This window comes from Cupressus sempervirens, chromosome 2, assembly GCF_028749045.1.
Source record: "Cupressus sempervirens isolate cs-2001-9-10 chromosome 2, ASM2874904v1, whole genome shotgun sequence".
Taxonomy (NCBI): Eukaryota; Viridiplantae; Streptophyta; class Pinopsida; order Cupressales; family Cupressaceae; genus Cupressus; species Cupressus sempervirens.
Window position 1 is genome coordinate 13,339,165 of NC_143119.1, and position 72,089 is coordinate 13,411,253.

The 72,089-nt window shown below is 34.4% G+C and overlaps 5 protein-coding genes across 7 annotated transcripts; all 5 read right to left on the minus strand.

Annotated features, from left to right (window-relative positions):
* Positions 1 to 3,203: 3,203 nt before the first annotated feature.
* LOC149570841 (serine/threonine-protein kinase/endoribonuclease IRE1a-like) lies at positions 3,204 to 12,935 on the minus strand. Its single transcript, XM_089812408.1, has 5 exons — positions 12,476 to 12,935; positions 12,195 to 12,331; positions 4,149 to 4,389; positions 3,653 to 4,028; positions 3,204 to 3,517 (listed from the first exon to the last, which is right to left on the minus strand). The coding sequence occupies exons 1-5, from the start codon at positions 12,916 to 12,918 to the stop codon at positions 3,383 to 3,385; spliced, it is 1,332 nt and encodes a 443-aa protein (XP_089668534.1). The 5' UTR covers positions 12,919 to 12,935; the 3' UTR covers positions 3,204 to 3,382.
* Positions 12,936 to 13,087: 152 nt separating this feature from the next.
* Positions 13,088 to 14,060, minus strand: LOC149570842 (serine/threonine-protein kinase/endoribonuclease IRE1a-like). Its single transcript, XM_089815642.1, has 2 exons — positions 13,618 to 14,060; positions 13,088 to 13,473 (listed from the first exon to the last, which is right to left on the minus strand). Exons 1-2 carry the CDS (start codon positions 14,058 to 14,060, stop codon positions 13,278 to 13,280), a joined length of 639 nt encoding a protein of 212 aa, XP_089671768.1. The 3' UTR covers positions 13,088 to 13,277.
* A 359-nt stretch (positions 14,061 to 14,419) lies between these two features.
* Positions 14,420 to 15,220, minus strand: LOC149570843 (serine/threonine-protein kinase/endoribonuclease IRE1a-like). The gene is made up of 2 exons (XM_089815643.1): positions 14,760 to 15,220; positions 14,420 to 14,615 (listed from the first exon to the last, which is right to left on the minus strand). The coding sequence occupies exons 1-2, from the start codon at positions 15,200 to 15,202 to the stop codon at positions 14,420 to 14,422; spliced, it is 639 nt and encodes a 212-aa protein (XP_089671769.1). The 5' UTR covers positions 15,203 to 15,220.
* A 153-nt stretch (positions 15,221 to 15,373) lies between these two features.
* Positions 15,374 to 16,347, minus strand: LOC149570844 (serine/threonine-protein kinase/endoribonuclease IRE1a-like). Its single transcript, XM_089812411.1, has 2 exons — positions 15,904 to 16,347; positions 15,374 to 15,759 (listed from the first exon to the last, which is right to left on the minus strand). Exons 1-2 carry the CDS (start codon positions 16,344 to 16,346, stop codon positions 15,564 to 15,566), a joined length of 639 nt encoding a protein of 212 aa, XP_089668537.1. The 5' UTR covers position 16,347; the 3' UTR covers positions 15,374 to 15,563.
* Positions 16,348 to 16,514: 167 nt separating this feature from the next.
* On the minus strand, positions 16,515 to 43,442 carry LOC149570845 (serine/threonine-protein kinase/endoribonuclease IRE1a-like). Of its 3 annotated transcripts, none has more exons than XM_089812409.1 (4): positions 43,322 to 43,442; positions 43,108 to 43,182; positions 17,045 to 17,494; positions 16,515 to 16,900 (listed from the first exon to the last, which is right to left on the minus strand). In XM_089812409.1, exons 2-4 carry the CDS (start codon positions 43,137 to 43,139, stop codon positions 16,705 to 16,707), a joined length of 678 nt encoding a protein of 225 aa, XP_089668535.1. In that variant the 5' UTR covers positions 43,140 to 43,182; positions 43,322 to 43,442; the 3' UTR covers positions 16,515 to 16,704. The 3 variants fall into 3 exon arrangements, 2 of the variants coding, with proteins under 2 accessions (XP_089668535.1, XP_089668536.1); XM_089812410.1 differs by having other exon boundaries at positions 43,286 to 43,390; XR_016359724.1 differs by lacking the exons at positions 17,045 to 17,494; positions 43,322 to 43,442 and having other exon boundaries at positions 16,791 to 16,900; positions 43,108 to 43,305.
* Positions 43,443 to 72,089: the final 28,647 nt, after the last annotated feature.

Consider the following 72,089-nt stretch of genomic DNA (forward strand, 5'->3'; position numbering starts at 1 on the left):
CATTAGGGTCATAGGATCCAGAGAGAGGATCAATATTCTAATACTTATTGCCCAAATATAAATTTCAACAACTAACTATATCAGTAAAAGAAAAAAGTTGCATTGCCTTTTAGGACATCCAAGGGTGTTCTAGTCAGAAGGGTTATAAACAAAAGTGGTCCAACCATAACACTTACAGGCAAAGCTATATGGTGTTGGAAGTGGTGTCAACGTGGCACACATGTGGTATGGCCTAATACGAGCCCCCTAAATCTATATATAGGTTGGATGAGCCCCTAGTGGCTCATTGTCACTATTACTTTGGAGAGGACATTTAGGTGTTTCGTTTGGATCCGGTAGGCCATTGTTTAGTTTTTTTAATGATTTTTAATTATAATATGCTTATATGTTAATTAATTATCTAAGAAGCCAAGCTGAAAATAAAACTTTCACCATCTGTACAATATATTAATTTGATGTTAAGCACATTTAATACAACCTTAATGTTCTTGGATGTGGATGAAATCTCGTGCAAAACCTACTTAAGAAAAAGATAAAAGCACATAGGAGAACCTAGTGTTGTTATGCTAAGGATTGAACCCACCAGTTGCTCCATGGGTCAAAATCCTAACTTAAGAACTAACGATCGAGGGTTTTAAGGTTGTGAGAACCTATGACCGAGCGAATACAACATATAAAGGTCTTGGACCATCTACAATTTAGTAAAACAAACAACTCCGCGACATACTTTCAAGAAGAGACGTAATGCCTCAAAGTTCCTACCAATAATTGGAAAAGAAGGAAAATAGAGATTTATAGATAGAAAGCTAGGATATGAAGAGAGAGCTAAAAGAGAAAATGATATGTTATTATAAGGCCAAGTAACGGTAGAATGATAGAGAGAGTTGAAGGGAAATTGAAAAAGATTAATAATTATACTATTTTTAAAAATATATAAATAACAATAGAAACTATATTATATGAATGAACTACTCATTTCTACCAATTCAGTTATAAGTTGAAATAGTTGATTTAAAAAAATAAATTGTGTTGATTATTTAATTCAAACTGCCAAAATATCTAGCAAGTTTGAGGGGTAGCATTAGATTCACAATTTATAACATGGTATAATAAAAAATTAGAGTAAGATTGTAAAATAATAGCTAGTAAAATAGTGTAAACTTAAAGTAATATCATTTTACAATTCACAAAAATAAATATCAATGTAAAACTAATAAATATATTTAAAATAATAAATATAAAACATTTAACTCTATATTTGAACTTGGTAAGAAAAATAGATTGTGATAATTAATATTGACCAAACATTCATTTGTGAAGTGGAAAATAAAAATGATTTTTTTTTTAAATCTAATCCACTTGTCACAAATGTTGTAAAGATAAGTTGTAATTAATGCATTCATTAACACGTGACAGACTTGTTAGAAAATATTTGTATTTTTTGTTGAAGAAAATTGAATTTTCTACTTGCCAAAAATAGAATGATCCAATAGAATGTATGAAAAATGCAATTTATAAAATAATGAAAAATTAGAAAAAGAAATAAACATTTGAAATTTCTTTTAATTTTTAAAAGTCTACGAGTTGATTGGTCAGTTGAATTGAAAAATTCAATTGAATGAAAGCAATAGCATCCTTAGTATCCAAGGCAGGAACTAAAAATGGGAATGGGGGAACCTTTAAACAAGATGCTTACTATATGTGACAAAAGTTAAAAGACTTACTTAAACCGCAAAAACAAAAACAAAAAGTTACATAGCAAAAGTCTATATTTTCCTGGGCAGCTGGGCTGGCTGGTATTTTCTTAATGTACCATCTTTTGATTTTGGAATGTTCTGCAGATCACTTTTAATGCATTCAAATTATTGAATCACCTTCACTTTCTAGTCAGGAAATTTTCCTCGACTTTCTAGTCAGGAGATGGCCTCAGTTTTGTTTGATGATTGTGACTTCATCAAATTTTCTGCATAATTTATTTCGTTATATGTGGAGCTTCTAGTTCAATGACATACTCTTCATTACTCTGCAGCCTCCTTTTTTTTGTAGTAGAATATCTTTGGACTACTGATGATTATATCTATAGCCAAGTTTCTTGCTGAAGACAATAAACATTGCAACTAGTTTATGTTACTTGCAGAGAGTTTTGAGACAGCTTAGTTGGATTCCGTGCCAATACTATTGCACAACTAAATGTAGTTTGGTCAGAGATTTATCATCAAATTTGTGTTTTAATTATTTATGCATCTATGTGTTGATGATCTGCAGATCAGCATTAGAATATTAATTATTATACTTTGATACCATCAACGGTAGAGAAGGATAAGATCCATATATTGTACAAATTTAATCATCAATTTTTAATTCTTGTCTAAAAATATGTCTGCGCCAATGTAAAATATAACACTTAGATTGAATCACAGGCAATGGATCATTACCAAACCCTGCGTTGAGCATACAATGAGAGATTGATTCAGTCTGGCTGGCTTCACATACAAACCACAAAGATTAAATAGCTACACGCAAGAACGACATTTGCCGCCAATTTAACACATTTAGACCTGATGGACCACTTCACGTTACCAAACCCCATTTTCAGCTTGTGATTTAAAATCACATTATTCCAACATTGATTTGACTGTTCAAGTGTTAGAATATGTGAAACTGGTGCTTATTCAAGAAAAAAATTAGTTTTGTGTCCCGCCTTGACTTGTTTTTTGATGAATGCAACTCATAATAGGAGTGTGAGATATCCTAAAAAGCACTATTTGTGCATTCTTTGCGAAGAGGAGGATGTAAATGTTAACAGAAGTAAACTAGCACTTACATCTATATGGCATTCAAGTATACACCAACAGAAGAGCAAAGGTAAGGTTTAAAATTAATTTGAAGGAAATGTTCTTCTTATCCAGCCAGGTAAAGTATTTGGCTACTCATTTGTCAAGATACATTGTCTGCATTCTAGACATATCTAGCCTCTTTTCTACTTAATGAGCTATGCGGAGAGTTACATATCTTGGATACTACAACCAAAGGTACAAATGGTAAGATGGAAGTAAAAATAGTCATAAACTAATAATACTATTAATAAACATAGTTTCAATCTAAGACAAGAGTGGAACCCAAAAAAATTGTATGCAACCCAAAGGAATGGAATTCATATCATCAAATACGTCATAAGTTTTGAAGATGGATGAGGCATACAATTATAAAATGAAGAGATCACTTGAATGTATTGCAGTACTAAATATAAGTTCTCCTTATACTGGTGGCTCATTGTTGCACACAGAAAATAATGCAACTGCCAGTTTAAGTTTTATACAGATTAAAAATTTAAAATAAATGGTATGCAAGTACGTGCTCAAGAAATACAAGTAGAATCCACTCATCCAAAATATTCAACAAAAGCACATTCATTGGAACAATGAACGTGCATGATCCAATAAACTTCAATAAAAAACCTTGGGAATTTCCGATTAAAATAATGCAGCATTCGACCATCATTGCCTCCAAGAATTCTCTGCCATCCATCCAAACATTTTTTAAATTTGTTTATAACAAAAGTTAAAAGAAACAAGTTTAGCATTTTCTCTCAATATAGATTACATCTAGGTATAGTTTTAATTTTTTATTTTACTTCTATAATACAATATACCTTTGTTTTTGGAGGATTGTCTTCATAATGCCTTGATAAGTTTCGAACAATTCGAAGCAAACCACTTAACCTTCGACACTTCCGATTGCAATTCTTTGGCTCATGGTCTCTTACACGCGAATGTAATAGTAGACACCACTTATTACTTTTTAAAACTCTGGCTGTAGCACAAGAAAAATCGTCTATTATTCTTCTCTCTAATGCATATGCATCATGTTCTTCTACACCACTGATTTTTCCTTTACGCTCTCTCTCTCTGGAGTGATAAATCCTTCTCTTTGCTACAACTACTCGATCACTTGCAGCACAAAGAAACTCGAGATGCTTTTTAGGGCTCCAAAAGAACGGATGCCGCTCAACATGATGTATTTTTGATCTGAAATAAAAAATCAACAAATTAATAATTATAATTATGTATTCAAACATATAAATATTAAATAACACAACGAAATACTTAAATATATTTCAAATAGATTCTATTAAAAAAAGGTCTTACCTATCCACAACTAGACGATACACAAGGTCATGGGCCTCGAGAATATGCTCAATAGAAGAAAGATTACAGACAATACCATTTTTTATATTTCTTTCACATTGCTCGGGGTTATTACCAAACAGGTGTTGACCGCCAGTGATGCAGAGGAAAGCAATACATCCAAACATGAATGAGTCCGTTGCTGCAGTTTGTACATCCCCATTAATTTGTTCTGGTGATCTCCATCCATATGTTCCAAAACCTACCAAAAAATAACATATTAATATGATCATAATAAGTATATCATAATTTAAGATTATCACAAGATATTTGTGTAATATCTTAAAAATACAAAAATTCTTGTAGGCAAATGTGGTTTCAAATTTTCAATAGACACATGAAACATAGATGAGACTGCGTAATCTATTCTAAAACTTACGATGGCTACAGTCTTATTGTTAAGAAAACAAAATAAAAATTGTTTGACAGTAAAAGCCACAGCCACAGCTAACATTATGCTAACATTCATACAGAACTCTCCATTGAAACAACGTATCCACTTTCCTTGTGTGATTATGGTTGTCCAATCCAATCCTTAGGCCTTGCTTGCACATAGTTCTATTTTCAGTTATAGTCTTAGTCAGACTTTTTACGATATTTGTGCCTTAAAAGAGTTTCATATTCTTAGAAAACCTCTAATTACATTTGAACATCTAAAAGCTCTTAAAAGCTTGCTATATACTTTTTTGCACTCCTTATAAAATTGTTAGAGAAAATCCTTATGTAAGTCATGCAGCCTTGTTTGAGTGGGTTTTGAGAGGAAAGTAAATTGTTTAAACTCTTTAAGCCTCAGCAAACTCACAGCCAACCCATGGTTAAAGTCAAAGGTAGTCAAAGGTTCAAAGGATCCTCGAGAAAACCTAGTTTTACTCTCAGCTTTTCACAGCCGACAAGCATGAAGAACACGAGACATTATTGAAAACGGAGGATTTCCACACTAGTGAATAGCAGATAGCCTTTCTGAACAGCAAGTTTCTCATTGAAAGCACATTCTTTGAGAGAAAGTGAGTTTAAATAATAAAAACATCAGCCATTCAAGAAGGAATAGTGGATAAATGCTTGAGAACAGCAATCTAAAATAAGAAAATGAAGATCTGATAAAGGAACCACAACAATTAATGCATGAGAAGAGCAGATATTGAAGAGAAACTCTCAAATAGAGTCAGAACAACAGTGAATCGTGGTAAGAAAAATAGTCTGTGAAGACAAAGAAGCAATCCTTTAGCAAAAGCAGCAGTAGTAAAAAGTCTTTAAGAGTATAAGATAGGCCTTTGAACCCTACACTAGAAAAAAGGAAAAAGCGAGGCTTGAACTGTAGAATGGAAATACTACTCAAGTTCACAGAATAATAAAGATATGTATGCAAAGCGAAACATAGAATGTACCTTAATACCACAATACCAATTTGGCGAGGAAATGATTTACTTTATTCATACCAAAATATCATGAGTACATTATCAATATTCCAAGTGCTTATAAAGGGTCGGTTGGTATTCCATTCTGCACGAACTCTTTTCAAAGACAGTATTGCAGTCCTCGAGCCTTATAGAGTTATTGGTACATGTCTTTACAGATTGCAGAATATTCCAGCCTTTCAATGCTCGTCTGTCATTTGTCTCATACTATTGTTACTTACACTACAGTAGTCAAATTCAGATGCATTAGTATGCATATGGTAGATATAATATAATTTAAAAGGAGGTAAGACTGTTGAATGGTTAAAATGTTGAATGATTCTTAGGATTTTGAATCTGTAAATATAAGTTACTCTTAGATAAATAAGCATTCAGAAATAAAAAATCATATTGATTGACAATCATGTCCATTCTCCATGTTTTTGGGGGGGTGTTTACTGTTTTTTTATTCTTCTTGTAATATCCCTCTTTTGGAATAGCTTAATAATAATATACAACCATATGCTGATTATAACTACTTGCAAAATATTAATCGATATATAAATACCAATATAATAATCCACATATAATGAATCAGTCAGAAAAATATCAATAATATCAAAATAATATTAATAATATTTTGATAGGATAGGTGATATTAGATAACACTTATTAAACTACTATTCACCAAAATTAATAAAGAAATAAACATAGTCGGATGCCAGGATATTTTTAACGTGGTTAAATAAATGGTTCAAGTCGATGCAATACCGTCATAATATATGGTAACCACTATCATGAAGAAACTCGCAATGGCAAAATGATGTTAAGCCATTCATTTGGCAGCAGCAAGAAATAGTCATCGGTAATAATATGTTAAGCATCTGATATTAATATTGATGACTGCTAAAGACGAACAATATCCTAGTCGGCATTTATTTTGAAAAAATAACAATTATCAGCACTGAATGGATGGACAGTTGTTTATATAGCTAATGCCATAATCGATTATCTTAGGGACAATGATTGTGAGGAGATAATCAATAATCAATTCCAGATCTACCTCTAAGCTAGCCACTTATTTGATTCCCTAATTCTATCTCAGGGTTGTATAACTCGCATGTATTTATGGGAGTAGTTTATTGTATTAAGATAATATCTTTAATATCTTTATTAAGATATCATCTCCTTAGTTAAATACTTTCCATAATGGCCAACTACTTGTCTGTAGTCTGTCTTTCAGTCTAGATAGGAGTGTTTCCTATCCTGTCTCTTTTGTCTTCAGTCCATATAGGAATGTTTCCTATCCTGTCTTCAGTTTTGTTTCTAATTTCATCTTCAGTCTACATTGTTTCTTTTAGAAACAACATCCTTGTAATTCTTTATAAGGAACACATTTATTCCTCGGTTAATAAATCAATCATCCGGAAATCCGTTAATCTGCCAATTCTTGAATCTTGTAACATATTGATGGTGCTGGGGGAAATTGCATTGTAAAACCCATGTAGGAAAAATTTAGCACCAAACACTTTGTACTAATTTGAATGAAATGGGTACAATCAAGTCAAGGCATCCATGTATGAAGGAAGCGCCAACATCTCAGTCTGAAGTCAAGTTGCCTGAACAATCCTATAACAATGGTGTTCCATTACTCCCTTTACTTTGTGATATGTTTACTACCAAAGTAACATGTCGGCATAAGATTAATTCCTCCCATTTAGTTTCATGAGAACTGTTGGGCCTTTTTAGTATGACGTTTAGAATAGAATTTGCATGAAGTGGAAAAGCAGAATTTTGTCTGAATTTGGATGTTGCTTTTTTCTTTTTAGTTGAGTTCCTTCACTTAAGGTGGCCATAAACCCATTTGAAACAAATCAGAATCCAGAGGCCTTTGGATGTACCTACTAACCTTATTTCTTGCAAAGATAATACTATGATCTGGACCACTTACTACCATCTCTTTTGTGTTCCTCGAATGATGCATTGGGGGTCTGCCATACATTATGATTGGTTGGGAAGAAAATAAGACACCCGTGATGATCTCCATAACATTTGCACCTATTTGCAGTTCTAATAAAGAATGCGATGGCAGCAGTAATACTGATTTCCAAAATCCATCAAGGGATTACGACATATGTGTGCATGTATTTCTACAAGGCACATTTCCTTCAGTTCCTTACTGTTAAGGGCTTCCTTTTTTGTTTCTTCTGTCGTGAGGTGTTTTTTGTTCCTTCTTGTTGCTTTTCTACTTTCTGCTCTCAGGTGAGATATTTCAATTTACTCAGAAAGCAAGTTATGTTAATGATGTTGATGGTCAGGCTGTACACTTAGGAAGCATGGTTGAAGAGAGCACCTTTTAGATCATGTTGTTTTGCATGTGGTTCCAAATCATTGCATGCATACTATCGAAAGACAACACCATAATCAAACAAGCAATAAATAGGAAAAAGAATGTGGAAGAGAAAGACATAGGGGATCATCATCTAATACGGGAATTATTAAACTAGAAATCATAAATTGTATAAATCAGATTAGCGAGGAGAGAAACAATGCAATATAGTCACCAGAGATTGCTGGAATAAAGATGGTAATTTAACATTTCTCTGTTTCAGTTAAGTATCATCATTGAACTTAATTCATAAACATGAATAATAGAAGACCGAAATATCAGAATCAACATTATGATAGATCAACATTAACATCAGCAAATAAAAGACCGGGAAATCAATGAGAAGACAACTACATTAGCATTAAAAACATATCAGCTTTGGCAATAAAACAAAAGGACAAAGGGATCAGAGGAACCAACGTTGACTGTTTCTAATCTTTTCAAGAATTACAAGTCTCTTTAAAATGACATTAGAATAAGGTTTCAAGGTTCTATATCTCCATTCAAAACAGCAACTCTATCACTGTTATAGCAGAACTGATGCCCAACATTATAAATAGTTAACTCATTCCTGAGATGTTGATATGCTCTCCACAAGAAACAAGATAATCATTATGATATATAGAGAACTCAACAGGAGCCATCAAAGATAGATAGTAACTTATAAATTTACAGCCAGCGGAGGCTGCATAAGGTGTACATGACAGAATGATAGACAGATGAATACAGTGAGGAATGTTTTCAAATATCCCATTGCATTTCACATTCAGCAAGCTAACAACCCATTGGGGAAAATAGACAAAATCTGGCATTTAGCAAACATAAGAATGGCAATATGTATATGGACAACAAGATGATGAAATGTAGGAGTATAGCATGGATATGTGCTCTTGAAGTAAGCTGACAAAAAGAATGATGAAAGGAAATAAGGAGCGACCATTCCCCAACAAAATAGATGCAAATGACGATACCTTGGAAAGATATGTCAAAGACGACAATCATTAATGATAGTTACAGTAATTAGAAAGTATCAATGTTGCAGAACCTTTAAATGATTGAAATAACAGATTCATTAAGCGATCAACTGACACAGCAGCATCCGTCAAGAGGGGCTAACAAACTATAGGATAATTAATATCTATAATGAAGAGATATATAAATGATGGCAATGATCAGTAATAAATAAAAATAGCCAGCAAGGAATAAATAGATCTTATTGCATAACATACGGGTCATGGAAGAGACTCATCCTATGGTAACCAAAGAAATGGGTGAGCTAGAAAGAAAATATGATAAGGAAACCATTTAGGAAGAGATACGATTGTCAACAAGCACCAAATAACCAAACAGGATAATCGTAAGTAAAAACAATTAAACATGCACCAGTTAAGAGAAGATGATTTGCAATTATGATCCACTGGTGTAGAAGGCCCAATTGGTTAGATAGTTTGACAATACTCAAGAACAATGTTCCGTGTGCAAATATCTCAGTTATGACGGTTAACCAACAATATGATTACATTTGAGAGATCTTCGACAACTATTATACTAATTAAAAGACCAATTTGATATATGCAGACGGAGACTCAGTCAATAGAAAGTATACAAATTGGAGATGAAGATTAAGTTGAACGATGCAATTGTCTAAGAGAGTAACATTGTCCTGCTATATCTATATCTATAAGTAAGATAACATGAACTATGATAACAATATTATCGCTATAAGAAACATGAAAGTTAGTGTTGCACATGTCTAGAAGGTCAGGTCAGATATAGAACGAAAATAACCATTGCCATTACTAACTTCTTTGTCATTACATACAACCAAGGAATATAATCCAAATGACAATCTTATCACAATATAAGTAGACAAGTCCATTCTCTATGTTATGTCCGACAAGGCTATCATCGTTGAATTAGAAATACGATCTTTGGCAATAACAATTCCCTATCAGCACTTACACTGTCTGGACTCTGCATTCATAAGTCATCATCTATGCATAATAGAAACTAAAGGTCTGAAGAAAGAAATTCCCTATGATTTAGGGTTACTACGCAATCATCCCTATTTCCCGTCTTAATGGGAAGAGGGACATTACACTTAGCTCATTTCGAAAAAAATCTTCTTTTTTTTTTCTCTTTCCTAATATATGTTTAAATTTTAATGATATAAGCACACCATTTTAGACTCTAAGAAGATTCAAATTATTTTGACATCAGTCAGTTCATACCTGTACATTTCCAGGTTGGAGGAAAAATTATGCATAAATTTTTATATATATTTATATTGGATATCCATTTTCTGAAAAACAGGTAATTAGAGGATTTTCCTACTGTCAAACTCCTGTCCATAGAACTGAACCTTCTTAAGACATTGTTAAGCCAACTGTAGTCTTAGTGAGATTGATCCTCTGATTATGGTCTGTGTTCACTCTGAATGACTCGTATTGCTTAGTTGTCAGCATAGGAAATCCCTTTATTGTATTGATCATCTAATCGCCACAGGTCATGAGGGATCTACAACCAGATTTAGTTCAGCTATTGTTCAAAAGAAAAAACAATAATTTTTTTATGATTCATCAAGCATTTGTAATCAATTGGGTTACAAATTAACATTTTATATGTGAACAGTCATTTAACTCAGCTGTTGAATCTCAAGGTTACCAATTGTTAGGACTGAGTCCATTTCACCACAACTGAGCATCTCATTTGGCTACCAAAATACACTCAACATAGTATCAAGATCTGTGCTGACTAATGCTGCGAGAAGAAAGAAAGACCGTGCATTCATAGAAAACCAATTTGAGCGTTCTACTTCTACTGCAAAAAATACCTGATGTAATTTTCTGTCATGGAAACAGAGCGTTTTATGGTCCGTTGACAAGAAAGATAATTTAGTTAATTATCCTCACAATCCAAGTGCTTGTTGAGAACACTTCCAAAGGATCATCTCCTCGTATTAAATGCTAATAAGGATCAATTTCCTCTAAAACAAGAAAATAATGAGTCCCTCTTTGCACTACTTTTCTGTCTTAAGGTTCTCTTTGTGCTTATCATGTATAGGAATGGTAGCATTTACATGTTCATTAGGTCTTTTAATAATCAACAATAGTATTTCATGCCTTGTGACAAAATATTTAGGTCTTTTGATATCAACGATAGTATTTCAAGATTACCCTATAACAAAATTAATGCGACACACCATCAACGGCAGTGAGAAATACCCAGGATATTTAGGCAAAACTAGTTTTTATTAAGCTATACGTCAGTTTGCTCCTATACAATGTCTTAAACGAATTATCCTAGGTAAATAAATTTATATTTGCTGTATGCTTGTCACCAAACTTCGCATTTTAAAAATATATTCCACTGCTTCCAACAATTTATAATGGTCTCCTTCAATCTCCATGTGAAACAATAGAGCTGAAAAAATCACTGGCAAAAGAATATACTGATTACAGATATCTTTCTCTATAGAGGTAGCAAGAATTTACATACTGGCCCAACTAGCATGCCTATGTGGCTTATGAATTCTTCTTAAGGAATCAAGAATTTTTTTTCCCTCAATTTATACATCGTTTCAAATTTTACCTTTCAAGATGAAACTAATGCTCGTCTACGAAGATAAAGGAAAAAAACACAAGGATATTTGTGTCGATTGAAATCAGCAATGTAGTTTTGTCTTTGGCCTGAAAATAATATAGTTGATTTCAGTCAAAGAATTTTGTTAGCTTGAACATCTCAGACCTTGTAAATTTATGGCACTTTTATTATCAATTAATTTCTACTTTTGAATTATTCTGCCGTCTACAAGTACAAGTACAGGTAAATTAGACAAAACCAAAACAGCAGGAACTTTCCTGCCCTGCAGCTCTTGTTATCAAATGACAGAGTCAAAACACATCCTGGCAACTGAAATATCTCATTTATTTTGGAGTGAAAAAACAGCAACGATCAACGAAAACTCAGTTTTAGTACATAAGATAAATTAATTGCTAAGAGCAGAACGGAAACATTAGTCCTAGAAAAAAACAATTAACAAAAATATCCTCCATCTATAGAGAGGTCAAACATGTAAAATTACTTAGACAAAGTGCAAGATTGAACTACAAATAAATTAAATTAAATTGCATATCTAATTTTTTCTTGCGATGTCAAAAAATGAAAACCAAAGAAAAAAAGTTTGAATCAATAAAGAAAAGTTAAAACAATGGATCATCTTACCATTATTATCACAGTTGAAGTCAGCAATTTTCGCATGAAGACGGTTATCTTCAAACTTCAGCAAGATATTTGCGGGAGTTAAATCTCGGTGAACAATGTTTCTTTTGAGGATGTGACAAAGACCCAGCATCACTTGCCTACAATACAAGAAAAAAATGATCAGTTTTCCTATTTAAAAATTAAAAATTAAAAATTAAAACAAGAAAATAAGAAAAATTAATATATTACCAAATTTTAGAACTTAATATACATTAATCTTATGAAAACCATTTATAACTAACCTCAATATGTCAATTGCTTGATCAGTTGGAATCCTCAAATTTTTATCTATAGTACTCAGCATTCCAATTTGTTCAGTTTCACATAATTCTTTTATGGATTTTAATTTCTCTCTCTCTAACTTATCTTTTATCTCATTCCCGATGTCTATATTATGACGGATATAGTTCTCTTGCACTTTAACCAAGTCCTGTAAATTGCAATTGCATCTCTCTAGTGCAATGTACAGATACTTCTGATTTGTTGCAGCGCCATAATATCTTACGATATTTGGATCAGTATCCAATTCTGACAAAAGCATTATTTCTTTTCGAATTGTATTCATATACTTCTTTTCCATACGCTTGAACACTACATTCTTTCGATACTGATAGATTCCTTCAAGTACAGCAGCACCCTTGCTGCCTGTATCAATCTTTTCCCCAACCTCACATTTGGAAATCATGAATTCACTGTAGGAAAAAAAAAAACAGTCCTATGATATTAGAAATGATTGTTTTTTTCCTACAGTGAATTCATGATTTCCAAATGTGAGGTTGGGGAAAAGATTGATACAGGCAGCAAGGGTGCTGCTGTACTTGAAGGAATCTATCAGTATCGAAAGAATGTAGTGTTCAAGCGTATGGAAAAGAAGTATATGAATACAATTCGAAAAGAAATAATGCTTTTGTCAGAATTGGATACTGATCCAAATATCGTAAGATATTATGGCGCTGCAACAAATCAGAAGTATCTGTACATTGCACTAGAGAGATGCAATTGCAATTTACAGGACTTGGTTAAAGTGCAAGAGAACTATATCCGTCATAATATAGACATCGGGAATGAGATAAAAGAAAAGTTAAAACAATGGATCATCTTACCATTATTATCACAGTTGAAGTCAGCAATTTTCGCATGAAGACGGTTATCTTCAAACTTCAGCAAGATATTTGCGGGAGTTAAATCTCGGTGAACAATGTTTCTTTTGAGGATGTGACAAAGACCCAGCATCACTTGCCTACAATACAAGAAAAAAATGATCAGTTTTCCTATTTAAAAATTAAAAATTAAAAATTAAAACAAGAAAATAAGAAAAATTAATATATTACCAAATTTTAGAACTTAATATACATTAATCTTATGAAAACCATTTATAACTAACCTCAATATGTCAATTGCTTGATCAGTTGGAATCCTCAAATTTTTATCTATAGTACTCAGCATTCCAATTTGTTCAGTTTCACATAATTCTTTTATGGATTTTAATTTCTCTCTCTCTAACTTATCTTTTATCTCATTCCCGATGTCTATATTATGACGGATATAGTTCTCTTGCACTTTAACCAAGTCCTGTAAATTGCAATTGCATCTCTCTAGTGCAATGTACAGATACTTCTGATTTGTTGCAGCGCCATAATATCTTACGATATTTGGATCAGTATCCAATTCTGACAAAAGCATTATTTCTTTTCGAATTGTATTCATATACTTCTTTTCCATACGCTTGAACACTACATTCTTTCGATACTGATAAATTCCTTCAAGTACAGCAGCACCCTTGCTGCCTGTATCAATCTTTTCCCCAACCTCACATTTGGAAATCATGAATTCACTGTAGGAAAAAAAAAAACAGTCCTATGATATTAGAAATGATTGTTTTTTTCCTACAGTGAATTCATGATTTCCAAATGTGAGGTTGGGGAAAAGATTGATACAGGCAGCAAGGGTGCTGCTGTACTTGAAGGAATCTATCAGTATCGAAAGAATGTAGTGTTCAAGCGTATGGAAAAGAAGTATATGAATACAATTCGAAAAGAAATAATGCTTTTGTCAGAATTGGATACTGATCCAAATATCGTAAGATATTATGGCGCTGCAACAAATCAGAAGTATCTGTACATTGCACTAGAGAGATGCAATTGCAATTTACAGGACTTGGTTAAAGTGCAAGAGAACTATATTCGTCATAATATAGACATCGGGAATGAGATAAAAGAAAAGTTAAAACAATGGATCATCTTACCATTATTATCACAGTTGAAGTCAGCAATTTTCGCATGAAGACGGTTATCTTCAAACTTCAGCAAGATATTTGCGGGAGTTAAATCTCGGTGAACAATGTTTCTTTTGAGGATGTGACAAAGACCCAGCATCACTTGCCTACAATACAAGAAAAAAATGATCAGTTTTCGTATTTAAAAATTAAAAATTAAAAATTAAAACAAGAAAATAAGAAAAATTAATATATTACCAAATTTTAGAACTTAATATACATTAATCTTATGAAAACCATTTATAACTAACCTCAATATGTCAATTGCTTGATCAGTTGGAATCCTCAAATTTTTATCTATAGTACTCAGCATTCCAATTTGTTCAGTTTCACATAATTCTTTTATGGATTTTAATTTCTCTCTCTCTAACTTATCTTTTATCTCATTCCCGATGTCTATATTATGACGGATATAGTTCTCTTGCACTTTAACCAAGTCCTGTAAATTGCAATTGCATCTCTCTAGTGCAATGTACAGATACTTCTGATTTGTTGCAGCACCATAATATCTTACGATATTTGGATCAGTATCCAATTCTGACAAAAGCATTATTTCTTTTCGAATTGTATTCATATACTTCTTTTCCATACGCTTGAACACTACATTCTTTCGATACTGATAGATTCCTTCAAGTACAGCAGCACCCTTGCTGCCTGTATCAATCTTTTCCCCAACCTCACATTTGGAAATCATGAATTCACTGTAGGAAAAAAAAAAAAACAGTCCTATGATATTAGAAATGATTGTTTTTTTCCTACAGTGAATTCATGATTTCCAAATGTGAGGTTGGGGAAAAGATTGATACAGGCAGCAAGGGTGCTGCTGTACTTGAAGGAATCTATCAGTATCGAAAGAATGTAGTGTTCAAGCGTATGGAAAAGAAGTATATGAATACAATTCGAAAAGAAATAATGCTTTTGTCAGAATTGGATACTGATCCAAATATCGTAAGATATTATGGCGCTGCAACAAATCAGAAGTATCTGTACATTGCACTAGAGAGATGCAATTGCAATTTACAGGACTTGGTTAAAGTGCAAGAGAACTATATCCGTCATAATATAGACATCGGGAATGAGATAAAAGAAAAGTTAAAACAATGGATCATCTTACCATTATTATCACAGTTGAAGTCAGCAATTTTCGCATGAAGACGGTTATCTTCAAACTTCAGCAAGATATTTGCGGGAGTTAAATCTCGGTGAACAATGTTTCTTTTGAGGATGTGACAAAGACCCAGCATCACTTGCCTACAATACAAGAAAAAAATGATCAGTTTTCCTATTTAAAAATTAAAAATTAAAAATTAAAACAAGAAAATAAGAAAAATTAATATATTACCAAATTTTAGAACTTAATATACATTAATCTTATGAAAACCATTTATAACTAACCTCAATATGTCAATTGCTTGATCAGTTGGAATCCTCAAATTTTTATCTATAGTACTCAGCATTCCAATTTGTTCAGTTTCACATAATTCTTTTATGGATTTTAATTTCTCTCTCTCTAACTTATCTTTTATCTCATTCCCGATGTCTATATTATGACGGATATAGTTCTCTTGCACTTTAACCAAGTCCTGTAAATTGCAATTGCATCTCTCTAGTGCAATGTACAGATACTTCTGATTTGTTGCAGCGCCATAATATCTTACGATATTTGGATCAGTATCCAATTCTGACAAAAGCATTATTTCTTTTCGAATTGTATTCATATACTTCTTTTCCATACGCTTGAACACTACATTCTTTCGATACTGATAGATTCCTTCAAGTACAGCAGCACCCTTGCTGCCTGTATCAATCTTTTCCCCAAACTCACATTTGGAAATCATGAATTCATTGTAGGAAAAAAAAAACAGTCCTATGATATTAGAAATGATTGTTTTTTTCCTACAGTGAATTCATGATTTCCAAATGTGAGGTTGGGGAAAAGATTGATACAGGCAGCAAGGGTGCTGCTGTACTTGAAGGAATCTATCAGTATCGAAAGAATGTAGTGTTCAAGCGTATGGAAAAGAAGTATATGAATACAATTCGAAAAGAAATAATGCTTTTGTCAGAATTGGATACTGATCCAAATATCGTAAGATATTATGGCGCTGCAACAAATCAGAAGTATCTGTACATTGCACTAGAGAGATGCAATTGCAATTTACAGGACTTGGTTAAAGTGCAAGAGAACTATATCCGTCATAATATAGACATCGGGAATGAGATAAAAGAAAAGTTAAAACAATGGATCATCTTACCATTATTATCACAGTTGAAGTCAGCAATTTTCGCATGAAGACGGTTATCTTCAAACTTCAGCAAGATATTTGCGGGAGTTAAATCTCGGTGAACAATGTTTCTTTTGAGGATGTGACAAAGACCCAGCATCACTTGCCTACAATACAAGAAAAAAATGATCAGTTTTCCTATTTAAAAATTAAAAATTAAAAATTAAAACAAGAAAATAAGAAAAATTAATATATTACCAAATTTTAGAACTTAATATACATTAATCTTATGAAAAACATTTATAACTAACCTCAATATGTCAATTGCTTGATCAGTTGGACTCCTCAAATTTTTATCTATAGTACTCAGCATTCCAATTTGTTCAGTTTCACATAATTCTTTTATGGATTTTAATTTCTCTCTCTCTAACTTATCTTTTATCTCATTCCCGATGTCTATATTATGACGGATATAGTTCTCTTGCACTTTAACCAAGTCCTGTAAATTGCAATTGCATCTCTCTAGTGCAATGTACAGATACTTCTGATTTGTTGCAGCGCCATAATATCTTACGATATTTGGATCAGTATCCAATTCTGACAAAAGCATTATTTCTTTTCGAATTGTATTCATATACTTCTTTTCCATACGCTTGAACACTACATTCTTTCGATACTGATAGATTCCTTCAAGTACAGCAGCACCCTTGCTGCCTGTATCAATCTTTTCCCCAACCTCACATTTGGAAATCATGAATTCACTGTAGGGAAAAAAAAAACAGTCCTATGATATTAGAAATGATTGTGATCGTACTACAAAAAAGAAAGAATTGTCCTATTAGATTAGAAATGGTTGTGACTATGTAAATATGAATCCGTAGGTGAGAGATAAGGGAGTTTTAATCCAGAAAAATGAAAAAGACAAAAATGCAAAAACAAATTTTAAAAAAATTAAAACATATTCAGTGCAATATAAAATTTCATGAAACCGATTTCTACGTCACATGCCACATAAACAAAATATAGAAAGAGTAGAAAATCAAACATAAAGTGGAAAAAATGAGAGATTAAGATGATATAAATTCATAAACACAAAAGTTTCAATTCTTAAAATTTATTTAGGAATTGACCGACTTGTTGAATTAATGCATGATTAGGTACAAAAAGTAACATAATATATAAGATAATATGTCAGCCAACCTTCTTCTTAGTACATCACTGTTACAACAAGCATAAATGCTGCTGTTATAGCAACAGGATTCATCTTTCTCCACTAAAATCAAAATAAATACATAACCGATAGATTTGTGGCTGTGAAGTGTCATTTCGTTTCAAACAATAATCTATATTTTCTGAAGCCAATTCTTCACATAGAAGTCACTTCATTTTTTGTAACATCGTCTGTTGTGTAAGAAAACCAACCCTTCATTGTCAAGACAGTGAAGGGTCAAGACAAGTTTAATATACTTCAAGAAGGAACTCACATATATACGCATATTGATATTTATCCTTAAATAAGATTGATACTAAGGAGACTTTGATTACTGTTTGTTTATTCACAACAAGAGAGGTATTATTGTTAAAATTGATTCAGTTCAGCCTAGCGTTTGGCTATTGTTCATTATTATTTTTTGCTTCTTATCTTCATTTCTGCTATAAAATTAGCATGGTATCATAGCGGGTTTAAGCAAGATCAAGATAAAAATTCATTCAAGCAACAAAGTCTTCTTATCATCTAAGTAAGTTTTTCTGAGCATCAATGTAGGTGAATGGACTCAAGATCGAAAAAAGGCTTGATGGTGCATCAAAGTTCACAGATTGGAGATTCAGACTTCTTATTAAACTGGAATATGCTAATTTTCCGGTTCACTTTGATGGAAGTATTGCCATTGATGTCAATAGAAGAAAGATAATTAGCATCACGCATGTCAAAAGTATATAAGCAAGATTATGAGTGACAAATGCATCTCAATAGCTTAATTTTGTATAAGACCAAAACTACGGAGTTCAGTAGTGAAATAAAGACAGAGATGAAGATATTAATAAAGGTAGAGATGATAATATTAATGAATCATCATCAAGTTTTAAGAAATGCAAGGCAGCCTTGTTAGTAATACTTTAATATATCATTGTCTTCAGCATATCACATATTGAAAAAGTAGCATATTGACAAGACATATACAACACTGTTGACCTGAGGAGAAGAGTAAATATAAGACAGCAAAGATGGCATTATTACAAGTATGAAAAAGCTTTTCAATGAACAGTATAATACATAGAGTTATGGATGAAAAGAGCTCATTCTATATATCATACAAAACACCCAGGCTGGTGACGATTTGAATGGTATATATGATAGCAACTTAATTATACAGTTACTTCATCTACTCATATCAAAAGTGTGAACATTTCATTAGACTCCTATATACATATATATACCGTGATTCCATTATGTTGAAGTACACTGAAATTTACATACCCTTAGAAGGCATCTGTAGTATGAAAAAGAAACATAAGGTATAACGAACAGCCAAGTTGAGACAAAATCAGATGAAGAGAAATATGAATAAAAACAAAAAACAGATAAAGACAAACAGCATTTACTGTGACTAAAATGTCAGTATATAAACAACATATATAACAAACAAGACCAAAGTTAAGAATAAGACAAACCAAAGACAACGACAAGACCTATTTGGAGTATATGTACGTAGACAGGCTAAGAACTGTATGTTCGATACTTCTATACAGTATAACAATAATGGTGGGATCTGGAACTATTTGAAATGCAAATATGCATATGACTTGGAGTTTTATTGGGCTCAACCCAGACAGATAGTGTGGAGCAATATTGAGCAAGATAAAGAAGGCAAAACTACATTAACAAAATAATCAGTGATATGATATAATCAAATACAGATGCCTTCAGATTTGTAATACTTGCAATACTGATGATGATACAAGGATCTCAATAATCTTAATAAAAGGTTAAGAATATTATAATGACTATGTTCCATATTCTGTTGATCAAAGTCATTTGAAGTCAAATGGTGCGATTAAGGTTGGTTGATAAAAGGAAATTAATATGGAACAGGGAGCGACACTGTTTGGTGATTAAAAATAATAACAAAGTCATGCCAAAAGATCTAAGATGAAACAACAATGAATAAAGGAATTAAGAACAATAATTAAAAAGAAGTAAACATGTATCCTCTAAGAAATGTTTATGTCAAAGGATGTGACTTTTAAAAATAGAGATATAAAAGAGATGAAGTTTTAAGATGTAAGTTAGCCGTTTGAATGTGAAGAGTGATTAAAGTAAAAGAAAGAAATATATAATCAAGTTCTTAATCTGAGTTATATATTCATATTGGAATGAATAGGAAGTTAGAAGTAAGCAGGCGATTCGGGTTTCCTGCCTACAGAGGTAGAATCAGATGCGGGTGTGGCTTTCAGCCAGCTTCCGTGAGCAACTGGACGCCTCCCCAGGCGCAAACAGCTGAAAAGTGTGGTTTTATTTTATTTTTGCCACTCAAAACACTTTAATAGCACATGAACTTCTTTCAACCTATTTTTTGCTCCTAAGCCCTAAAATGATCCTGAAAAAGATGACTAGAATATTTCTGCGAATTCATATGATTCGGATTCAGATTGATAAACATTGAATAATGAACTATATTTTAATTTTTGCAATGGAGATGATTTTCTGATTTGCACTGGAATCATGAAAATAGATGTATATGATATTCATATCATTGATATGGTTTGAATTTTATTATCTTACTGAGTATTTGAATATGTATTGGTGAAGTTACAAACTATCAAATGTTTTAATTTTGTATATTTCTTTCATTTCTTTGCATATACATAGAATGTGTGTGTGTGTGTGTATGCATCTGCACCCCCCTCCCCAAAAAAACAAAAAATCGCACATCCCGCACCCAGTTCCCACATCTGCTTCCGGATCCGCATCCAAATCGGTAACTAAGTGAAAACGAGAAGAAAATAATGAGAGTAAAAATGAGAAAAAAAAATAAAAAGGAGAGTTGTTGACTTGGATTTACACCTGGCCCAAATTTTCAAAAAGTTTCTCGTGTTAACTAAGCTTGCTTGTGAGATAATGGTACCTACGCAGTGGCTCATAGTTTCCATTGTTTGTGTGAGTCAAACGCCCGAAATTCCATCATTTTGAGTTAAAAAATAAAGAAAGTAGGCCTAGCTTTGAGCTTCAAAAAGACCAGTCATTAGTGATTCTCTGTGATTTTATTGTTCTAAAGTTTCAATCTCGTCCTTAGCTCTGTCCAGCGTTTGGAATTTTCGGAATCAAATGCCTGAGTCAAAAGTTATCTGAGATTAATCAAAGCTTTAAAAACGCGTAGTTTTAATTGCTTCATTAACTTCAAAAAGAAAAAGAGGTTAATGAAAAATGCATATTTTCTTTTCATTCTTTAACCTCCCTCACAAAAGAGGTTAAGAAAAGCTCTTAAAAAACACATTTTTGTTGAAAACAATAACCTCCTAAAAGAGAGGAGAGGTTAAGCGGGAAATTTTGAAAACATATTTTTGAGCAATATCTTAACCTAATTGTCAAGTTGAAAGAAAGAGGTTGAACCAAAGCAAAAGTTAGTTATGCTTCGGGTTCATGCCCACAGAAATTTACAGACACCTATTAATACAAAAGAATGAAAAGAAAGAATTTGTAAGTGCAAGTACTGTGGCAAATGTGTGAGCAGAACATTATTTGTTTGAAAAAGATGCCATTGAAGCCGTGTTGGTAAACAAATTTCTCTTCCACAATAAACCATCAAAATAAATCTTATTCGCCCAAAAATGAAGACACAAAAAAATACCAACAGTTGGGTCGCTTTTCCATTGAATTATGCAAGCGCCCTCTGAATTTTACAAGGTACAACACCCTAATTAGATTTACAATGAATAAGATTTAAGAAAGCTTTTAACCTGAAAGCGAAGGCTTCCCTCACTATTCTTGGATAGGAGGGAAGTTATTTTAACTGAAATAGAAATAAAGGACTCAGCATACAGCAATGGAAGTATATGATCTTCTCATCCATATATGCACTCGGAAAGAAAAAGAAGGATTAAACAAACAGTAAATAGCCCCTGCAATAAATGAATACAGTAGTAGAACTTGATTCCACTATTCAGTTTCGATTCGCACATAAACCAAGAGTGAGAACAATTTGAAGCACGCAGTCTTCAAAATGATGAAATCCTCATTCAACTCAAAAACAATACTACTTCTGAATACTGTTGTTGATCAAATTATTTTCAGAAAACTAAAATAAAAGCAAGCATCTCTGATTACAATCAAAAACAGCCCCCCTTCATTCAATCAAAATTCCTCCTCTCACGCAACACACAGTCTGCCCAAACAGTGGAACTCTGGAACACAACAAATCAGAAAAACCAGAAAAATGGCTCTCTCTTCTCTAGCACAAAGTCTCAGGAAAGAAAGGATCTGAAAGTCGGAACCCCAATTCTATCTTCAGTTGGCATATTTATCTTTTCCCTTGCTGGTTTCAATTTAGTTCGGACAACTAATTCTTAGAAATTATCATAAATTAAATCTCCTATCATTTGATCATTGTTCACGGTCACTTTCCTTTATCCATTTCCTTCTATAACATTAAGTCTTTATAAAAATTATAATTAAGACTTTATGGATATCATTTTATAATGTTTATAAGAAGACTTTGACATGTGGTATTTATCAGTGATGACATGCTGTCATCTTTTCATAATTGTCATGACAGTTTTGATAGTTCACAGAAATGATCATAACTTTTGATCCGTAATAGATCTGACAAAATTGTTTGGAGAGGATTCAAAGAATTAGGTCAGTCAAAACATATCCAAAAGTCAAACAAATCCAACGGTTAGAATAAAAGTTATGACCCCCAAAGTATGACTGATATTTTGTGATTTGCATATTGTGACTGTTAGTGCTGATTTTGACAGTACCGCACTTAGAAACCCGTAACTTTTGATCCATAACAAATCTGATAATATGCTTTGGAGAAAATTTAGAGAATTAGGTTTGGCAAGACATATCTTAAATTCAGCCCGATCCAACAGTCGGATTGAGAAATATAGCCCCCGAAATATGACTGATATTTTGTGATTTGCATTCTGTGACTGTTAGTGCTGATTCGACAGTGTTGTGAACAGTCATATGTATTTCACAAATCAAGACACATTTTGGTAATTGCTCTTGTCTGAATTTATAAAATTATGTTTACTCACACATATCCAAAGCTGAGCACAATCCAACAGTGGGTTTGAAAGTTATGACCCCCGTTCTGAGACCCAATTTTCAGTTTTTAGAAAATCTGTTGTAGTTGTCAAAACTGAATCTTTGAACAGCTGAACCTCTTGAACCACTAAATTACACCCATAATCATGTCTCTAAGCTGAACTCTGAATTTGAAATTGAACTTCAAGCTAAGATATTTGAAACTGCATATCAAAGTCTGACTTGGATCTGCATTTGAACTTCGAACTATTGAGCCATATCGAATCAATGAATCCATTTGAAAAGCATATTGAACCTTCATACCCTTTGAACCATTTGAACCTTGTTCAATTAGTTTCAAATTTATAACGGAAAGCCTTGAATGTGTGCATTTGAAAATGAAGCTAGAACTTGGGCTCTGCAAACTCAAACTTTGAACCACTGAATCACTAAACCTTGTTCAAAAAGTACGAAGTGGTTCAAAAACACTTCGTACCATCTGAACTTGGTTTTCTTGATCTGAACTTTTGGCACGTGCCACTTGTCTCGCTCTTATAACAATCAGTCTGAATATTGCCTTCTTAAAACAAGATTCCATAAAGCATTTTTCAACACCCATTAGGTGAGACTGAGGGGCAAAATATGAATAAGTTATCAAGGGGACCAAGTTACCAAGTTTTAAAATTAGGGTTCAGAATGCCAACTAACAAACCACAAGCATGGTATTGAAACATAGGCTCCAGCAAACATATAAACAACAAAACCTGGCATCTACAGGCTTGACGAAAACAAGAGCAGCACTGTTTGAAATCTTGAAAAGGGGAAGATAACACAAACACTTCTAAATCCATGGTTGGTTACAAAAGAAAAACAATTGTCCATCTTGTTAGTAAACAGATTGTCCTCCGAAGAAATGAATACAAATTAACCTCAAAGCCCATATAGGAAGACTAAATATGCACTAACAATTGGGTCATTTCGCTATTGAAAAGCGTAAATGCCTTCTAAATTTATCCGGGTACAGCTCCCCGTGCATGATTTACAATGAATTCATAGCAATACAAATATGGATGCTTTTAACCAGAAACATACGGATAGATGTTTGTAAACCTTTTGTGCTTTCTAGTTAAAAGCATCCATATTTGTATTGCTATGAATTCATTGTAAATCATGCACGGGGAGCTGTACCCGGATAAATTCAGAGGGCATTTACGCTTTTCAATAGTGAAATGACCCAACTGTTAGTGAATATTTACTCTTCCTATATGGGCTTTGAGGTTAATTTGTATTCATTTTTTCCGAGGACAATTTGTTCACCAACAGATTTTTGGCAACTCTGCTGGGGATCTAGAAACAAACATTTAGTACCTACTAACTATTTCCTCAATTTTATGATTATCTCCTCATGCAGGAGATTGGCGACTCTATACGAAGACTATGTCGAATATGAAAGTCATGAGAAGGCCAAATCCCACTCTCGTGGAACTTCATCCAATGGATGATAAAAGTATTGCACAAATTTGTGGATAACTTCAAAGAAAGCATTTCTTGGGCTGTTCGGAGTTATATAAGTCTTGAAGATGATGCCTCGTCTTGGCTGCTATGGACAAGCCTCTATGCGAGATTTCACAAGTTGAAAGAGTTGCAAGAGCTTGAGTTGAAAGTGTCTCGGTTGAAGAAACATTTAGAGGTGGATGATGATGAAGCCCCAGTTATATCTTCACATTTCATCTCATGTAATTTTTCAGTTCTAGGTGAGAAAGAAATTCAAACAGCCATAGCTCATCCACAAGAAAATCACACATGGGGGAACAAGAACACTCAAGCTGAGGGTGAGAATGCTTGCAGCAGTGACAGCAAAGAGAAGGAAAGCAATCTTGAAACTAACTTCCAGCCTGTAGATAAACTATTGAAAATATTAAATGATGCCCTTCTTGATGAAGAAGAGGAAAGGTTTCGTCATCAAGAGAATCCCTTCAAGAATGTTTCAGTTATTGATTCAGATCCAGCTGAAAGTAAAAAGCTGAAATCTTTTCTGTCATGCATAGAAGATGAAAAAGGAGAAGATTCTCCCACTGTTTTTGAGAAGATAGACTCACCGGCTGAATTTAGAAATGATAGTTTCGGCATGAGACCTTTCAGAATGATAAGAATGCTGAAATAAAGATAGATCTGCACACCTCCGAGTTGAGCAGTTTCCAAGAAGATGATGATGTTGCACTTCAAGTGGAGGCAATCCAGTTTCAACCAAATACAGCAGCAGCAAGAAAGAGGGAAGAGAAGTCTGAAAATCTGGAAGGTAAAGCCGTCTGGAGTGAACTCAATCCACTATTCTTGCCCATGAGGTTTTGTGAAAATACTGCTATTAAAGAGAATCCTCTGTTTCATCCGCAAGACCCACCATTAAGTGATGAAAATCTGTTCTCTCCTTTCATATTAGGAAATGCTGAAATTCTGATGGAAGGAGAGAAGGTTGGAGTTAATCCCCAGCCGGTTGACAACTCCCTTGAAATATCGGGTGATACTCTCATCTACGAGGAAGAAGAAGACATCATGAGCAGACTTTTATCATCTCTTGGGTGAGAAGATACCTCTTTGGACAGTCAAGGTCTGAATACAAAGCAAATAAGCTGTAAGAGTTTATCCGGTGATTCATTTCAGTCTTTTGAGGGTGAAGTTTGTAATGACGAGAAGGTGAAAGTGCATGCGGTAAAGTCTCATTCTCATGCTAAAACTCTGATTGAAGAAAGAGGTGCTGAAGTTATCACTCAGCCTGTAGATTACCCAGCTGAAACATGGAGAGGAACATTCCTTGCTCAAGAAGAAGAAATCATAAGGAAGTTTTTATTGTCTCTTCAGCCAGAAAACCTCTCTCAAGTTAGCCCATTTGATGACGATCTAATTCTTCAAAGAGATGAGGTAAAGATGCCTTTGGATGAAACTCCTAGTGCTGAATTTCTTTTCGAGAGAAAGAGGTATGAAGCTGACTTCCAGCCTAATGGTGGCTCGGCTGATGTGTTGAAGAATGCAATTCTCAGGGAGGAAAAGGAAATTATAGACAGATGTCTATCATCACTTAAACCAGATCATCTCTTCCATGATGATTCAGGTATTCATTCAAATCAAGTTGAAAGAGAAACATTGATAACTGAATCTTCTTTTCTTTCCTCTATATATGGTTTTGCTGATTTGGATTGTGGAAGTAGTGCTGGAAAATGTGATGGCACTTTGGAAAAGGAAAAAGATGGAATGAATTGCATGCCTAATGAAAACTTATTTCCTAAAAAAGATGAAAAAATCATATACTCGAGGATCGATCCTATGTTAGATGAGGCATCTCTTTGTCTACAAACTGATCACGATACTAAAAGTTATATACAAATGGTGAATCTTTGTGACCGCATTTCTGGATATTATGCCTCTTTTCTTGAAAAAGTTTCTGCTTTTCAAAATTTTCAGCTTGAAGTGAAACCTGGCCAGATGCATGTTGAAGATCATTTCTTGAATGAAAACGAGTGCTATGACGAGTTGTGGCTGTTCGAAAAGGAATGTTGGGTCAACATATGCATGCACGCTTTTAGTTTGAGGTGTGGCATTGATGAAGTCACTAATCAGCAATGGTGTGGGGTTGCTCCACTGAGGCATAGTTTGCTGAAGCGAAAAGGCTCCTACTTCCCCCAACCGATCAATGGATTCACGTGAACTTTTCTCTTTTATGTTCCTTGCGGTAGGTTCTCTTCCTACCTTTGTATATATTTTGTAAATATGTTTTTGGTGTGCATAGTGTTAGTTTGAATAATGTGCAAGCTTCGTGCTTGCTGGTAGATTAGGTATTTTTCCGATTGGCTTTGCCCTGCTCCCCTCCGCCCTCTTTCGCAAGAAACTTTTGGTTTCCTCTTCTTGGTGACTCTATTTGCCCAATGGATAAGGCAATTGTCTTTTGCCAAAGATTGCTAGAGTTCTCTACTTTTGAATCAAAAACAGTCCCGTAGTTAGAGCCCCTGTTGGTACCCAATATGGACCCAGCGTTAAAACTTTCAAAGTGGAGTCCTAAACTACTTTGAACTAAGCTTCGAAGCAGTTTGAAGTGGTTCAAAAATTCCAGTGATTCAAAGCTCAATAGTTCAAAGTTCAAATGCAGATCCAAGTCAAACTTTGATATGCAGATTCGGATATTGAATGTTATTGAATGAAACTAATGTGTTATTGAATGTTATCATGTGATAATTCATGAATGTTACATTTTATTAATAGAATGAATGAATTTTAGAAGTTAACGAGGAATATAGTTGAGGGGGGTGGGGTAAATGAGCTTCCACCTTCACGTGGTTGGCCCTGATTAGTAGAGAATATTAAACTATTCTCGAAACCAAGTGAAGCTCAACATTAACCTATGATTGCATGACAACTAACATTGCGAATCTCTTGGTTTCAGGCAATGCAGAAGGACGCCATAGTCAAACTCATTTATTTATGGAATTTAGTTGCGGTGTATGAATTATTCGAAAGAATGGCTTACTATGGGATTGCCCCAAATTATTCCTCTCTAAGGTATTCTATTGTTTCTATTTATTTGCAATTATGTTTAATTGCATTTGATAACTTTTGTTGTAAATTGGGAGACATGAAGAAGAATTTGAATAGTGGAAACAAATAATATTAGATCATTCTAAAGTATACATTGATTCATGAACTATTCTCATTATTTCTTTTGAGTGCGGTGGTATGTTGAATAATATTACAAGGAGGAAGCAGAGGATCCTAAAGTCTAGTCAAAGATTTGTCTTCAAAACATGGCCATATTAGCAAAGGAGGCTACCACAATACGTTGTGTACTTGAGCCTATGTTTTATTTTTTTGATAGTGGGAAAAACTAGTCCCTTCAGAATCGACTCGCACTATGTGTTCTATATGACATGCAATGCTTAATAGAGAAATCAGGTAACATTTATAATTTCATAATTTATAATCCTGGTTGCAAATTACAATATGCAAAAGTCAAAATTCATTGGCTACATCTCTAGCTAGGTTTATATATGATATCTACTAATTTGAATTTTGGATTTTACTTTCAAAATACTTTGGTTAAAATATAATTTATACGCAAATATTTCAATTTGCAACCATTTTAGTCATTTTCTATCGTCCATGCTCATTAAACATCTTGATCACAAGAATGTTGTAACACTAATGAATGTTTTTAGAAACTTTGGCCAAGGTTGAAACTTCAAGTTCTCAGATATTTGTAGGGGTTGTGGCGAAGTCCTCATTATATTGGTTCTTAGCCAAGAATAATATTAGAATGCTACAGGACTATCACGCTTCACAAACTATCATAAATATTACTTGGCAGCGCTGACGTCAATGACCTGTTATTATTTAGTGCGTTGGAAGACAAACATTGTCATATTTCTTTCGAACTCAACAACACGCAAGATGACATCTTATCTAGCAATGATTACTCAACGGTGTGACTATGACTTTGCGAATAAAGTTGAGCTTGATTCTTCCTTCATCATAGAATAGACTCATTGATTACCTTCTTTGTCAAGCAAGAACTGAAAATTTTAATGTTCCTTATATTAATTAATTCACACACACTTCATAGGAGGGTCTATTCGTATATTGAACAAGGTGGCGGGGATGATGATTAAATTGGATATACGAAAGGCTTATGATAATGTGAATAGGCCTTTTTTGCTAAAGGTTCTTGACAGGTTTGGTTTCTACAGCGGTTGGTGTAAGTGGATCTTCTCTTGTATAGATTCCCCCCGTATCTTGGTGTTAGTTAATGGCAGCCCTCAAGGTTTTTTTGAAATGAAGAAAGGTATTCGTCGGGGAGATCCATTATCTCCCTTTCTTTTTATTATTTTGGCTGAAGTACTGGGGAGAACGATTTTAAAAGCTAAAAAGGAAAAAAGGTGGAATAGTTTGCAAGTTGCTAGAGGTGTGGATCCGGTCACGCATTTACAGTTTGTGGATGATAATTTTTTAATGGGGGAGGCAAGTGTTAGGGAGGCTCGTTGTATTAAAAATGTTATAGAGGAATATGGGAAAAGTGTCGAGGCAGCTCATTAATTGGCAGAAATCTGAGATCTTTTTCTTTAATATTGTAAGTAAGATTCAGGCAAAGATATGTAGAATTTTCGAGGTGAGACATGGGATGATACCTAATAAGTACTTAGGTATACCCTTGTTTCAAGGTAGAAATAATTCGAACCTATGGAAGGAATTGATTGATAGTTGCATCAAGCGCTTGGATGGTTGGAACGGGAGGTGGCTGTCCTTCGCAAGAAGGATTTTATTGCAACAAACTGTAATCTCAGCGATTCCAACCTTTTCTATGAGTTGTTTGAAAATCCCGGTGGAAGTGCTAAAGTATATTGAACAGAGGATGAGGAAATTCCTTTGGAATAGTACCCTTAATGAAGAAAAAATTCCTTTGGTAGCATGGGAATCTTTGTGTCAGTCAAAGAAACAGGGGGGTGTGGGTTTGCGTAGGTGGCAAGATGTTAACAGGGCACTGGGTGCAAAGTTAATTTGAGAAAGGTATGAGCATCCAAATCAATTATGGGTCAAAATATTATAGGCTAAATATTTAGACTCTAGAGACCCGTTGAGGATCCTTACTGTTAGGAACCTGCCGAAGGGTTCAGCACTATAGAATTTTATGTTGGATTGCAGGCCTATCATCACTAACCACATCTTTTGGCATTTAGGAAATGGGAAACAGCTTCCTTTTGGTTTGACTCTTGGAATGGTTTGAGTAGGTTGGCTGATCTTGAGGGAATTGAAGATCTTATTCCAATTATGGAGGCGGAATGGGGGGACACAGTGGATTGTTATGTGGAGGAGAGGCAATTAGAGGTGGGTTTATACTGGGGGTGGAAGGACTTCTCCAATTTGCAACTGACAGAGGAACATAAATTGAAGGACGACTCCTCTTTGTATATATAGATCATTTGATCTCTGACTAATAAGTCAAGTATTCTACCATTTAAATTTGTAATATGGTATCAGAGCTAATCTTGAAAAAAAATTATAATTTCTTCGTGAAATTATTTGTTTAAATATTTTTCAAAAAAATTTCTGTAGATTTTCTCTAAAACCCGCCTAGGGTTTTCTACTTGAGAAATCTTGAGCTAGGGTTTATTATCCAAAATTGGTTTACCAAACATCTGAAAAAAATCGTGGCTATTTTTTTAAGAAATCGCAAATTTCCTTAGCAACAAATCGCAACTTTTTTCTATCAAGTTTAGGAGATCTGAGGCCTACACTCGCAACTAGGTGACATTTACCTCTGTAACCCGTGAAATTTTTTGCAAACTAGAACTCACGGCTCTAGTTTTTATACAGACGGCTCTGCGATTTGAAAAATCCAATGTCTACCAACATCCACCACCATTTGGAAGGTCACCTCTCTTTTTTGGTGCCGTCTGTGGGATTTTGGAGGCCAAACTAATCTCGACGTGCAAATCCCTATCTATACCAACAATCTAAGACAAAAATCGGCCATTCCTTTCCAAGAAATTGCCATATTTTGAAATTTTGACTCTTCGATCCATCGGCTATGGTTTTGCCCGAAACCCTAAATTTTGGGGTCAAAAAATTATTTTGAATACATATTCTTGGTAGGTTTTTCAAGGTCTCAAACGGGTTGTCGTTAGATCTTTCTGGGTGCCTCGATTTTTGAGCCAGCAGATCTGGATTCCTACAACATATTATTTTTGGGTTCTTTATGCTCTCTTTTGGGTACTCCAATTTTTTTGGGTCTTTCATTTTCTCACCTCGAAGTTTGTGCCATTTGAGATATTCACATATCATGAGCATCAAAAGTCAGACTCAATTAAAAAGCAAGCCAATGCTGCCCAACACTCAGAGCAGAAAGAATCTATCTACCATGCCTTTATGTCCAGCATACCTGCAGATCATGCGAAATCTTCTGCCTGGTACATAGATTTCAGTGCCTCCCGACATTTCACTCACAAGCATCATTGGTTTGTTGAATTCACTCCCTATTCTGACTCAGTAATCTTTGGAGGTGGCGAAGAATACAATATTGTCAACAAGGGAAATGTTCAAATTCATCCTGGAGGAAGAAGACTCATGTTCCTCAATGTATGTTATGTTCCTAGCATGAAACATAATCTTCTGTCTGTTAGTCAGATTATGAAGCACTCCCCTCAGTTGAATGTCGTTTTCAATGGAAATAAGTGTCTGATTATTAATCGTGCTTCTCACACTACACTTGCTATCGGTCTTGAGGATCATGGTATTTATAGGCTTGAAGATTCAGGCGATTCCCTTGAGCACGCCTTCATTGCAAAATCATCCACTCTCAAAAGCCTCTAGCATCAACGATATAGTCACCTGAACATTCAATATCTAGCACAACTTGCTCAAGATAATTTAGTCCATGGCCTACCTGATATCTAGACCCAAAACCATCGCGTTTGCAAAGGTTGCCAAGAAGGGAAGCAACATAGGACACAATTTAAGGATGGTGAATCATGGCGGGCATCTAAAGTACTCCAACTGGTCCACGCTGATGTATGTGGTCCTATGAATACTCCTTTTGTTACTGGGAACAGGTACTTCTTACTCTTTGTGGATGATTTCAATCGCAAAATGTGGGTATATTTTCTTAAGCAAAAATCAGATGCTTTTCCTGCATTTCAGCAATTTAGAGCCCTAGTAGAAAAAGAGTTTGGTTCCCCCATCCGTACTCTTAGGACCGATAATGGGGGGGGGGAGGAATCTGTTCGTCTACTATCTCTGCCTTCTGTACTACTCATGGCATTAAATGTCAATTCACCACACCTCACACCCCTCAGCAAAACGGTGTTGTAGAGCATCGAAACCATACAATCACAGAAATGGCTAGGGCTATGCTAGAACAAAGAAATGTTCCCAAAAAATATTGGGCAGAAGTAGTATCCACAATTGTCTACCTTCTTAACCGGTCACCCACCCTTGCTAAACCATAAGACTCCTGAGGAAGCTTGGTCTAGTCGCAAACCTAGATCAACCATTTGAAAGTTTTTGGCTCTCTAGCATGTGTATGGATTCCTAATGCCAAACGCACTAAGTTGGATTCCAAAAGCCAGAAACTCATGTTTACAGGATACAGTCACACACATAAGGCCTACAAGTTGATTGATGTAAACACTGATTGTTTAATCTTTAGTCGTGATGTTGTGTTTGATGAGGAACTCGAACAATTTCAACTCTCTGCCTCCCTACCGCATTCCAAGATTCAGTCTTGAGCAATCTCTAACTTGGGTCCTTCTATTTTATATAAGTCATCTGATGCTACTGATACACCACCTTAGCCACCTCCAGATAATATAGCTCCTACTCCTGTTCCTGCTCCTCATCCAGCTATTCCAACAGCATCTAATATTGGCTCCTCTACTCTTCGGCCAAAATGGCGGGCTCAAACGAGTAGTGATCTTCGTCTTGATGAACTCATTGAGGGTAGAACCTCCAGAAATAAGAGAATTCAGCACAACATAGTTAATACTGCTCTTATGGCCAACATCCACAGTATCCCTGAGCCCCAAACATATGCAGAGGCCAAAGGAATTCCAAAATGGGAACAAGCAATGGATGCTGAGCTTCAGAGTCTTCAAAAGAGTCACACCTAGGCTCTTTCAAATCTCCCTCCTGAGAAGAAACCCATTAGCTATAAATGGGTCTATAAGGTCAAGTACCATGCAGATGGTACCTTGGACAAATACAAAGCTAGACTTGTTGCTTGAGGATTCACCTAGTGCGAAGGCATTGACTATGAGGAGACCTTTGCCCCGACAGCCAAGATGAGCACTATTTGCCTTCTTCTTGCCATTGTAGCTCAGTATGGTTGGAAAATTCATCAGATGGATGTGAAAAGTACTTTTCTCAATGGTGAATTACAAGAAGAAGTCTATATGACACAGCCTCCAGGTTTCAAGGTTGCCAGTTCAGAACCAAAAGTATGTAGACTCCAGAAGGCCCTCTATGGTCTTAAACAGGCCCCTCGGGCTTGGTACATAAAGATTGATTAGTACTTGGTTGCTCAAGGATTTCAGTGTAGCCCGTCAGACAGTAATCTATATATTAAACACTCTGGTAATGATATTCTTTTTCTTGTTGTCTATGTGGATGATTTGATCATAACTGGGAGTTCAGAGCATTTGATTTCGGAAATCAAGCAGGATCTATGCAGAACTTTTGATATGATAGATCTCATATTGCTTCATTATTGTTTAGGTATTGAAGTTTGGCAAACTGACAACAGTATTTTTTTGTCTCAGTCCAAGTATGCCAGAAATTTGCTTAACAGGTTTCAAATACAAGATTGCAAACCTACCTCCACTCCTGTGGAGACTGGTCTGAAATTGTCCACACAATCTGATTCTCCTCTTGTAGATGAAACACTCTTCAGGCAACCAGTAAGTAGTCTTATCTACCTTACTACTACTAGACCTGATCTCAATTTTGTAGTCAGCTACATCTCACGGTTCATGATGAACCCCAAGACTAATCATTGGATTGCAGCAAAACGTATATTGTGTTATGTACATGGTACTTCAAATTATGGCCTTCTTTAAACAAGGAGTACTACTCCCCAGCTCAGTGGATTCACCGATTCCGATTGGGCCGGCTCAGTTGATGACAAGAAATCTACTTCTGGCTATGTGTTCAATATCGGATCTGTAATAGTTACCTAGACAAGTAAGAAGCAAAAGGCACGGGCACTCTCCTCTACAGAAGCAGAATATAGAGGAGTTGTCAAGGCAGCTTGTGAAGCAGTTTGACTCCGTGAGATGCTTGCAGATATGCATATTCCTCAAGCAAGTCCGACTTCTTTGCTTTCAGACAATTAGGGAGTACTCAAACTTGCCAAGAACCCAGTGTTTCATGACCGAACCAAGCACATAGAGCTTCATTGCCATTACATCCGACAATTAGTAGAAGATGGATCAATTCAGTTACTCTATGTCCCTACCTCAGAGCAACCAGCAGATATTTTCACAAAACCCCTTGGTCCTAACAAGTTTGTTAAATTCAGGGGATCTATTGATGTAGTAAATAGATTGAGCATTAAGGGGGGGTATTAGAATAATCTTTATGTTTCTTTTTAATGCTCACTATTGTATCTTATTGTATCTCTGTAAATATTAGAATGTTTCTAATATTTAGGTGTAGTCTAGAATAGAATGTTTCTATTCTATTTGACTCTCCTCTTTGTATATATAGATCATTTGATCTCTGATTAATAAGTCAAGTATTCTGCCATTTACGTTTGTAACAGAAATCACCAAACACCAAAATGAGAGAATATTAATAGATTTCAATATCTCTTAAGCTTTGAGAAATTGGTATAAGTATGTTATGAAGGATACATGTCATGAAAGGACATGTCTCCACGATGTGGAGACATGTCACGAAAGGACATGTCTCCACGATGTGGAGCCATGTCCGTTCATGGCATGGCTTCACTATTAATTAATCATAACAATGGCCGAGATCGGATTAGTTAACTTTTACCAATATTATTATAAGCTCGGGTCATTGATATGCATCGAAGAATAATGGATGATATACCCAATCCCTTTCATGTATCAACATTATTGTATTCGATCCTTTCTTGACCACTTCCATGCATGAATATTAGATTATTACTCAATCTGTTACAAATAAAGGATAGCAATCAGTACTGAAATAAGAGTACTGCATTTTGATATTTAGTCATTGTGTTGGCCTCTGAAATTTCTAGAAATAATGATTCCTTGGTGACTAACATATACCAAACCGATCACAACAATAATGGATTTGATACCAATATGATGTAGAGGGGATTGTGGTTTAACTAACCAAACATATTTTTTCTTAACAAGGTCTTAATGACCATCCAATAGTCTACTCATTAGTGACCTTCCTAAGGTATCTAACAAGACAATCCAACAATTCTTGGTAGAGTTACAAACTCTCCAACCAAACAAACTAAGATATAATCAAATTAGAATTTCTCATAGAGAATGAATGTGTTTACATGTTACTTAGACCCAACATGTAACCATAGATACTTTGGTTCTTGTCCGCGAAAAAACCCACAATCCAAATTGCTTCAGTAAGGGCTAAAAGAGACATGATAAAATTAGCCCTCCTAATGAGGTATTTGAGTTTTTTCTCCTACAAATCCTAAATGATCCCCAAATTAAATTGCATATATAGGAACTCTTTTCAGGCTATGAAATAGTATCAAAGAATGGGAATTTGGGTTTTACCATAACTCCCTTCACCTAGATTGAGCAAGATTAGGCCTGATTTGCAAATTTAAGACCAACTCACTCTATAAGTTACTATTGAAAACATAGTTCAAAATACTTGCGATTAATCGAAAAAAATGCGATATCTCGTGAGATGCCCAAGAAAAAGATAAAAACGTCCATTAAATCGACGTTGGTATTATTAAAAAAACACGACGTTAAAACCCAGTTAAAATAGCGAGATACCGCTGAAAGCACGAGTTAAAACCGTGGACCAAGTCAACGCAAAACGCCAAAAAAAATATTAAGTTTTCACTACACGATAAAGTCGTGTCTTTTCGTGTTTTAGGTCATGAGCAATTTCGTTTGTGTTTTGATTTTCGAAAGTTGCGATTTCTTCTTGTCACGGATCTTGCTAAAGATTTCTTCTTGCCGCAGATCTTGCTGAAGTCTTCGTGTGTTTCAAATCTTCTTGGCTGTGGATCTTCTTGTTGCGAACGGCGTCTTCAAACCTTCAAAATCGATTGCAGATTCAATTCGATTGTGTCTTCAAGACTGGGTCTTTCTCACATTCATCACAACCTGCAGTTGACACTTCTAGGTTTGGATAAAAAAAATTTGTAAATATTTGAGTATATTTTAATTTATTTGTAATTTAGTAAAAAAATCCTTTAAAACTTAATTATATTTTAAATCTAAATAGTAAATACTACAAATTAAAATATATTAAATGATTTATAATTTTAATATTTTGGTTTTGACAAAAAATTTAAGGTTTAAACTTTAAAATACACTTAAATTGCATAGTAAATTATCAGTATTTAACAAATTAACAGCATTTATAATTCATAAAAAAATTATAATATATTTAAATTTTAAAATACTAAATTATAAATCTTTTAAAAAATAGACTTGTTATTGACTTACCGTTATATATGAATTCCGAATTATAATAGTTAAATAAAATAGAATTATTGTAATTAAATTTATTGTTTTATTTTTTTATTTAAAATTTTGTATATAACATAATAACTGTATTAAGTTTTAACGTTAAGTGTATTGTTTAAAAGATTTATAATTTAGTTTTTGAATATTTAATAGATAAGGTATGCTTTCTAACTATACATCGTCTATTTTTTATTAGGTTCTCTAAGTCTGCAAGATGACTAGTGCTGGCAGAGCTAAGGATCCTTTATGGAAGCATGAGATCCCTCGGGTAATCAGTGGACATGTTGAATGTATCCATTGCCATAAGAAAACGACTTCAGGATAAGCCGATTGAAATACCATCTTGCAAAAATTCCATGCAATGATATTACACCATGTGAAGAATGCCCGGAAGAGGTTACAAGAGAGGCTTTGACAAGCCTACCAAAATATGCACAAAGTAAGGCAAAAAAAAAGAGGACATTTGAGGCCATGGCAGCCCCAATGGGGACTTTTAGTTCTACATGATCAAAAACAGGTGGCGAGGGTTCTTCTTCTATTGGGCCTCAGATACGACAATCGGGAAGTATGAGTGGGTCTCTAGCAGACTTTTGGATTCCACGTAACACTCTTGGTGCTTAACCTGGCTTGCTAGGCACTACATGGAGCAAGGAGATGCATGAGAAGACAAAGGTGGCAATTACAAGATTTTAGATCCGCAATGATATTCCCTTCAATTCTTTATGCAATCCATATTGGGATCAAGTGGTAACTTCCATTTCTTTGTCTGGTAAGGGGTTCAAACCCCCAACTCCCTATGAGGTGAGTGGGCCATTGTTATAGAACGAGGTAAGAAATATTCATCAGCTTGTAGAAAAGCAAAGAAAAGTTTGGGAAGAGAAAGGTTGCACTATTATATCTGATGGGTGGACGAATGGTAAGAACAAGACACTCATCAACTTTATAGTTGCTTCAGGGGGGCAATTGGTATTTCTAAAATCAATTGATGCCTCTGATCAAGTAAAAATTGCAGAAAATTTGTGTAACATGCTGGATGAGGTGGTAATAGAAGTGGGAGTGGCTAATGTCATCCTGATTGTGACTGATAATACAATTGCATACGTGGCTGCCGATAGACTTCTCATGGAGAGACATCCCACATCATTTTGGAGCCCTTGTGCTGCCCATTGTCTTGACTTGCTTCTTGAGGATCTAGAGAAATTGAGCTGGGTGGAGAAGGTGGTTGAAGATGGAAGGAATATTGCTAAGTACATCTACAATCATACATGGGTCTTGAGTCTTATGAGAGAGCACACTAATGGTAAGGATCTTGTACGGGCAAGGGTCACACGCTTTGCTACTAATTTTCTAAACTAGCAAAGCATATCTGAGACATGGCCAGACCTCAAGCGCATGTTTCTTGATAAGAAATGGTTAGAGAGTCCTTATGCTAGGAAGCCTGAAGCAGAGAAGATTGTGAGGATTGTGTTTGATGCTAGCTTTCAAAAGCTGATGGAAGAGACCCTCAAAGTAAGTTTTCAAGTATTCATTGATGATTTAATATTCAATTTTGAAATATTTTCTTTGGCTGATTTTTGTATGTTTTATCATGTCTAGGTATCAGAACTGTTGGTGAAGGTTCTACGAATTGTGGGTGGGGATAAAAACCCCATGGGGTTTCTACATGAGGCCATAGATAGTGCAAAAGAGGTCATTCAACACTTCTATAGGTCAAATGAGATCAAATATAGATCCATATGGAACATCATTGATCGTAGGTGGAACCGACAACTCCACCAACACATTCATGCAGCTGCCTACTTCTTGAACTGCAAGTACTATTTTTCCAACACTTTTAAAGTAGATGCAGAGGTTCAAATTGGCTTGGACACATGTATTCGAAGATTGGTTGCTAATACGGACCTCCGAGACCTCATACTTGATGAGTTGCAAAGCTACAAGAGGGAAGAGCGGCCATTGTTTTCTTCTCTTGATTGCAAACATAGGAGACACACCTTGCAGCTAGGTAAAAAAGAATGTGTTCAATTATATCATACCATTCATTTCGCTCGTGAAATTTATTGGAAGTTTTACCACATCATAAATGGTTTTTTCTAATCCTTGTAGATTTGTGGTGGGAAGATTATGGTGCCACAATGCCTAATCTTCAAAAGCTTGCCATCTGAATTTTATCGCAGCCTTGTAGTGCTTCTGGCTGCGAGAGAAATTGGAGTACTTTTCAAAACATACACACAAAGAAACGTAATAGGTTGACTCAAAAGTGCCTGAATGACTTGGTTTATGTGAAGTACAACCTTCTCTTGCACAAGAAGAAGGTGAAAGGGCAAGCTTCATATGTAGCACTAGACTTGGATGACATTGATCCATACTTAGCCGATTGGATTGCTCCTCCTGATGGTGAGGATGCGGATGTTGGTGAACCTTTACTGACAAATGAGTAGCTAGCTAAGTTTGAGAGAGAAGCAGATGGGTGGGATGCAGAGGTGGCAGCAAGTGAGGAGGAACATGAGCTTGGTCATCCATCAAAGGCTCCTGTCAAGCGTGAGGGACCTATTAGGGCACCTGTTAAGGATGTTGCCACCACAACTACTTCAACACCACCCACCCAACAGCAAGGATCTCTTTTGAGTTTTACTCATAGATGCAATTTATGATTGCTAGTTGCTACTTTCAGTTTTCATTGATACCAAGACTTGAACTTAATATATATTCAAAAGTAGTAGTTTCGTAGAGTTTAACTTCTATGTATCGAACTAATTTATATTCAAATGTTCTACTTGTTTTTTAGTATATGATTCTAGTAGTATGTTAATGATTAATCTACTAAGTTCCTCTTGCTATAAGTATAAATTATTGTTTAAATTAAAACTTTGAATGATATATGATGGATATCTCAATTTTCAAATTATTATATATTCTACAAATTTGGTGTATGTATGCATTTTTAAGCATATTTCAAGAAATTTTATATTTTCAAATGTTCGATAAAAGTGTCAATTTATGGCCGAATTTTTCACCGAGTTTTTGCCGATTCTGAGTTTTTCAAAATTTTTGGGTCGGCCAAGATATTGCCAATACCGAGTTTTTAAACTATGATTGAAAATATTAACTAGACATCTTTGTTACTAAGGACAAAATCCTATACCCTTGAAGGTATGACTTTTATATGTTTTCATTGTTGGTGAAAACCTTTATATTACGTTGTATGACATAAGGAGAACTATTATTAGAGAAGTGTTACTGATATACTTATAATCTAGTCCAACTTCCATTAACTTTTGATATAAATAGATCACTAGAGTCTTCATCTTGTATTTACATTCTAACTGGGACTTATTTTTAGTTTTCTATTGATTGTTCACCATTATATTTTCCAATTTGCTTCCAGTGTTTTCACATCATTCCTTCTTTGTTTCTACCCAATTGTCTATTTGCTCTCATCTTGAATGCATCCTTTTGGCATAGGGTGAAATCATTTGTTAGACAAAGAATGAGTTGATTGAATGCTTTGGTAAACATACAGGCAATGTGGATACATGTGAACTGTTTAATTAAATTCCTTTAAGCAACACCTACCCATAAAATGAAATGATTGCAACCTTTGCATAAAATGGTTTTTGAGAAGGCCTTAGGATCTTTGAATTTCCCAAAATATTCTTGATACATGTCCATACAAAATGTTGAACCATAGGTAATTTGCAGGTTATTTAGTAGAGAGTCCAAAGATATGGAGATCTGAAACTTGCATGTCAACTGTACGTCAACTGTATGTCAACTTTAATATTGATTTCAATTGTGAAAAATGGAGATTGTTCAAAAGGTAGTAGCCTCTATATACTTAGGTTGAAGCATATGTAATTGAGCTGAGCTAAGGTTCTTTTGTGTACTGGGTTGTTGCCCATTTTGGTTGAAGATAGCAATACCGTGATTTTTACCCAAAAGGGTTTCCACGAGATAAACTTTTGTGTCTTGGTGTTCCTTGCTTTCTTTTGGTTTTCTTATAGAATTAAAAGTTTTGAAATACTGATCCACTCCTCCCTCTCTGCATTTCCTTGTTTTTCAATCAATGTCAAAAAACCCTGAGAGTAGGTTTGCCATATGTCACCATGAGTGCTTTAGAAGGTCTTGTCATGTACCCTTATTTGATGGAACTAACTATGCCTTTCAGGTTGTGCGTATGAAGAGGTCGCATTTGCTTTTAACTCGGATTCGAACATGACGTGCTCCTTGATGCCTACATTATGTCATTAGGTTGCAATGTCTATCATATTATGGTCAATGGCTATACCGTTCCTACTCAACCACCCACCGATCCTGATGCTAAGAAGGATTTTGAGAACAATGCTAAGGCTATGAACGCCCTATTATGCAGGCTGACTGAGTCTGAATTTGTCAAAGTCATGCACTATACTTCAGCCAAAGAAGAATGGGACAAGTTGTTCAATGCTTATCATGGGGATGTCAACGTTAGAAACGTCAAGTTCAAACACATTGAGTTGTCTTTGAAAGTCTTCATGCAAAAGAAGATGAGAGCATTGCTGCCTATTTTCTTCGGATTGATGAGGTCATCAATGCATTTAAAGGCTTGGGAAAAAATAGTGGTTCAAAAGATTCTTCACTCTCTTACCATGAAGTTTAATGCTAAGGTATTCGCTAGTGAAGAAATGTCTGATTTGGATACTCTTACCCTTGATAAGTTACATGGATTTCTAATCGCCTATGAGATGAGGACTAATGTTGAAGGCACTTCCAAAAGTGAGATGGCATTCAAAGCCTCTAACTCCAGTAAGAACAAGGAGAAAAAACAAGGTGAAAGTTTGGATGAAAGCTCAAATGACGTCATCACAGACCTTGTAAGGAAGCTGAAAAATGGTCTTGGCAAGAACAAAGGCAAGATCTCTCTGAAGTGTTTCAACGGTGGAAAACAAGGCCACTTTGCATCTAAAGTCCCTATTAAGAAAGAAGATCACAGCCAAAATGAAAGGAATACAAAGGCTAGGAGAACAAGAAGATTCTACAAACGTCATTGGAAAGCTAATAAATCAAAAAGAGTATTATACTCTAAAGATGAAAGCAACAACTCTTCCAAAAGAGAGGATGATCCTCAAAACGATGAGATTTTGTTCACGGCTATTGATTAAAACTTAACACAGGATTCATATGTACCAATTTCACTGGATTACTAGTTGGATGTTTAAATATAATTAGACATGTAAAAATCAGATTTCAAGATTTCATGAAGTTTAGTTGAGAATATATGTGGGTGTGCATGTGTGCTGCCATAGGGAATTTGATCATAACGGTTCTTCTATGACACTTCAATTGAGAATAAGTATTTAGAACATGGAAATTGCTATAAGAACAAAATTTATAAGATCTTTTACTGATAGATAGTCTTTAAGCACTCTATAGAATAAATAGACGTGGAACATCATATTTAAAGAGCAAGTCATAAAGGCAATTCCTACAGAGTTCACATTAATGAGATGATTGAAATGAATACTTTGTTAAAAGATAAGACACCTATAAGAATTTAAGTCGTATGCCATAACAAAACAACTCCTGAACTAATACTAGCATGGAACGTAACCTTATAAATATAAATAAATGAATTAGCCGACTCCCTTCTCCATCCGCATGAATATTAAAGGGGGGAAGGAAACGACCATGAGGGGGACATATTGGGGAGAACAGATACTACAAAAAAATAGAATCACATTAGACTTGACTCGGCAGATCAGATACACTCAACACTTGTAGTCCAATCAGCATCTCATAGTCTGCAAATACTCCGTACAGGAGGTATGGAGAAGATTAAATAGATGGGAGAGATCAAAAATAGAAATGAAAATAGAACAATGGAGAAGGAAACATCTCCAGCACAGAAAGGACAAAGGACATGACAAGAAGGAGCCGTATGAAGTCCGCAGATACTTTATCGGGAGGCCAAGACATATAGTAAGGTTGCAAGATATATCTATTAGTTTGGGAAAATTAATATTTAGTGATTTTAGTTTAAGAGTAAATCGTATATGCCAAAAACAAGAAGTGGCTACTGAAGTGTTCAATCTGCATATAGGTAATGGTTTTAATGATAATGGTGACAAGGGAGAACTAAATGAACTGAATACGGGGATGGCTGTGAGATTTGTGGGAGCTGGTGAGAGCTTGTGGTACCTCCAACCTAATCATCTTTCATGTTTAAGGGTTGTAGCTTTCTTTAGAAATGATTTCTGGGGCTGATGTGGAGGTACCAAGAACCTTGGATGATCAAGTTGCTGTTTGTCCTGATTGTTGCCTGTGTATGTTAATGAATTTCGACTTCTTGCATTTGTGCTATAGCAGTAAAGACAATGTTAATGTGCATACTGAGCGTAGGAAGTATGAACTTTTCCAGAGACAATTGGATGCAGACATCGTACATAGACATTTGGCTGCTACATTTCCTAAGGCACTGCTGGTTGTATTCTTGCGAGAGGAAACATGTAAACTGTTTGACACAATATCAGTGGATAGAATTGCAAAAGAGGACTTCTACACTCTTAAGCTGAAGAAATTTATGAAGATTGCAACGACAGTCAACTTTAAGGGCATATTATCAGCTATTTCTGCTAATGCGAACTGCAACAGGTTAGGAAGTTGTCTGAATTTTGAATGGCAGACTTTGTTAATGTTAGATAATACATAGTTTCAGTTGTATACAGATTATTGTCACTTGTGCTTGAACTATGTGTGAGATTATGATCTTTTGCGTCCATATTCATGAAACTGTAAGCTATCAAGCCAAGGGAATCAATTCTCACATGTGAAAATCATCAGTTTGGAAAGCGTGAAAGCCGCATCAATCCATGAAAAATTCACATTAAAATTCCAGCAATTAAACTATGTAAAGAGGATAAAGAATAGAAAAACCTCACACCTTAGGTCAGCCTCTTTGAGTTTGGCTTCCATTATAATTGTTATTCCACTCCGTCACTTGAACTCCAAATGCAACCTGCGACAAAGAGTTTCACAGGGAGCCGTGAAATGATAATTCTGGAGAAATTTGCCCTCTAAGCAAGTACGCAAAATGCGGCAGCGATTCGCTCAAATCTTACAGAAGGGGGGAAAGTGAAGAGTTAGGTCACAAATACGTTTTTATTCCTCGGTACTCGTTTTCCCGCTTTTTGTGTTCCTCTTCTTTTTTTCCAAAACGGCACTTGTGTTTCTTTTGTGAAATGAAATGAATGAAACGAGTTTTACCGAGACCAATTTGCTCATTTTGATTGGTCTTTTACATTACATTTGAGGGAAAATATTAAATGTCAATTTTTATTTTATTTTAAGTTAATGATTTGTTATGAATAATAATAATAATTTAAAATTATATTTTAAATATGTGATTTATTATAAATGAGGGGAAAATGAAGTTAATAAAATATAGATGTATGGTCTTTCGCACGAGACATTACATATCTTTGATCAAATATAAAGAATGAAAAAATTAGGAAAAAAAATTAACAAATCATCTTTAAAATAACAATGATATTAATCTATAATTAAGATTGATAAGCCGAAAAGTATATAATTATGTTCTTAACACTCATTCTTAAGTGAGTTATATATATAATGAGTGTCAATTTTATTGACAAGCATTTGAACAAAATTCAAGAAAATCACAATCTAAAAGTTTACTTAGTATATAGGGTGTAAATTCTTCACGCGCCATATCACTTGCCTCCATCTCGTCCTGTATAATATACGAATTCATCACAGATCATATCACTTGCCTTCATCTCGTATTGCTCATCATATAACTGCTCACAAATAAACCCTTACAACTCTTTAGCAACCAGAGAAGCAATTATTTGATCATTATTATCTCATAGTTTTCAATAGTTTTATGTCAAGGGCAACATCTTCTATCTCATTTATGATTTGGGTTACTTTTTTGTCCTTAGTTTTTTTACAACTTTTTTCTATTTGAGCTACAATAAACCCATTAAATTCAAATGATTATAAGTGATTGATACGTAGAATAACTAAATTTCCATTTGATTTTCCTTTGTTGTATAGCTCCATTACTGACATTGACGATCCATTTTTTGTATGCGAAATAGAATATATTTTTATATTAAATGAAATAATTCAATATATAATAAACATCTATTTGGAAATATGTATGGAGGATAAAAATTTTAATTAGATATAAATGGATAAAAATTATGATTGTGTTTGTTGGTTAGTACAATATTGCACAACACAAAACTATGTATACCAAATATTTATAACAAAAAATGCTAACAATTGAATGCATGAGAGGCTCATGTGTTGGTATTGAAGAATTGTGTGTTGTTATTGGACAAACAGGTGCAAATGCTAAAAGGATGACAACTAAACAAGCAAAAAAAACAAGTTCTACAGTCTCTTTCTTGTGTCTCTCTCTAGGAGAGTGAACATTTTCCATGATGCTTTCTAGTGCAAATTAAAGCTATTTTTTCCCTTTTCTATGTTTGTTTCTCATGTAAGAAGATTGATCATATTCACTACTAATTTTGATGCATTTTTTGATGAAAATTGATCAAAATTTTGACCCATGTTAGTCAAATTTGAAACCAAGTGGTATGTCACAATTTTTGTTATCGAAATTTTGACAAACCCTCCAATTGGTTAGAATTTTGACCAAATACTTGGTCGAAGTAGGCTACATTTGGTATGAGCATTATTGGTGGCCATTGGTCAAAATTTCGACCAAACTTCGTTGAAATGGCCACTAAAGTGTGGTTGAAAGTTTAACCAATTCTAGTCTATCAACAACTAGGAAGCAATACTCACGACCAAAGAATTGGTCAAAATTTTGACCAATATTAGTCGAAATGGACACCAAGTTGTGGTCAAAAGTTTCACCAATTCTGGTCTATCAACAACCAAGATACCATACTCATGACCAAAGAATTGGTCAAAATTGAGACCAAAACTTGGTGGAAATGTCGACCAAGATTGATCAAAATTTTGACCAATCTGATTTGTTTTTAAAAAAATACAACAGAGGTGAAATTCAAGTTGGCAAAGTAAAATGCAACCCAAGATGAACATAGAATTAGGGATGGAAGAAGAAAATTCCTATTTGATGCTAAATTCACATGAGCATCTACCATCTTAATCATGTAGAATTTTGTTATTAAGAGAACTACTAAGCCAAATAGAGAAAATGACATCCATTATGAGCTTGCTAAAAGTAACAAAGCATATTACAGAATTCCTTTTCAAACAAGAAAGAATTTTCATTGCATTGATAACATGGCAGATGTTGATGTGGATCTAGCATCAAGAAAGACATGAGCTTAAGGTGTGTAATATGGTGTGGAAGCTTGGGTTTGGTGGAGTAGTGCAAAAGCAATTATCAACAATGAGACTACTACAAAGCATGCTTCTCAGAATATGGGGTAGCTACTATAGAGAAAGATAAGGTGTTTTCAGCAAAAAGGTACAACACATTTCATAATTCTTACATGTAGGGTCTGCTCATAGCATGGGAATTCAGTATCAAGCAAAGTTTGTCTGACTTGACATGATAGCAAGAGAGCAAGCAAGTTTTACTTTTGAAAATAAATGACAAAATAATGTAGTAGTCAAGTATTCCATGAATAATGTGAACAATCAACATGGGAAAGAAGCAATCTATTCTATAAATGGACAAGGATTACCAATTTTGTTTTCAAGAACTTTACATGTGTTGCAGTTATTAAAATGCTGAGAAAATTTTCATGAATATCTAATTAAATTAATGCCATCTATAGTATTAGTTTCCTAAGTTTTGCATGAAATCCAGGCATAGATATAAGTAGCAAACTTGAGAAAAATCAACATGAAGAAATGAATAATTTTTAGTTATGAAATGAAGGCTCCTACTTATGTTAAAATCACAAGATGGACATCTGCTATAGGAATTAAATAATGCAATTTGTTGTTGAAAAATATGGAGAGTTCTGAGTAAAAAGGATTCAACATGATCAAGCATTATGACAACAGGAAAATAGAGAGTTTCGAACAGTAACAAGAGGAAGCATATCATGATATGCAATAAAGGGAAGTTTTGATTTTTTTTCAAAATGACGTAATAATGTGATGATGCCATAAAACAGAGAGCTAATACAAGGATGTCATAGATCAATATCAAACAATATTATTGTGTATAGATTGATAGCTACAACATCCATGAAGTTTTAATTGTCACTATGTATTAGAGCATACAATGTTGTATTCAGCCTATATCATATGAAAGAGGATTCCAAAGCTAGAATGTGAGTAATGGAGGTACTTTTGGATAGTGGGGCTCACTAATAGCTCCCCCTTCAAATGAAGCTACAATGATATGCTATAGGAGAACTCCACATTTTTATTTTAAATCTGAAGGTTGAACTTATAGGCTGCAAAAATAAAAACAATAAAACTGATAAATTTTTGAGGGAAAATTCATGTCTAGTAAAACCCTCAAAAGTGACTTGGTAAAATATAAAGGGAGAAAACATGTTGAGCCTGTGGCTCCCAAGGGACTGGTAGGGTTTTTAAAAGAGAAGCATTTTATATCAGCGAATATGATACGTAGGTAAGATAATACAAAGCTTTAATGCTTTTGTAACAAAGAAGTAACAACAATACATGTTGGAGATGGGTTCTTCAAAAAGATGGAGGTCACAAATAGCAAAAGGGGAGAACATAGATTTAGAGAGGACAAATCATTAAATTTTCCAAGTTTGCAATCGCATATGCAAAGAAGAAAATTGGCAATCCATGTTTAGTATTAAGGCCCAACAATTTAAACAAAATTAATTGTGATTGTTCAAGCATAATCTTAAAATAGAGGGAAGATAGAATATATCTTGGTCATTAATGTTAATATTAGAATGTATCAGAGAACAAAAACCTAGCAAATAAAGTGCATGAGAAAACCTCCAAGAATAACACAGAATAATTTTAAACATACCATTTCTTTCATCTTCAAAGCCAATGTCTTAGCATCATACAGATTCACCTTTATATTTGTTGGTGTAAATAATTATTCACTTATTACACTTACTTAAGTTTACTTAGGTTAATGCATTATTTAATTATTTTGCATTATTTTATTATTTTTATTTGTGAGACACTTAGGAGTTTGCACACCTTTTGAGTTGTCATGTAGACAACACAGGAGTACGCAACTCTATTTTAGCACATGGTGTCTACAACACTGTTTTGCGTGTCACACCCTTGTAGGCTTATCCTCTCATCACCGTACTTACTTTTGTGCTTAATGGAGGATAACCCATATCTGTTGGACATGTGCTTGGTTGTATGACACATCATGATGCTAACTTCTATGCATTCTAGAAGCTCTCCTGAGGCCTTTATATTCAGGCACTCCTAGTGTACTCTTATGAACCAGTTATTGAATACATTGTTATTCTGATCATACTCTGTCTATTGTGTGCTTGTGTTTGAGTTCTTAGTTCCTGGGTGAATTTTTCCCTTATGAAAATTCTTACATGGTATCAGAGCAACTTGGAGATTTTCTCATCACATAGTCGTTCGAGACCATGCTTGCTTCATCACCTCAACCTAAATCTGAAGTGCTGCAGAAATTGGGAGCGTCTAGCAACAAATCTGACCTCACCATTGCATCGGGAATGCTGAACCGGTGAAAATCGACTATAAACTCGGCTACCTTGGCCCAAAGTCGACCGTGAGGCAATTTTTTTTTCTAAATCGGAACCCGGAGGCCTCGATTTGCGGTATGGGTATGGTCTTTTTCAGATCTGTAATTTAATTTTCGGATCTGTCATTTATTTCTCTATAATTTTCATCATATTTTTTGGAACTTTTTTGGCCCTTTCGAGCATCAACAAAGAAAATATTTTAGCAGACTCGGGAAGTGACACCCTGTATCTGCCATTTGTGGAGGTTTATTGTGTGGTCGCAGGAGGTTTATTAAATTCACAAAGCATATCTATTCTGTAGTCATACCAAATTTGGCACCGCACAGCATCATGATGCGTGCCCTTTTTCCTACTATGTCGGCGGCCCAAGCCACACTACCCGTGGCTCTTTACATTGCATTGAGTGGCATCTTGTTTTTTAAACAGCTCTCTCAGTGTAGTCACAAAGAATGTGGGATTAAAACCCACCATTCCCGCCCACTCATTGCACACCCCGCCCACGAAACAAAGTTTTCCAGCGGTCTGAAGCTTTCACGACCCGTGATCAAACTCGTCTTCAGCGACTGCGACAGTATTCAACTCCCTGCCCATAGACTTCTCGATCTGTCGTTGCTTCATTTTTTTTGATTGACGCAGATTGATCTCCGATGAGGGTTTCCCATCTTCCAGCAGCAATAGTCTCCCGACCCTATTTCCAGCCCGTGGTTTGAGAAATTGCGACAGTCTTTTTCGTCATGCTGCTCCACTTGTCCGACGTGCAAACCTCCATCCATTGTTGCAGGTTTTCTCGGCACATTGGCAATCAACCCAGGCCGCTACATTTTTCTTCCAGATCATGATTTTCCTGCACTCTGTGCTTTTCCCGGCACGTTCGTACATGATTCCGGCGAGGGTTTAAAATTTGGCAAGGATTTAACTGTTTTTCGACCGTTGCTCACAATTTTTGACTTTTCAAGCCAATCCGCCATGGAGGAGACCCATACCTACAGTTATTGCTTCGGTTTTATGTTCTTTTGCCACACAAACCAATCAGACTTAAACACATGTTCGCCTTGACACATCAGTAGTGACAACCGGACTGCCACATCACCTGTGGAACCAGACAACACTACCACATCAAAAAAATTCTGTACAGTACGAAAATTTGAGTCAGCAACCACATCATCTGACACGTCACCCAAGTGGGCTATATTTTTTGCTGACATCATCTTTTGCCTGTGTTAAAATTGACGGTCGTTTGACCATCATTTCCAAGCATTTTACAACTACATTGATGGTTGTTTGACCATCAAATTTAGACTCGCAGTTTCTCCTCCAGACCCCTCTCTAGATTGCTTTTCAGTTTGGCAGCCTGACTTTGTGAGCTCGTATCTTGGACATCCAGACTCTGATTCAGGTGCAATTTTTTTTGAAATTAGGTGGAATTTCTTGAATTTTCCATTGGTGGTTTTATTTTTTGGTTTTGGTGCTCAAATTTTGTAGAAAGTGCATTTTTTGGTGACTGTACCTGCATAATCCTACCTTTTACAACTTTAGAAGCTCCATACGGGCACATCATGTCATTTTTTCAAGTTCTATTTTTTTTTAAAGTGTGTAGTTTTTCATTTACTTTCTAGATCTAAAGTTAGATTCTAGAGTTGTGTGGACCAATTTTTCACTTTCAGAATTAGGCCTTCTTTGGCACTTTAAAGCTTTGGTTCTTTTTCAGAATTGTTGTAAAACTAAGCTACAGTGCTTAAGTGACAGATTTCAGCCTTATAAGGTAGTTGTAAAAGCAAAATCAGAAAGTCCACTTTGTTCATTTTGACAAGTGGCTCATTGTAAACGCACTACTTATAAAGTGCCAACAACATCTCTTTTGGGGGGGTCTTTTGATTGAGTGAAAAGGGGTAGTATGTACTGTGTTTCTTGTGTCTCTCTCTTGTGCTCTTTCATTTCTGCATCATGGGTTTTAAATGTCCTCCTCTAACTTCATGCAACTATTCTACATGGAAAGATATTGCATGGAGTAGATTAATGGGAAAAAGGATATAGTATGTATATTGATGGTACAATTACCAAACCTACTGATGCTAAAGAACTCATTAATTGGCAAAGACAAGACCGATAAGCTTTAGGTGTAATTAGGAGTTTTGTACATGGGGATCTTCTCTTTCACATTAAAAAAATTGTTCAGAATCTAAAGAAGCTTGGGATAAACTTGAACAATTGTATGGTAAAGTGGATGAAGAAAAGGGATTTCAGATTGAGGATGATCTACTTCTCTTGGATCCTAAAAATTATGACACAATTCAGGATTATATCATTAAAGTCAATGAGTATAGGGCACTTCTTAAAGATTGTGGAAATCCCATAAAGGATGATAGGTTAATTCATCGCATCCTAAAGAGGCTATCTTTTGAGTACGCCAACTTTGTTTCGAGTTTTAATACTCATAGGTTAACCATGGGATCTGCTTACTAGAAGCCTTCCTTTGATGGATTTGCAGACATGTTGATTGTTGAACAATCTCACTTGGTGGATTTTGGACTTCTCAAGTCATCTAAGACCAAAGCCTTGGTGGCTAGTGATGATCACAAATGAAATCAAGGGGGAAAAAGCAACAAGAAGAAGAAGCAGTGGAAGCAGAAAACACAATCTGAGACACAACAATCCTCCTCTCAACAAGGCAGTTCTTCTTCAAACAAGAAGGGAAGTAATGAAAAGAAGGACAAACTCTTTTGTGCATACTGTAAAAAGCCAAATCATGATGAGCATCATTGCAAGACAAAATGAATCGATGAGTTAGAAAATCTACTCAAGAAGAACAAGATTCAAATGCTAGGTACTTCCAAGGATTCCACTCCTACCTCTTCGAAAGGTAAAGGTCAAGCACTTATGGAAAACACAAGTTCTTCGGAATGGATACTTGACTCAGGTGCCTCTTACCACATGGGTTCTTCAAGGGAAGACTTTTCTTCATTGAAGCAGTCAAAGGTATCACACATCTTCGTGGGAGGTGATGCTAAAATGGAAGTTGAAGGGAAAGGACATGTAGAAATGGAAGATGGGGAACTCAAAGATGTTCTCTACATTCCAAATCTAAGCTCCAATCTCCTATCAGTTTACCAAATCACTCACCTAGGAGATGGTCATAAGGTTGAGTTCCTTCCAGATTCAGTGATGGTGCGAAGTCTCAAAGATGATTCATTGGTGGCAGTGGGGAAAGTCAATGATGACAAGAGGTTAAACTCCTTCTCCCACTTTGTGCCTAAGAGTCCTTCCCAAGCCTCGTTAACTCACTCTACTTCAAACAACAACCTATGGCACGAGTGGTTTGGTCACCTTGACTTTCGCTCTCTTCAGCAACTTTGCTCAAAACACATGGTCAAAGGTCTACCTAATATCAGCTTTTCTAAGGGAGAGTGTTCATCTTGTTCAGTAGATATGAATCTCAAGGAGAAGTATGATAAAGGGAAGTTTTCTCGAGCTCCATTTGTTCTTCAGCTAGTTCACATGGTATTAGCAGGACCCTTTGTAGTGACTTCAGTCAGCCAAGGCCGCTACATACTCACATTTGTTGATGACTTTTCGAGATTCACTTGGGTCTTCTTCCTTCATCATAAGAATGAAGTGGTTCATAAGCTTCAAGACTTCAAGACTCATGTTGAAAACAAGTCAAGGAAAGCCATCAAAGTACTAAGGGTGGACAATGAGAACAGATATGTAGACAAAAAACTTAAGAACTTTTGCAAAATTGAGGGGATTGATCTTCAGAACTCACCAACATTCAGTTCGTACAAGACAGATGTTGTAGCTATGAGGATTAGGACTCTCAAGACCATGGCAAGTTGCATGATAGAGGCCAAGTCTCTTGATCCTACACTTGAAGTTGAAGCCATTAACAGTGCTACTCAGATACTTAATAGGTCTCCTCATCTAGCCTTAGATGGCAAGACTCCTTTTGAGGTATGGTGCAGCAAAAAACCAGTTGTGAGTCACCTTAGAGTCTTCGGTTGTCCAGCATGGGCAAACCTATCTTTCAGAAGTTGCAAGGCACTGACACCTAGGCCTTGTACCTTTATCGGTTATGAAGACAATGTGAAGGCTTACAGACTTATGGATCTAGAGACTCATGAGATTTTTATGGAGAAGGATGTCCACTTTGAGGAAAGTTCTCCCAGCTTGTCCTCTACTCGTCTCTGCACTTCATACACAGTGGAAACTGATAGTGACACCAGCGATAGTGCTTCAACAGGTTTAGACACGTGGGGTTCTATCGATAGTTGCAATGAGAGGTCACATCCGTCTAGTCCATGTGCTTACATTGCCACAGTGAAAGGTCCATCACATCATGGTACATCTCGTCTTCCAGCTCCAGCTTCATTTGACTTGGGAGACAAACTTGAAGAATTACATCTTTTCATTGATAATGATTCTTCTACAGTTGTTGTGAGGGCTCACTCTGACCCTCATGTCCATTCTCTACATGATCAATCTGAACAGGTTGGCGTGATTGTGGATCCTTATGAACAGCAATTAGTGGAGGTCTCTTTGTTAGTTGAGGAGACAGATGGTTCAGTGGAACAGGTTCAACAGACATCCTTGACAGATCTGCATTCATTCTTTTCAACACACTTTGAAGGGTTGAACATCAACATCAGTATAGGGATACTTGAGTAGGTTTCAGGGCCACCATACATCTTGAGGACTATACCTTTAACATTGTTTCTTCCTAAGGGGAGGAACACCATTCTGCATTCTTGGACCAGCTTCTTCATTAGAGCGGCTTTCACTTGTTGGCATTCTTCTTTTGGGGGGGGGGGGCGGGGGGGGGCTATTCTGTCTCTCTTCCTTCTTTCATTCTCTTATGTATATATTGGATGTATGTCATAATGGGGGGGTCTTGATTACTCCATCCATCAATGCATCCTTCTTTATCTCTCTTTTTGGGGGAGGGTTTTTCCCATGAGGTTTTTCCTCTTTCCCCGCTTTATGGGAGATTTGCATTTCATTATGTACATGGGTACCTAATATGGCCTAGTAGTTGGGACCCATTATGCATCTTCATCCTAGTTCATAAGCTTAAGGGCATTCCCCTAAGTTGCACTTAAGGGGGGGTGTTGGTGTAAATAAGTATTCACTTATTACACTTACTTAAGTTTAATTAGGTTAATGCATTATTTAATTATTTTTATTTGCAAGACACTTAGGAGTTTGCACACCTTTTGAGTTTTCATGTAGACAACACAGGAGTATGCAACTCTATTTTAGCACATGGTGTCTACAACATTGTTTTGTGTGTCACACCCTTGTAGGCTTATCCTCTCATCACCGCACTTACTTATGTGCTTAATGGAGGATAACCCATATCTGGTGGACATGTGCCTGGTTGTATGACACATCATGATGCTAACTTCTATGCATTCTAGAAGCTCTTCTGAGGCCTTTATATTCAGGCACTCCTAGTGTACTCTTATGAACCAGTTATTGAATACATTGCTATTCTGATCATACTCTGTCTACTATGTGCTTGTGTTTGAGTTCTTAGTTCCTGGGTGAATTTTGCCCTTAGGCAAATTCTTACAATATTAGTAATGAGATCAGGGAACAATTCGAGGATTGTTCATCCTTTTGGAAGTGCTTCATTGTTTGCCTACAATAGAAGTTGGTATATGTCTCTTCCTATTCTATGCAAAACACCACATGCTCTAGGTTTAGATTCCAATAAGTGCAGAAGTCCCAGGATAGAAACAAATTGATCATTCCTCATTACAATTATGCGAATAAGGTTGGTATTTTAATTTTTATCTAGATTTCTTATATCAATGGAGCTTCTTAGCACATCTTAAGCAGCAAGAGAACTTAGATAATATCGCCTATTCCAATGAACAAGAAGACTGCCAAAAGCTAGCTAAGTATCAATGGAACTTCTTAGCACATCTTAAGCAACAACAAGGGAGCACAAATATTCAAATGACCTATTGACTAAAACATTTAATATCATGATTATTTGCATCTTAATCTATTAATACTAAACCTAATCGAAAGAAGGTATAAGGCACCTAAAGCCTATAGACAACGAAAGTCATAGAGCATGTCAAACTTAATCAGTATCTATATGTGCAACAATCATAGTGGATAAGTGAAAAATAAAGAGATAATCCTATGGTTGTTAACAAGTTTTTGAGGTGATGCATAACAATGGTAGTAGAAGATAAAAAAGATATGGTTACATGAAATTTTTCTAAGAGCGGCTTCAAAAAGAAGTACTCAGTCCAATGAACAAGAAAATAGTGTCAAAAGCTATTCAAAGCCTAATAAAAAGAAATGCAATCACATTTTTATAGGCTGCAGGCCAATCATGGTCGTACATATCCCAATTTTTGCATCCTTATTTGTTTCCTTGAAAATTTCTTCCAAATAACCAGATAAGATAATGACTATGATATTGCAAGACAACATTAAAGCCCATTTTGAGGGATGAATATAAAGAACTGTAAACATTGATTAGTTAAAAACTTGAAATTTAATACCAAATAAATTATATATAACACCTAGTTATAATTAAATTTATTCAAGAAAAAGTCATTATCTTAACAATCTTAGCCAAAACTAATTATGAAAACACTTCGTATGGTGACCTATTAGTAGATGAATATAAATATATGTTATCAATATTCAGAATTCAAGGGGATTACATGGTAGGGAAAACATGTCCTGGAGGTGGTAAGTCTTTTAATGAAACCTTGGATGGAGCACCATCGAGTACACTAATGCAATTTTTATACCCAACTTCTATGGAAATTTTATCTATTTCCCCTCCAACCTATATAGCATAAAGCTTATTTACCAAAAAGATCATCAACGTGAATTTCAAAAATCAAATTAAAACTGGATTAGTACAATTATGATGTCTTGAGCTCCCTTTATATCATCTAGCCTATAAGGAATCCTTTCACCACGCTTTTCCTACACATAGAACATAAAATGCAAGTTCCTACTTAAGAACTCTATTGTGGCCATTCAATAGCTCAAGAATAAGCTTTCTATAGAGAAGAAGCAATAAATATCATAAAGTTGAATTGTAATCAAGAATTTTCTTAGTATTGACACTCATAATCTACTTTGTTCATAATTAAAAGTGAATTAAAAGCTCATAATTAACCTAATAGGAATTCTTTTGTAAATCCTAGTTTACAATTGGCAATCATTCCATTCTTTCTATATGTAAATGCAATTCCAGACTATAGAAAAAAAATGTAAGTTTCAAGTATGCCAAACTAGAAATTAAACTATACAAATTCAACTAATATGGTTAATTCAACTTGAGTTCAATCAACCTTATTAGCACGTGAAATCTACATAAAAACATTCCTCCTAAGTGTTTCCATAGAAATACCTCACTCCATAAAGTATTTAGAAATATGCAACGAGAAATATGATTTTCATTAAAAAGCATCTATAAGACTATGAGTAATGCATGATGTGAAGTTACCATCATAAAAACTACAAGAAACGAACAAAAATACCCAGAGTTCCATTGATCCATAAATAATCACCTTAGACAAATTACGTGCAAAAACCAAACTAGAAGTCCAAAATGTTTAACATCAAGTAAAAAAAATATTGTACAATATTATAGGGAAACTATCCAAAAAGGATTCATATGCTTCTTATAATATCGATTAGCAAAACTTCAACTTAAATTCAAAATACTTGATAACATCAACATAGCTACAAGAAAAACTTAATATACCTTTTCAATATGAATTAGTCAACTTGAATGTCATATTAAATATTCATTGTTACATATCAAAATAATAATTGCAAAGCTTTGTGAAATGAATTAAGTTGTTACTCACTTATAACCATAAAAGTAAGGTCCACACCTCGTCACTATCTAATTAATGAAGCAATCTACAATCGAAAACAAAATACCACTTTTTATTGATTGGCCTTATTCTTTCCACACCCCACCACTATCTAATTGATGAAGAAGCAATATGCAATCAAAATGTGGCTATACACCACTCTTTGTTAAATTAAAGAAATATGTAATTTTGGCTACTTGTCAAACAATATGCAACCAAAATGTAAGTAAATACTCTCTTTTTTGTAAGGAAACTCAAGTGCAGAAATAACTTCCTACACTAATCCCTTAAGGAAAGTATTGTGCAAATTCCAATTGAATCCTTACAATTTTAGATTCAATATTATGTAAATAATAATATTGCAGTGAACCATGAATACAATAAATAGATAGAGAAAGAAACCACATAAGCACAAAGATATGTCAGTGGGGAAAAACCTTTCGACAAAACAACCCCACCCCTCTAGAACCTACACATTGTATTATCTTGAACACAAAAGGTTACAACACACTTACAGTGCAAGTTCTTTCAGGACACAGAAGACCAATTCAGTAGCAACATACCATACCAATAATACACTTTCTGCCACTCCAAACTACAACCATAAAAATGCTTATATCATGCACTTTCCCTTTTAGGGCAACCTCCAAATAACAACCATATCAATGTTTTACCATTCTCCAGAAAAAAGGAACCCAATTTCCTTTTAGGATATACAATACTCAATGATCAATTGCCACATGTATTCACGTCTTCACCTATCATCAAATCTTCCAGAGATAGCTCTTAAGCATCATAGGAATCTGTCATAAACTTTTCAACCATGATCTCCTTACACACAATTCATGATGTTGACACATACAAGTGGAGTGACACATCAACACGCCAACTAGACATGTACACTCACATTTAATTAGATTATTTCAAAAAAAAAACTTTTACATAGCAAATAATAAGAATAGGAATTATCCACTATTGAGGCACCTTATTCCTAACATTTTTCACAATCAAACAATCAAACCAATTGCATTAGCATTGCCATAGAACCAAAATGTAAGTAAATACTCAATATTTCACAATCAAACCATATCAGCACGTAAGCACCAATTTCATTTGATTCAATACTGAATAATGTAAGTGTAGCTATATAACTAGTTTTTTAAAATCAAATCAAATGTGTCGGCGGGAGATTCTTTCATTCAACAACATGCAAAAGATGGATGGTAGTGTAGCTAATTCCCCAATTTTTCATAATTATCAGCATTGAGTTTCATTTGATTCAATATTGTTAGCACAGAGTATCGTCCCAAATTGTGAAAGAGACCAATTTAACAAATTGTGAAAGATACAAAGAGACCAATTTAACAAATATAAGATACAAAGAGACTAATTTAAGATACTAAGAGACTATCGTCTTCATTCCAATTTAAGATACTAAGAGACCGTCATCTTCATTCCAATTTAAGATACTAAGAGACTAACATGTTCATTCTGTTGAAATCCTAGTTTACCAATTTGTCTTCACAAATATAAGATACAAAGAGACCAATTTAACAAATATAAGATACAAAGAAACCAATTTAAGAGACTAAGAGATTGCCATCTTAATTCTATTAAAATCCTAGAATCTTGGACCCTGGCTTCTACCAAAGTTCAATCCTCATGTTTCACCAATTTGTGTATTAAAAATATAAGATACATTTCCCTTTGGCATTTCCATTCCACATTACCAATTTATAATATACACAGAATCTCATTTTCATTCTATTGAAATCCTGGTTTGACAAAGTTCCAAAAGTATTTAGGAAAGTCAATCTTCACACGTTACCAATTTGTGTATAAAAAACACACATTACGAATTTGTGTATACAAATATATAGGATACAATTTTATCTTTGGAATTTCCATTTTAGCATATCTCATATTATTTACCTACCCTAATTGAAAGAGAAAATCTCTTATTGATCAAGCTTACAAATTGGGCAACATAAAGACTAATATCTTACCACTCAGTGTAGGAATGTGCACAAGGAGTTCCATTTTAGTATGTCTTAACTTTTATTATTTATCTATGAATATGTGGTAAGAAGTTGAATAATTTCAAACTTTATATTGTAGTTGGCCTTACAACAATGGAAAGCATCAACATACACTATAAAATCTACAAACAACTAGTAAGAAACAAATACTTCAAAACATCTTACCACAAGGAGTGTTGATACATATATAGTAAAGGATTTAAAACCAAAGGTTCAATCTTAAACAATGATAGAATGCTAACTGAGTTGCAACTCAACACATTCTAATCTCTCATTCTCTAGCCATGGCAATTGATGTAACATCCTACATGAAAATTCAAGGTTTTAATAGAACCAATGGATAAATGGGTCAAAAGATAACGACCCTTTTCTTCATAGACCAACCTTTGAAAGGTTCTTTTAAATTATAGATGAATTTAAATGTGCACACAATTAAGAAGTTTGAACATATTGATCGTCTCGCCATATTTGATATGGAGGCTGTTATATTTGAAGGTGTTTATCATTCATGGAAGGGATTTGGAAAATACACCTTAAAGATTGTTAAATGTGTGAAACTATAAATTTTTTGGTATAAATAAATGTTATTTACTATTGTGCAACATAGGCTCGCAAAGCTCCATAAAAATTATTGTACATAACATAAACAACAATGCAACTATCACTGTCATCTTAACTGGTGTACCTTCAAAGGTGCAAGTGCTAGTCAACGACACAAAAGAGTAAACTCATTCGTAATTAACAATTGCCTCCCAACTCATGGTAAGGAATTTGACACAAAGATCTTCCTCTATTTTTATTAAACATCTAATTTATCATTTCCCCATAATTGTAACTAACTTCTACATGGATTGTCCTAAAACTCTAGAGTATATCTTCTAATGCCTCAAGTCTTTCAATCACTGTAGGATAAAAATCATATTTTGGCAAATATTCTTGTCTCCTATAGATGGGGCAATGATTTCCCCTATTAAACCATTGTTCAATGCAACTTCTGTGAAATATGTGACCTTCATTGCAATACAAATGGCATAGCTCTTGTGCAACTTTAGGACGAGATAAACAAATGGCACATACAACATCTTCACATATATGATTCTCAACAATTTTTACTACTCAAAAACCTTTCACCATGTGATTTACCTCTCTATCAATCATTCCCTCTATTTGTTCTATCAGTTCTTTTGACCAACATTCCTAAATAAGATCTAATATATCAATGAAAACATGATTGACACTTTCAAATAGATCACAATATCCTTTGCATTCAGGGCTAAGACTTTTGCATATACACTTATCAATGGTTTCTTCTAGTGAGGAAAACTTATCCTTTAATGACTCCACAACACCCACAAACATGTTAACTTGAAAAGCAAATTTACCATGTTTATTATCATCTAGGTCTCTTTTGTAGGCAAATTTTTCTCTAATAATTTCACCTCTCAACCCACATGCTTCATCGTTTATGTTGGCAATCATTTTGAACCATTGTTACATGCAACTCCTGTGAAACATGTGGGCTTTATTGTAGGGCAAATGACACGAATCTAATGGAAAGTCATAAACATGAGTTAAACAAATATTGCATTTAACACATTTGAAGAGCCAAATCTGAGTCTCAGAGGTAAAAATGTTCAAAGAGTCAAATTTGAGAGTCTCAAAGGTAAGTTCGATGACATGAGAATGGAAGAAGGTGAAAATATTGCTCAATATGTTGCTAGGATAAAAGAAGTTGTTAGTGCAATAAGAGGAGCTATTGGTCATATAGATGATGATATTGTTTTAAGAAAAGTCTTAAGAATGTTACTGCCTGTCTATGCTATTAGAGTATCTGCAATCCAAGAATTGAGATGTATCCCAGGAAATAACCTAACTCTTGAAGGTCTGATAGGTAGACTCACTATTTTTAAGCTAGCTAACTTTGACAATTACAAACCAGAGAGTCTTGAATCTACTTTCAAGGCTAAGTTGTTGTTGAAGGACCCTGATGAGAAGAAGTAGAAGAAGAAAAGAAAGATAAAACATGTGTCTAGTGATAGTGATACAGATGAAGAAGATGTTGAACAATTGGAAGCACTACTGGCAAGAAGATTCCACAGAGGACAAGACAAGTTCAAAGGTAAGTTACCTATCATTTGTTTTAATTGCAATGAGATTGATCATATTGTTGCTAGATGTCTAAAGAAGAAGAACTACAGAGGTAGTGACAAATACAAAGGTAGAAGAAATGAAGACAACAAGGATTACAAAGACAAAGGCAAGAAATGCTACATTTTTTAAGAGGATGATTCAGATGAACATGATGATGAAGTAGTTTATGTTGCAATAAAGGACGAAACTGATGAAGATGAGGCAACTGCACTTGTGACTTGTGTGAACAAAAATGATAGATGGATCATTGACAGTGGATGCTCACATCACATGACTGGAGACAAAAGTAAGTTCATTACCTTAAAGTGTTATGATGGAAATAGTGTTAAATTTGGTAATGATGCACCATGTTTGATAAAAGGAAAGGGTTCTATCAATCTCACAGACAAGATCTCATGTGACAATGCTTACTATGTTGAAGGACTAAACTATAATCTGTTGAGTGTGTCGCAACTAAACAATTTGGGATGTAAGATTGAATTTGAAAACAAGATTGCTAAGATATATGACACAAAAGGAAAATTGATTGGAAAAGGTGATCAAACTAGAAGCAATCTATTTTACCTTGATATAGAGGATGCTACTTGTCTTGTTGCAAAATTTGATGATATATGGCTATGGCACAAAAGATTATGTCATATCAACTTTGATAATCTAATTAGTATTAGTAACATGAAGAAGGTTAGAGGTTTACCTAAGTTGGAAAAGCTTGACAATATGATATGCAAACAATTTTAGCTAGGCAAAATAACAAAGTCAAGTTTCAAAAGAAAAACTTATACCTCTAAGGAAATGTTAGAGATTGTTCATACTGACTTGTGTGGACCAATTGAAGTGCAAAGCCACAAGGGTGACAAGTACATAATTTTATTTGTAGATGATTATTCTAGAATGATGATAGTTATGTTTCTAAAACAAAAATCTGATGCTTTTCAAATGTTTAAGTGATACTTAGCAAGAGTTGAGAAAGAAATAGGTAAAAGTTTGAAATGCTTGAGATCAGACAGAGGAGGAGAATTTACATCAAATGAGTTTGAGATATTCTCTAATGACAGAAGAATCAAGAGACAGACATCTGCACCTAGAACACCTCCACAAAATGGAATTGCTAAAAGAAGAAACAGGTCAATAATGGACTGTGCAAGAACACTCATGATGGAGAAGAATGTTGCTTTGAAATACTGGAGAGAAGTTGTAAGTACAACTGTCTATACCCTAAACTGTGTACAAGTCAAGAAAGGTACTCATTCTACACCTTTTGAATTATGGTATGGATATCCACCCAATATGAAATACTTTAAGGTATTTGGAAGCAAATGTTACATTCTTAAAGATGTTAGGAATGGTAAGCTTGATAGAAAAAGTGAAAAAGGAATATTCCTTGGCTACTCCACAAGAAGTAAAGCTTATAAGTGTTTAAATACTAACACTAGAACAAGATTGCGGAGAGTGCAAATGTGAACTTTGATGAATATATAGAGGTACATGAGGATGAATCCATGAAAGAACTAGAAGTAGACAAATAATTTGTATATTTTTATGAAGGAATGTCTACTGAAGAAGAAGCTACAAATCAATTTGGAAGCCAACAACAAGTTTCAGTAATTGCCAAGTCACACCCCATGAATGTCGAATTGCATTCAAGAATTGAGCTGCATTCAAATGCCGAGTTATAGAATGAAGAAATTGCACATTCTAATTCTGAAGTTAGTACACATGATTTAGGAATGTTGATATACCTAATAGAGATGGACATAGTGATTTTGAAGCTGAAAGACAAAATGAGGGAACAAGATCTGAACCAAAATTGTCTAAATATGTCAAAACACATCATCCTGCTGCTCAAATCATTGGAAACAAAGATGCTAGGCCAATGATAAGAAACAAAGAGAGAAGTGAATCATGTTTACTAAGCATGAAAGAGCCCAAGATAGTGAAAGATACATTAGAAGATATGACTAGTACAAAGCCATGGAAGAAGAGATCGAACAGATAGAGAAGAACAAAACATGGAGTCTAGTTCCTAGACTAGAAGACAAAAATGTGATTGGAACTAAGTGGATATTTAAAAAAAAGCTAGATGAAAATGGTGAAATCATAAGGAATAAAGCAAGACTGGTTTGCAAAGAATATGTACAAGAGGCAGGAATTGACTATGGGGAGGCATTTGCCCCTGTTGCAAGATTGGAAGGAGTAAGAACTCTACTTGCTTATGTTGCATACAAAGGATTCAAAGTCTATCAGATGGATGTTAAATCTGCATTTCTGAATAGCATACTAGAAGAAGAGGTCTACATAGAACAATCAGAAGGATTCGTTGATGATAACAATATAGACATGGTATGTAAACTGCACAAAGCTCTTTATGGTTTGAAGCAATCGCCAAGAACATGGTATGAGAGACTTAATAAGTATCTTGTGAAGATTGGATTTGAAAGAATTAATGATAACAACAATCTGTACATAAAGACAGAAAAAAGGTTAAGGCAAATTGTTATCTGAAATTTTTGTTGATGATATAATATTTGGAGGACAAGATGCTTTATATAAGGATTTTGCAAAATAGATGAAGCATGAATTTGAAATGTCAATGTTTGGAGAGATCAAATTCTTTGTGGGATTACAAGTATATTAGTTGAAGTATGGCATATTTATCACTCAGTCAAAGTACATCAAGGAAATAGTGAAAACATTTGGATTGGAAGATTCAAAACTAGTAAGTACACCTATGATAATAGGACACAAACTATCAAAGAATGATGATTCAACTGAAGTGAATCAAACACTGTATAGGTCTATGATTGGCAAACTATAATATGTTGTACATAGCAGACCTAAAATTACATTATCTGCAAGGATAGTTGCAAGATTCTCTGCAAATCCCAGGGAGAATCATTTAATGGATGTGAAGAGAATAATGAGATATTTGAAAGGAACAAAAGAGTTTGGCCTATACTACAAGAAGAATGAAAAGTTTGACTTAAGAGTCTACAATGATGCTAAATGGTATGGAAATGTAAATGATAGAAAGAGCACCAGTGGTGGAGCACTTTTCTTAGGCAAAAAACTAGTTACATGGATTAGTAAAAAATAAAGTTGTACTTCACAATCTACTGCTGAAGCTGAATATGTTGCTGCTGCTATAAACTGCACAAACATTGTATGGGTCAAGTAGCTACTCAAAAGAATGAAGGAGGAGATCACAGAGCTAGTGATACATTATTGTGATAACACTAGTGCTATCAATTTATCAAAGAAACCAGTGATGCACACCAAGATAAAGCACATTGCAATCAAGTATCATTACTTGAGAGAGCTAGTTGAAGACAAAGAGGTGAAGATGGAGTATGTCAACACAAAGGAACAAATTGTTGATATCTTCACAAAACCATTACCTAAGGATGCACATGTATATCTAAGAGGTAACTTAGGGGTGATACCCCTATCAAAGGCTATCTAAGTAACATGAGGACTTCCCTGCATCAAACAAGTTAATTGTCAAATGTCACAAATTGATGCAAAGGATCTTACTTTAGATGTTACTTGAAGTAATCAAACTATTAAAATTCCAAATGAGTCACAAGTAGGGTGATAGAGGGAGAAATTGGAGATACTGCAAAGTTATATATCTGCATGTTAAGATGTAAAAATGATATGTCTTTGGCATTGTTGTCAAAGAGGGAGAAATAGCAAAAATTGATCAAAATCTAAGAGGGAAACAAAGCATGAGACAGAGCATGAGGAAGAAAGAGCTACAAGAGATATTCTACTGAACAACAAATAGATAAGTTTTATTGTTCCAAGAGGGAGCAAGTACAAAGAGGGAGACATTGGTTAGAAAGGTTAAGTGGAGATTCCAAAATAGATTAGGGAGAAAGAGCAAAGGAGGAGGAATATCAAAAGACAATATTCACCTAGAAAGTATATCAAAGATTGTTATCTTAGAGGGAGATAATTGTTGATATTGCTAATTAGAGGAAATACATGTATCTACCTAGTAAAGAGGGAGTTACAAGAAAAGAAACTTAAAGGGAGCTATAAGAGAGAGTTTTTGTAACCTAATTAGAAGATGGAAGTAGTTGATAAAGGGAGAAATTTTGATACAAGTTTTCTTTTTGGTATTATCTTATTATTTTAACCTAGTTAGTTTGGTTGAATAAAGTTTTTTACCACTCATGTGACTTGGTTGATCAATTTGGTTTGCCATCAATGGCAAAGAGGGAGATTGTTGAGATCTGATTCAAAAGATCATTACTAAAAGAGATTATTGAAAGAGGGAGATTGTTGAAGCAGAATATGTGTTTCAATCATTGTTTTGTCTCTGATGTCAAATCTGCTATTTTTTGGTAAGACAATTGCTTATAAGATTCAAGTACTATCACTTAGTTGATTGATGAAGAGGATTTGATCAATTAGACGTAACAATAGCACCTAGAGGAAAGGTTGAGTTATGATTATGTAATGAAGTACAAGGATCAGTTAAGATAGTGATGATATGATGTGTTGATAATCTACTTAAGGTTGCAAATGTTGTTGCACTTAGAAACTTTAGAAGAACAAGTTACTCAAAGACTGTTTGCCAAGCTTGACCGAGTTGTTTAGTAGGTGTCGAGCAAAGTTAGTTCAAGTCAAGAAAAAAATCAATTGGAGCCAAGTAAAACAAAATTATAGTGTATGTTGAGCAAAACAATAGATACCGAGTAAAGTTTAGTTGATGCTAAGCATCAATAAACTTTAGTTGATGCCGAGTGAACTCATAGTTGATGCTGAGTAATGTACGAGCATTAGAAGATTGATAATGTCGAGTTGCTACATTTTGATAAAGATTGAAGAAAAGTTAATAAAACCAAAAAAAACTTAAAAGGGGAAGAGAATCAAAGGAAGACTAAAAAACCAAACAAAAGAAGTGTATAAGTAAATCTAGTGGATAAGACTAATGCTCATTAAAAATCTTGTCAAATGTGTGAGTTTTGTGGATGTAAAAGATTATGACCAAAGGAAAGGAATATCCCTTTTTACACATGTTGATATTTGTATTTGTCTACAACAATTTGGTGACAAATTTCCAGGAATATAAGTCAGTATGAGGGAAAACAAGGAAGTCTAGGTGGTCCTTTTCCAAAACCTCATATTCTTAGGTATGTAATTGATCCAAATGAGTATAGAAACTCCCAAATTATTTAATCATATAGGTTGCCTTTGGAGAAATCCTCATACCAAGGTTCCCATCTAAATCTCTAATAAATTTAATAAAAAAATATCATCAGTACAAGAGTTTATAGTTCACTTGAGTTCACAGTGGAGGGAGCCGAATAAAGTAGAGTATTTGAGAAGCCAAGCTGAAAAATAAACTTTCACCATCCACACACTATATTAATTTGATGTGAAGCACACTTAATACAACCTTAATGTTCTTGGGTGTGGATCAAATCTCATGCAAAACCTACTTAAGAAAAACATAATGACAAACAAGCACATAGGAGAACCTAGTATTGTTATGCTAAGGATTGAACCCGCCAGTCACTCCATGGGGACTTTAGAACTAAGGATCGAGGGTTGTAAGGTTGTGATAACCTACGATCGGGTGAATACAACATATAAGAATTTTGGAGCATCGACAATTTAGTAAAACAAACAATTCCACAACATACTTTCAAAAATGGGAATGGGGGTTGTGAGAACCTATGACTGGGCTAATACAACATATAAGGATTTTGGACAATTGATAATTTACTAATCAGGGTTTGGTAATGATTAATTGCCTGTGATCAATTGAATACAAATATACATGTAAATTTTTTTTTATCTTAGTTTGATATGAAGTGCTCGATCAGATTTAATATGCATTATCAGACTGGGATTATATATGTATGTGAGTGTATGTAAAACATACACACAAATACATGTATAATAGGTAGTCTCTGACTGATGCTATTCAATAACTCTCCCTCTTAGCTAGGGAAGACAACAAGTATAAATTTTAGATATCACCTTACTCGTGATATCAAGGAGTCTAATGAATATCAAGTCTCATGATATTCATATATTCCTTGTTATGGTATGTGTAGTAACATCATGTCGCATGATGTCTACCATAACATATCATGGTGTCTCATCATGATTATCTCAAGGGGAACATAATGATTTGAAATACATCACGTCACATGTTATCTCATCAACATGTTTCAAGAGATCCTACTATCATGACCTACAAAAGATATCATCTCACATGAAATCCATCATGATAGAAAACATTGTAAAGTCATCACTTCACAATGTTAATACAAGTATACATTATTAGAAAGATCGCCATCTTAATGTAATGTATACAAGTAGAGGGCCCATAAGTCATAGAGTCACACATATGACAAAAGAGTTTACACATTAAACATCTTTGAATATATATAAGTTTATACATAAAATAATTTTTTGAGACTGAGTCTCAATTACATTTCAATCATACCAAGTTTCTTTTTGAAGTGCTCCACTTTAATTCTAGAAAGAGGCTTGGTGAGAATGTTTGTAGTTTGATCACCAATATTGACTGAATGGCTTTCCTTTCTACCATATCTCTAACATAGTGAAAAGGAATTTCAATGTGCTTAGACCGATCATCGAATACTGGATTTTCAGATAGCTTGATACTACTTTGATTATCACATAGAATGGTAGTGGGCAATAGAGGTTTTCCAAACAGTCCCACAATTAGCTTCCTGAGCCGTATAGCTTCTATGGTTCCCAACACAACGATAATATATTTTGCTTCAGTAGAGCTTTGTGCAACGGAGGATTGTTTTATGCTTGTCCAAGAGATCATTGCAGATCCTCGACTAAAACAATACCCAGATGCACTCTTTCGATTTGTCACACAACTAGCCCAAACAAAATCTATGAATACATGTAATTCAAGATCAGTATTCTTGTATTTAAGATTGTATCCAATAGTACCCTGCATGTATCTCAAAATATGATTAGTAGCAACTAGATGAATTTCATGAGGTTCACACATGAACTAACTTAAAGCATTTACTGCATAGCATATGTCAGGTCGAGTATTAACCAAATACGTAAGTGATCCAATAATTTGTCTATAGAGTGTAGGATTAACAAATTTGGATTTTTATGTAGCTTCCTTTAATTTGTGCAAGTTTGTCTCCATGGGAGTGGACATAGGTCTACAGTTCAACATTCCAAAAATTCTGAGTATATCAATAGTGTATTTTCCTTGATTTAGAAATATACCATCAAGTTTCTGCAATACTTCCAATCTTAGAAAATGGTGAAGAATTCCTGAGTCTTTCATTTCAAATTCAGAAGTTAAATCTCTCTTGCATTGCATAATAAGGTGAACTTCTCTTGTGAGTAATAAGTCATCAACATAAAGAATTAAAATTATCATATCACCATTGATATATTTATAGTGGAGATTTGGATCAACAACATTTTTAGAGAAATTTAATCTGAAGAGGTATTTGCCAATTCTTTCATACCAAGCTCGAGGATCCTATTTGATTCCATATAGAGCCTTCTTTAGTTTGCATACATGAGTTTATGTATTATGAACTATAAATCCTTCGGGTTGCTCCAGATAAACTTCTTCTTCTATTGTTACATTTAGGAATGAAGTCTTCACATTTATTTGGTGAACCTTCAAACCTTTGGTTGTTCCAATAGCTAGCATAGCTCAAATAGAAGTATACAAGGCTACAGGTGCAAAAGTTTGCTGCTAATCAATGCCTTCTTTTCATGAGAATCCTCTTGCAACAAAATGTGCTTTGCATTTTTCTATGCTACCATCTACAACATGTTTAATTTTGAACAACCATTTGGAAGAAATAACTGATTTTCCCTTAGGTCAAAGAAATACATCCCAAACATCATTTTTTAAGATGGAGTGATATTCTTTTTTCATAGCATCCTTCTAGGCTTGTTGTTTGAGGGCTTCATCAATATTTGTTGGTTCATAATGAACGATTTCACTCATTAATGCATTATATGTTAATTTGTGGGGTCTTTTGCTATCTCTGAATGTTCGATCAAGTGCAACAAATTTTTCTTAGCCCAAATTGGTTGTTTCCTTTTGTTGGAATTTAGATCTTCATCAAGACACTCATTTTGATTCTCTGATTCAGGTGGACTTTCATAAGAAGAGTCTTCAGGATGTTTTGACTAAGTTTCATGAGAAGGACATACATCTCTATTTAAGCTAGGATTTTGATTTTCTTACTCATCATAATTTTTTGTTCTTTTAAAAAAATATCTTCCTCAAATATAACATCTCTACTAGATTCTATCTATCTTTGTCCAGAGATGAATATTCTATATGTTTAGATGTTTCATTATATCCACAAAGATTCCTTTTCTTTTGGAGGGTTCTAGTTTAGTTCTTTTCTCTTTGGGTACATGAATGTATATTGGGCGACCAAATATTCTTAGATGACTTATATCAAGTTTCTGTCCTATAAAAGTCTCTTTAGGAGTCTTATTATCAAGATGAGAATGTGGACATCTATTTTGAATATAAACAGTTGTCCTAGATCCTTCTACCCAGAAGGAGGAATTTAGATTTTGATCAAGCATTATGGATCTTATTGCCTCTACAATTGTTTTTCCTTTCAGCTACCCCATTTTGTTGAGGATTGTAGGGTACAGTGAACTCCCTCTCAATCCCTAAACTAATACAATATTCTTTAAACAAATCTTAAGTTTACTTTGTTCCATTGTCAGTTCTCAAGGTCTTAATTTTCCTTTCATAGTAATTTTAAATAAATGCTTTGAACTCTTTGAATCTATTTAGGACTTCCTCAAATTCTTTGTATTTGAAGAAGTATATCCATGTTTTCCTTGAGAAATCATCTATGAAGATTACATAGTATAGTGCTCCACCTTTAAAGGGTATTGACATAGGTCCACATAGATCAAAGTGGATTAGTAACAATATATTCTTGGATTTACTAGTGCTAGAGTGAAATGATCCTTTGGGGTTTTTACCTAGAGCACATCCTTTGAATGTTCCACCATGTGAGGAGTTTAATTTGGATAGTCATGTCACCAATTTATCCAAGGAATTTAAGGCGTTAAAGTGTAGGTGCCCTAGTCTTTTGTGCCAGATTTAATTTATGTCAAATGATTCAAGGATGAGAGCTGGTTTAGGTTCGGTACATAGTTTATATAAATAACCTTGCCTTATACCTATAAGTTTGGCTTTCTTAAATGTGGTGCATTTATGCCAAGCCAAACCTTTCCCATTCATAAATGTGATTTTGCATCCATTAGCTTCAAAAGCTGAAATGGATATTAAATTTCTTTTGCTTTCAAGTACGTAAAGAACATAGTTTAGTTGAATTTCCATGCCTGATTCTAATTTGATGGTATAGGTCCCTATACCTTTTATAGGATGTGCAAAATTATCTCCAATGGTTACTTCTTCATCAGGTTCTTCTACCATAGTTTCCATATTTTCTTAGAATCTTGTAATGTGTTTGGATGATCCACTATCAATTACCTAGGTGCTTGATTTGTTTGATACTTGATTTGATAGCACAGAATAAAATAGAAACTTTTCAGATTCTTCTTGTGAGTTTACTTTTCCAACGTGGGCATAAGATGCTTGTTTCTTTGTCCTGTCATGGCAGTTTACAACATAGTTTCCATATTGATCATATCTAAAACATTCAACTTGAGAAGCATCTTTTCTATATTTTCCTTTCCCATGAAAAATCTTCTTTCTTTTGAAGTTCTTATTTCCTTTCTTCTTCGTATTTGTATTAATAACTTGTATGTCTTCATCTAAGAATTTTTGTTTGATTCCTTTTGGTGATAGTCTAGCTCCTTCTTGTAGACAATCAAATCTCAATCGATCTAGTTTAGGGAGTTTTGATCTTCCACTAATGCCTTGTTTGAATGGTTCCCATAAACTTGGAAGACCAGCTAGTGTTGTTAAAGATAATTCCTGACTGTCTATTTCATATCCAACATTTGACAGTTGATCTCTTAATTCTATAATTCTCATAAAATAAGCATTTACAGATTAACCTTTGTTCATGCTTATCTGATTTAGTTGTGTTTTCAATGCAAGATTCCTTCCGGTGTTATTTATCTCAAATGTATTTTCTAAAGATTTGATCATGAGATATGTCATAGTTTATTTTGCTACAATAGGCACAATGTGACTCCTTATAGAATCCCTACTAATTTCATAGTCTTTTTGTTTTCTTCAATCCATTATGATTTTTTCAAGTTCATTCTCAAGTTCAGTACTTTTAATTTTAACAAGTGAGTCTACTTTGTTTTCATCTAAAACCATCATTATTCGTAGCTTCCATGTTGTGAAGTCATTTACTCCCTCATGGTGATCCTTGAGTCTTATTGCACTTGTCATTTTGAATGTGATTTTTATATGTTAAAAGTATGTAGTCTGAACACTAAAGTTTAATTTTGGTTTGTTATAACCATGCGCACTGATACCATGTAAATGAATTAAACTTCTATCATACTGTATGTATCTTTTAAATTTAATCACAATTTATCAATTAGTTTGTGCTTTTACTTGTAGGTAAGAGAGAAGATGTACCTTCTTCAATGTTGAGTAATATGTTCAATATATAATACCTTCAGAATAATTGATTCACCTTATATGTGAAAAGCCCTGTCTGCAATCCAAAGAATCTCTGGTTCTCAATCTGCAGTATAATAATCTTTGTGTATAGATCCACAATATGTTAACCTCGTGACTCAATCTGCAATATGTTAATCACTGTATATTGTGAATGCAATATAGATAAGATATAATGAAAGAGGGGATACAAATGATAATGAGCAATATAATATATGTTGATCTAATGTTGAAGTTATTGAGCATTTATTAATTTTGATGTCAATACTACAAGTATCGGTGTACATACATATTGATTCCAATGGACACCTTCCAAGAAAGGTCACAATCCTTCAATATCAATAGTCACGGGATTTCAAATTGATTAGTTAGTATTAACTAGCTAATCTAATCTTCTACATGATTAGATTAGTTAGTTAGTAGTTAGTACTAACTAATTTGTGACTGATTATGTAATACATAAGAGATACATAATGGATCGATTACAAGAGCATTATGCAAGGAATCAAATGGAAATATACATGTACATATTTTATCTTAGTTTGATATGAAGTGCTCGATCAGATTTAATATGCATTATCAGACTAGGATTATATATGTATGTGAGTGTATGTAAAACATACACACACATACATGCATAATCTACAGTCTTTGATCGACGCTATTCAATAACAATTTGACTATTGAAGTGTTGGAATCTGTGGGACACTGGCACTTATTCAAGGAAAAAATTAGTTTAGTGTCTCACCTTGACTTGTTTTTTGATAAATGCAACTCATAATAGGAGTATGAGATATCCTCAAAAGCAATATTTGTGCATTCTTTGCAAAGAGGAGGATGTAAACGTTAACAGAAGTAAACTAGCACTTACATCTATATGGCATCAAGTATACACTGATAGAAGAGCAAAGGTAAGGTTTAAAATTATTTTGAAGGAATTGTTGTTCTTATCTCACCAGGTAAAGTATTTGGCTACTCATTTTTCAAGATACATTGTTTGCATTCTAGACATATCTAGCCCCTTTTTAACTTAATGAGCTATGCTGAGAGTTGCATATCTTGGATATTACAACCAAAGGTACAAATGGTAACATGGAAGTAAAAATACAGTCATAAATTTATAATACTATTAATAAACATAGTTTCAATATAAGACAAAAGTGGAACCTAAATAAATTGTACGCAACCCAAAGGAATGGAATTCATATCATCAAATGCGTCATAAGTTCTGAAGATGGATGAGGCATACAATTATAAAATGAAGAGATCACTTGAACGTAATGTAGTACTATGTAGTACTAAAAATATAATCATAAAATTATAATACTATTAATAAACATAGTTTCAATGTAAGACAAGAGTGGAACCCAAATAAATTGTACGCAACCCAAACAAATGGAATTCATATCATCAAATACATCATATGTTCTAAAGATGGATGAGGGGTACAATTACAAAATGAAGAGATCACTTGAACGTAATGCAGTACTAAATATAAGTTGTCCTTATATTGGTGGCTCATTGTTGCACATAGAAAAAAAATGCAACTGCCAGTTTAAGTTTTA

What these genes read in the sequence shown, in the direction of transcription:
- LOC149570843 (XM_089815643.1), bottom strand. Translation starts at nt 15,202, where the DNA reads ATGATTTCCAAATGTGAGGTTGGGGAAAAGATTGATACAGGCAGCAAG. An exon ending in CAAGCAATTGACATATTGAG is followed by an intron (nt 14,616 to 14,759) that starts GTTAGTTATAAA and finishes CTTGTATTGTAG; the next exon opens with GCAAGTGATGCTGGGTCTTT.
- LOC149570844 (XM_089812411.1), bottom strand. Translation starts at nt 16,346, where the DNA reads ATGATTTCCAAATGTGAGTTTGGGGAAAAGATTGATACAGGCAGCAAG. An exon ending in CAAGCAATTGACATATTGAG is followed by an intron (nt 15,760 to 15,903) that starts GTTAGTTATAAA and finishes CTTGTATTGTAG; the next exon opens with GCAAGTGATGCTGGGTCTTT.
- LOC149570842 (XM_089815642.1), bottom strand. Translation starts at nt 14,060, where the DNA reads ATGATTTCCAAATGTGAGGTTGGGGAAAAGATTGATACAGGCAGCAAG. An exon ending in CAAGCAATTGACATATTGAG is followed by an intron (nt 13,474 to 13,617) that starts GTTAGTTATAAA and finishes CTTGTATTGTAG; the next exon opens with GCAAGTGATGCTGGGTCTTT.
- LOC149570845 (XM_089812409.1), bottom strand. Translation starts at nt 43,139, where the DNA reads ATGGAAGCCAAACTCAAAGAGGCTGACCTAAG. An exon ending in CTCAAAGAGGCTGACCTAAG is followed by an intron (nt 17,495 to 43,107) that starts GTGTGAGGTTTT and finishes TTTTCCCTACAG; the next exon opens with TGAATTCATGATTTCCAAAT. An exon ending in CAAGCAATTGACATATTGAG is followed by an intron (nt 16,901 to 17,044) that starts GTTAGTTATAAA and finishes CTTGTATTGTAG; the next exon opens with GCAAGTGATGCTGGGTCTTT.
- LOC149570841 (XM_089812408.1), bottom strand. Translation starts at nt 12,918, where the DNA reads ATGATTTCCAAATGTGAGGTTGGGGAAAAGATTGATACAGGCAGCAAG. An exon ending in TATCGTCTAGTTGTGGATAG is followed by an intron (nt 4,029 to 4,148) that starts GTAAGACCTTTT and finishes TTTTTATTTCAG; the next exon opens with ATCAAAAATACATCATGTTG. An exon ending in ACAATCCTCCAAAAACAAAG is followed by an intron (nt 3,518 to 3,652) that starts GTATATTGTATT and finishes GATGGATGGCAG; the next exon opens with AGAATTCTTGGAGGCAATGA.